This window comes from Phaethon aethereus (assembly GCF_964289735.1).
Source record: "Phaethon aethereus genome assembly, chromosome: 3".
NCBI classification, from domain to species: Eukaryota; Metazoa; Chordata; class Aves; order Phaethontiformes; family Phaethontidae; genus Phaethon; species Phaethon aethereus.
Window position 1 is genome coordinate 59170835 of NC_138576.1, and position 72089 is coordinate 59242923.

Consider the following 72089-nt stretch of genomic DNA (forward strand, 5'->3'; position numbering starts at 1 on the left):
TGTTGTGTTTTTCTAATGAGGGGAGAGTGAGAACTGTATTGTGAAAGATCTAAATAGCTTGACCTGTCTCAGAACTGATAATTACCAGATTTCTGCAAGCTGAATGGAGGAAAATTTTACTGCGCAGTGGAAAAAAGTGATTGATAGCACTGCTCATGAAGATACTGGGAAGTAAAATAGCTTCAGGTTAAAGACTGGTGAGTTCTACAATTGCTGACTCACAAAATAACGTAACAGGAAGCTTTATGAACACAGGCAAGCAATTACCTTGTGCTCAGACCTTGCAGGGTAATAAAAAGCTAATTGAAGGGTTACTTGAGTTGTACCTAGCTAACATTTTATGCTAAGTATTAAACTAATAACTTCCAGTTCTCAAGCCTTCAGGCTTCAGGAGAAATTTTTTTTTCCTAAACTGAGGTTTAGCAACAAAGGTTAAAAGATGTCCCTCAACTGTAAGATGTTAGAAATCAAGTTATATAATGGTCTTTCTCACCAAGATGATGTTCAATCTACCAGTGAAATGCAAAAAATTAAGTCCATGGTTCCACTTCTACCTGAGCAAAAGTTATCAATGTAGCATTTTACCTTTTGAAATAATTGAGCATTTACAAGCACAATTTGAAATACCGTCCAACGATTCTGCAAATCAACTCATATTTTCAAATGTTGTAAACAAAAAAGGTAAGATGGAGAGCAATAGTGTGTCCAGATTAAATCACAACCATATTCTCTCTGCTTATCTAGCATTCATAGCTAGATAAATGGAACCTGGTAGGAGCTTGCTGCATGCATGTCAGGATGAAAATTACTTGGACAATTACTGTAAACTTGTGCTTAAATTTAAAAGGCATTCTTTTAAGTTTTATCATTCCAAATACTGACCCTGAAAAGCTAAGCCATAAACTTAGTAACTAACTTCTCTCAGGAATGATCTAGTGAATGTCAGTCAACAAGTTTGTTACAGGCTGTTGTAGCCTACTAACGCCATGAGAAAAGAGAAGCTGGGTGATACACAGCTTGAAATGGAATTACTTAAATTCATGTTCTTGCAGGCTACCTGCCTAAAGGTTCTCAATTTTTTTTCCTGTGCCATTGTGCCGCATTCTCACTGCACACTGAAGCAGATCAACCTGACCTTGATTCTTTTGAGACTTTGTTTTGCAAAATCTCAACAAAATAAAAACATGGGTAATGCTGTCAATTGATGAGGATTTGTTGTGAAAATACTAGTTTTAGTTACATAGAACAATTTCTTTAAAATTCTTTGCAATTAAGTTTGTGATTAAATTTAGCAAAATACTTGGTAGAGTATTGAAGGAAATTAATTTTATTGCATTTTACCATTCATTAGGCTGTTTTCCTAGCAATAACCTTTTTTGATTTAAATCAGTGTTTTTTCAGAGTTTTTGTAGCCAATAGGTCTGAAGTCTCAACACAACTTGCCTTGGAGAGAGGTCTCCTTAGGGACTGCCTGACTTGTTTTCTAGAGTTAGCTTGCATGTTTCTGTTGTGCATATGCTTATATTATTATATGTTCTTTTTCTTAGATCATGTCTATAATGATTTACCATGCTATGCGTGCCCATGTTTTTCAGCTGACTAGCTATTTCTTAACCTTTCTACTAGACCCTTCTGAAAACACAGGATTGGGTAGCCTTTAAAAAAAGCACGTTCTCCGCACCTGTAAGCGGCTGCCGAGACCTTGCCAACCTGTTCTGCTGCCCTCCCTGGATCCCAGCCCACAGGTGAGAGCTGACTGCTGAGAGGTAACTGGCAGCAGAAGTGACTCTTTCAACTAGCTCTGAAAAACCTGAACAAGTTTGTACTTATTTTCATGGAAAATGTCATCAAGCTGAGGAACTTGAAAACTTGGAAGTAAGATTTTTTTATTATTATTACAATCATGAGAAGCTTCAGAATGATAGATGAGGCAAGTGCCTCCAGCTACGCCAAACATTAAGTCAACCAGCAGGTCCAAGGGGATGAGGCTGAGCCTTTTTGTTTGGTGGTGCTTCAGCTCTAGACTGTCTCCACTAGATGTTTGATGCTTTCTGAAGGGAAGGGATCACATAGTCTTTCTTTGGCTGGGGGTGCCCTCAAGGAAGCACTACTGTCCTTAACCTTTTATGCAGCTGATATTAACACATGCTCTAGAGTGGCTGCCCATCCTTGTCTTGTGTGTATTGCTGGGCCATGGAGGGATATTGATAGCATCGGCTAGGATGTCCATCACAGCTGCTACAGACCTTTGCATGCCCTGAGCAACGGGCTCGATACTGAGGCGTCCAGCACCTGCAATTATGGTTGCCTGCCCTGCCCTGCGTGCCCTCTGGAAGACAGAGGAGAGGGACGGAAGAGCTCTCCTCGGCCCCCGCCATGTCGGCCAGGGGCTCCTCACACCCTCTCCACGAGCCCCGCTCCCCGGCGGGAAGGCGTGGCCCCACCCCCAGGGCTGAGGCGCGCCTCCATTGGCTCTGGTCCCTTCTCATTTGCATGGGCGGGCCCTACCCGCCTCCGGCCTCCCTATCCACGCACCGCTCCTGCCGGGCGGGCGGCCTGGCCCGCGCTGTTGTGACACGTGAGGGCAGTGCACGTGGGGTCGTTATATAAAAGCGCAGGGGAAAGGGGCGGGGAGGCGCGCACGCGCACGTGCGGCGGGCCGCTGCGCATGCGGGGACCGCCCGGCGCGCAAGCGCGCGCGAGGAGGGGCGGGGGAAGGCCGGGCTGGTTCTCCTCCCCCTGCGCCCCTGCCCCGGCCAGACGGCGGCGGCTCCCGAGCGACAATGAAGCAGCAGCCGCAGCAGCCGCAGCCGCCCCAGCCGCCCCAGCCGCCGCCCTCCGCCAGCGCGGGGGTCCCGGCCTTCCTTAGCAAGCTGTGGGCGCTGGTGGACGAGGCCCCTAGCAACCAGCTCATCACCTGGAGCCAGGTGCGGCGCGCGTCAGCCGCGGCGGTTGGCCGCCCCGCGGGAGGTGCCCTCTCTTCTCCCTCCCCCCTCCCCCTCCCCGAGTCCTTCCTCGGGTGGCTCCTACCGCGCCCGGCGGGCATCTCGGGCCTGCGAGGGGAGGGCCGGGCAGGCGGCCTTCCGCGGGGCCCGTGGCGTCGGGGCGGGTGGGGAGCCGTGGGCCTCGACGCGCGTGGGGAGGGCGGAAAAACTGGGCACTCCCGCTTGGCTGGGTCAGGTTCCCCTCAGCCGACCCGGGGGAGCGGCCCCCTGCCCGTCCCCCGGCCGAGCCGCCGTGCGGCGGCTCTGGGCCCCCCCCTTTGCCGCGGGGCTCTGGGCCGCCGCAGCTTTCCCAGCCCGGGTGGGACTGCTCAGCTGCTGCCTTCTCTCCGGGTGCGGGTCCCTGGGGAGTGCGAGCGCCGGTGCCCGCCGCGGGGGGGCGGGAAACGTGCGTCCTGCTCCGGGGTGAAGGAAAATGGGGGAGTCGGAGAGGGGGGGGGAGAGTGTGTTTCCGGTGCGCGAAACAAACGGAACCGCTGCTCCCCCGTCCGACGCCCATCTAGATGCGGCGACGTTTACGGCGGGGCTGGTCGGGGGCGGTCGGGGCCGAGGGCTGCCGCGCCGCACCGCGCGGCGGAGAGCGGCCCGTGCACATTGGCGGGAGGGCGGGCGGCCACGTGGGGCGACACCTGTTGCTGTCGGGCGGCGTTTTACCGGGGTTCGTGTCCACCTGCCGGAGCGGGCCCCCCTCCACATCCCCCCCCCGCACACCACCGGCAACCCCCGCCCCCGGTCGTGTGCTGCCGGCCTCTGGTGCAGGGACGGGTGTGCTGGGGGGCGGCGTGAGAGGAATATGGCTCACGGGTGTCCCTCTGGAGAAAGTGAAATTGGGTACCCATCAGCAGCGATGGGGCGGCGCGCAACTGTTGCTTTGCCTCTGTTTATTTCAGTAATTTGATTATTATTCAACTGAATAATAATTCAATTGAATATAATGCAAACATTACTATTCAACTGAAGTCCCTGTCCCAGGAGCCACAGGTTAAACATGTACAGTGGCCGTGTTGATATACATCTGATTGGTGGTGTTTTTTTAAATGGAAAACCTGAATTGGATGTCCTTTCATCTTGAATCCTTTATATTTAAATACAGGCTGTTGTAGTGAGTAACAAATATTAATCAGAGCACAGAGTTTGTAAGTATCTTAAAATATTGGAAGTCAGGAAATAACCCCTTTCTTACAATGTAGTGAAAGGGCTGTCAAGTTTGCTGCAGTAAGCATCATTAATTCTTGTGATAAATGCTAAAGCAGGCTTTTTTTAATAATAACTTAATTTTTCTCTATAATGTAGATGTTTTTAAGATAATTTCTATTTTAAAAATCCCGTTCTCAAACTGTATAGGCATTTTCAAGTGGTGTTGAGATGGCAGCTCTCAGCAGAGTTTATTTTAAATGCTCAAGCCATGATAAAATGTCATCTTAAACATTGTACCAATAATGAGTAACCAGTAACTTCAGCCAAAACTTCCTGAAGAATGAAACAGGTAGAGTCAGTAGATTACGGCACCTTTCCTTCTGATTTTTTTTTTTTTTTAAAGAGAGATGCTAAGGGTTATATGAAGATTCAGATGTTATTGAGATAAATGACTTGAGTCCCAAACAGGATTCCAATTTAAGTTTACAATTTATTAAACTAATAGAGGCAAGCAAACAGCGCTGGGTGCGCCGGGAGTCTCCGCTCCACGAAGACGCACGCCATACAGTTCCTGTTTTCGGTTTATATCCCTTATACTAATACATATTCATGAATAGGCGTGTCTTCTTCCGGCGCATGCCCTCTTCTCCTTCTAGGGTCTTCTGGAATCTTCCTCAGCGTGCCCCCAGGATGACCCCAAACTTTATGCATGCGCTTTACAAGTTTCTCTTTACACAATACTATGCGGTCAGTGGTCAAACTGGTTTGAGCTGATATACCAGAATGTTCGCTAGGTGCCTTTCGCAAGAGGCAGGAACTATATACATTAACCACTCTGCTAGACTTAGGCTTGCGGTCATACAAGGGTATGTAGGACAGAAGATTACACTTCATCACACAAATCAGATGAACATATTTCACATTATCTAGCTTAAGTGCCTTTTTTGCTAGCTTTTTGCTTTTAATGGAGACTTTCCAAATTAATTGCTTGTGTTTATCTCAAGCACACCAAGGCTATTATTAGTGATCCTTGTATTATTTTCTTAATTAAAAATAAAAACTAATTTTTTTATATTCTGCAAGGCTGTGGAAGGAAGATCCACTAATCGCAGTTGATGTGACCAGCATCCAGCAATTCTTGTGGGGGGGGATGTATTGGGATCACTTGGTACATGAGACATGACATCTTATAAAAATATGCTATATCAATATTATGAGGTACAGAAAGTATACCAAATGTAACAGGGATGGAAGAGCACAGTTACTATAATATTTCACTTTCCTCCTATACAGATCCATATCCTTACACTGTAAGGATAAACATAATCTGAACAGCCAACTTTTCTCTCCCTGCTTACATATCTGGATAGGTTGGAGCACTGGGCTGTGATTAATGGGATGAAATTTTAACAAGCCGAAATGCTGGTTTCTGTACCTGGGACAGGGTAATGCCAGGCACAAATGTAAAGAGGGTGATCGAGTGGCTGGAGAGCAGCCTGGCAGAAAGGGGTTTGGGGTGCTGGTCGGCAGCAGGTTCAGTATGTCAGCAGTGTGCCCTGGCAGCCCAGAGGGCAAACCCCATCCTGAGGTCCATCAAACACAGCATAACCAGTGGTGAAGAGGGGTAGTTGTCCTGTTGTATTCAGTGTTGGTGCAGCCCCACCTCGAGTACTCTGGGTAGTTCTGGGCTCTGCAATTTAAGGAGGATGTGAAGGTACTCAAATGCATCCAGAGGAGGGCAGCAAAGCTGGTGAAAGGGCTGGAAGGCATGTCCTGTGAGCAGTGGCTAAGGACTCTGGGTTTGTCTAGTTTGGCGAGAAGGAGACTGACGGGCGACCTCGCTCTCTGCAGCTTCCTGAGGAGGGGAAGTAGAGAGAAGGGTGCTGGTCTCTTTTTCCTGGGACCCAGGGATGGGACATGTGGGAGTGGTTCAAAGCTGTACCAGGGAAGGTTTAGACTGGATATAGCATTTCGTTACCAAGAGGGTGGTCAAACACTGGAACAGGCTTCCTAGGGAGGTAGTCAATGCCCCAAGCTTGTCAGTGTTCAAAGAGGCATATAGACAATGCCCTTAACATGCTTTAACTTTTGGCTAGCCCCAAAGTGGTCAGCATTTGGACTAGATGATTGATGTAGGTCCCTTCCAACTGAAATAGTCTTTTCTATTCTGTATCTCAGTGAAGCCATGGGTATGCATTGTCCATGCAAACACGTACAAGGAGTACCAAATGAAGTACTTGGAAGATTGCTGTATGCTGCAGTCAGTAACACTAGGGCTTTAAAACTGTATTTAGCTATGTAGTAATGCTTCAGAGAGTTCAAGTCATGCCTTAACGTCTGTACAGCTTTGGTGTAAACAACTGTCAGGGCAACAAGAACTAGTAGATGTGTTTCCCAGATTTTTCTGTGCTAGGCCTGAACAATGTCAAAGTGACAATGAAATGAGGTGCTGCATGAAAGCTGGCTGTTGGCATCACAGGTCACTGTAGTGCTGTTTGGGTACCTGCAGCTGATGAGTTTCATTAACGCACTGGCTAAAATCATCTGTTCCTGCCCATTCTTTTGCTTCCCCTTTCGGTTCCACTGACTGATTCTCAGCAGGAGATAGGTAAGGCATTACTGGGAAGCTTTCATCTTCCTACCCTCCTCTCAATCTTAAGCTCCTAACTCATCCAATGGTGAGCCATTTGTAAATCCTTTTTGTGACAATGCTTACTGGTTTGTCAGAAACAAGCTCTTGAGCAAGGCTCTCACGTGGTCTTATGGTTGGTTCGGCAAGCTTCTTGGAATCATAGAGCTGCTGGCATTTGAGGGTAAGGGACAGATGTGAGTCCTTGAACGAAAGGGCTTCTAAGAAGATGCAGTATCAGTGTTGACATTTGTCAAAGATGATAGGCTTCTCATTAAATACAGGGTGAGAGTTGGTGTGGATGTACAGACAAAACCTAAACCGTTTTGAAGTAGCTAATTTGGATTCTGTCAATTACTTGTCCTTCAGTTAATGGAGCACAGTCACTGAAGAATAAAGAGCTGAGCCTTCTATTTTAGTCAAAGCCTGTGGATGAAAAAAAGACTCACAACTGGCGTCCCAGGAGGAGAGAGTTATTGCCTTGGGTGGTTACCTTCCTGGTAGCTCCAAAACCCAGTGGACACCCTTAGCTCTTTGACAGCTCCATCTGCTCTACCAGTCCTATCAAACTAATCATGCTTTTATACTGGAAAGTAGAAGGGACTCTCGGCTGGTTGTTAGGTTTTTTTCCTTGCACAGTCTCTTTGTTAGATTCCTTTCCAGTACTCTGAAGCTACATACAAAATTGATAGTGTTGTCCTGTAGTGAAGCCCTGGTGATTGTTGGTAAACAATTAATTTCTTGAGGAATCCATGAGTAACAATAGAGATGTTCCCCTTCAGTTATGGATAGCAATACTCTGTTGCTTTGGAACTGCAGGGTTTGTACACTTTTTGTTGTGGAAAATTGTAGGCAAGCAGATCAGTTACATACTGCATGCACAAAGGAAACATTCCTATCTGGTGATTAATTCTAAAAGCCCAGCGTGTTTTCTACAATGGTCTTTAAGTAGCTTAATGTGTCTCTCTCATTTTAGAATGGCCAGAGTTTCTTGGTGTTGGATGAACAGAGGTTCGCAAAAGAGATTCTTCCCAAGTACTTCAAGCACAACAACATGGCAAGCTTTGTCAGACAGTTAAATATGTGTAAGTTCTTGGGTTTTTGCTTTTGAGCATAGTTCTAGATCCTGTATGTGTTTAGTTATAGACAATTAATCCTTTGAGCAGTGGCCCTGTGTTCTCTGCAACCAGGCTACTGTCTCATCCTCAGAACTGGTAACAAGATAGTTGGAACAGCATAGTTTGAATTGCTTAATGTGGGTTTTGAGAGGTTGTTTCTTTTCTTTTTTTTAAAGATGGCTTCCGTAAAGTTGTCCATGTTGATTCTGGGATTGTAAAACTGGAGCGAGATGGTCCAGTAGAGTTTCAGCACCCATATTTTAAGCAGGGCCGGGAGGACTTGTTGGAACACATTAAAAGGAAGGTTAGTGAAGATTCAGTATGAGGAAAACCTGTACTAGTAAGTATGAGTGAATGGCAAAGTTCACATCAAGTTTAATTGCAGAACTGTGAGTGAAGTAAGTTTGGGCAAGCAAACTGCGCTGCTCTCCTATATCTCTTGACTTGTATAAAGGTATTTGGGGAGATTTGACTAGGCTTCTTTACCTAACCTGCTTTGCTGTCACATACTTTGTTGTAAGTAAATTTCACAGATGGCAAAAATGAGTAAGTTACGCAAATATGATATTTTGCAAATGGGTATTAGGAGAAGTGCAGAGCATGCATTGACTTTACCATCAGTAATATAACAGTCTGCTTGTTTCTGTAGCTTGTTTCAGATCAAAGCTACTGTAAACATTAAACTTGCCACCAAAGAGAACAGGGAGCAAACCTATAAACATGTTTGTTACGCTGCTAAATGTGATTCTGAAATGTGCTCTGCTGTTATTGTGAGTAAGGTGAATATAGATATCGAATAGAAATATGGCAAGTTAAACTAAGGTGAGAGGGATACATTTATTAACATTGGGTTATTGTGGAGCACTTAGAAGAATGTCTGAGGAATCTGAATGTACACAAATGTTTGTAACAGCTAAAGCTAATGTGATGACAGCTGTAAGAGGACATTTCCGTGTGTTTCTGTATTTTTTTAATTTGATGCTTGGTTTAGTATTAACTTAAATGTATAGTTTATCAACACTAGAAGAAAATATACTTGATCACCAAAAGAAAATAATAGTTACCAATGAGTAAAGGAAAGTGTTGTTTCTGAATTCAAATCTTTTAAAGGTTTCTTCTTCGAGACCTGAAGAAAACAAGATACGTCAGGAAGATCTCTCCAAAATAATAAGTAGTGCTCAAAAGGTGCAAACTAAACAAGAGACTATTGAATCTCGATTGTCTGCTTTGAAGACGTAAGTTGCTCCATCAGATCCCTAAAATTGAGTAATTCTGATAACAGATATTGGACAAAGACCTAATTTTAGGCATCTCTTGATGTCTTACTGCCTAACTTTAAATATTGCTTTAGGAAAATAAATTTCAATAAAAGAATTGCATTAAAAGTTGAATATTGTGATATGACTAAAAGTAATAGGCAATGTTGGTGTTTGAAGAACTGTCTCTTGGTGGGCAATTAAATAACACCTTTAATAATAGTTCCATAATGCTGCGGCGGCTGAATATTCAACTTAGCTCTTAGCATACATAATGTATGCTGTTTTATGTCTTCAAGTTTGAAGTAATTACTGTGTTTAGATTAAGGCAGAGTTCGGTTTGTGCAAATTGCTTATACTACTTTCTTCCTACAATTAATGTCTTTGCTCATTGTTTTTTTATTTTCCTGTCTTCATTCCCACACTGCTAAAAATTGCAGAAGAGTTAATGAAAATCTGTTTAGAAGTCTAATTTGGAAACTCATTAGTTACCTGAGTGACAGAGGTACAAAATCTAAAATCTAAATGTAAATAAAGTATTTTTAGAATTGCATTACTACCAATTTAGTAGTTAGGATTTACTCTCAACAATGAAAGAAATGTATGTCACAAATTACTTAATCCTTTAGACTATGTAGATAGAGATGGAATATATGAGCATAAGCTCATGTGCTGTAAGTCACAGCATCTCAACAGTAACTCTATCTCAGGACTCCTTAACTTACATTAAGTTGAGAATGTAAATGGTTGTGTACCTCTGTGGCAGAGGTCATTGATCAGTTCAAGTATTAAGAAGTAAAATGCTGTCACTTCTAGTCTTCAGCTCTAATTACTGGAGTGGTAGAATATTCAGAGGCAAATTTATTTTGGCTAGGAAGACTCTTTGTTAGAATTTGGCCAGTGTAGAGTAAAAATGTTCATATTCACCCTTTTCAAACCATAGATGAATTAGGGTAGGAAGGAACCTCAGAAGGCCGTCAGGTCCAAACCCTGCCCAGAGCAGGGCTGACTTTGGCTCAGATGACATCCAGTTGCTAACAACATGATAGTTTGTAGAGGTGAGAAGATAGAATGTTTGGTCTTTGACATCCATGTTGTTGTCCCATGAGTTTAAAATTATTGAGGTAGAAACTAGAGCTAAATCAGAAGACCTAATCCTACAGAACATGTTAATAAAGCTGATGAGAAAATTGAGAAAGTTCAGGATCCCTGACCTCATTTGTTAAATTTGTGATGTAACTGTACTCTTAAATTGTACGTTGGACATAGGAGCAGTTTGAGGAGTGAGTAATAAGCTTCATCACACTACATATAAACAGCCGTTTCTGAAAACTTAGCTTTAGGGTTTCCTAAAAACCCAAACACCGGTGGATTTTCCTCCTTTTTTTGGCATACATCTGTGTTGAAAACTAAACTGCAGAAGAGAGGAGGATGGTATGTTGTCTTTCCTTATTCATTGAAGCTTTCAGTATTCATTATCTACCTTTTAATATGCTTTATGCTGTTGGAAACAACAAGGTTCATGGATACAATAGCAAGGGCCACTTTACAGCCGTTTTTATACTGTATCAGTGTAAAATACTCCTGTGAGTACTGGAACAACCGAGGTTTGCAAAATGGCAGTGTTTCATGAAAACTGCCATCTCTGCTGTGCTCCTATTATTTTTTAGCACCCAGTGTGCCCCTTTACTGGAGTTAATAAAGGCAACTGATAAGATGACCTACAGCTGTATGTGTGACTTGGAGAGTTTGTTCTGTAAAGATACTTTCAAGGTGGATGTACTCTTTCTGACGGGTGGCTTGCATCTAGCAAGAGGTGTGCGAGAGAGGACAAACAGGCTTGATGTAGATGAAGAACTTTGGGGTTTAGTGGTGAGAGGAAACTGCATTTTTACACTGTTTAGTCCTTTGCTGCTGCCAGAAACCAGTTGTGTGCTTGATTATTTTTTTTTTTAATTACTAGAGGGAAGAGGGGAAGGTAACTCTGTTATGGGAAAAGAAACAAAATAGTTAATTTTTAAATGCTGAATGTATGTGCCAAACTTGGGATTTAAATTTTCTTTTTTTAAGGAGACTGGAAATTCTCCACAGGCTATTTCTTGTGTTTGGGTCTTAGTTTTGTAATTATTTGCCAAGGCTGCTGACTGTGTGACTTCCCCCTCCAGTCTAAAAATACATTTCAAAGAGCTTTAATGAAGCTAATCTTTAACAAAATCTAATCTAACTAACTAATCTTTAACAAAAATTATTAATGTAAATATTGTAAAACTCAGTTTTAGTTTGACTTTAAATCATCCTTTTCAAACAGGGAGAATGAATCCCTTTGGAGGGAAGTGGCAGAACTGAGAGCAAAACACTTGCAACAACAGCAAGTTATTCGGAAGGTAAGGCTTCATTCAATTGTTGTATGTGAATGAGTGCTTCTGAAGTAGGAATCCTGTGCCGCATGTTACTTTGCTTTGCCCTCACTGGTTTTTTTTTTTTTTTGTAGTGTAGGAAATGTCTCTTTAATAGAAGAAGGAACAGGGTGGTGTACGGTGAACAAATCTGGTGAAACGAATGTTCAGTGTATTTTACCACATAAGCAGAAGATAAGGCCAAACTCTTGTAAACATTTCAAAGAAAGAGATTCAAGAACATTGTACATCATTCATTACAGTACCCTTAAAATGGTCCATCCATTTTTTACCTCAGGAATCGGATGACTAATACGGTGTGTTGGATGATCTCACGAAAAACTCTCACTGCAAGAATTACAAAGTTTTGTACTGGAAATTCACTGTTGTCCCACTTCAGAATTCAGTGGGTCGGTGATCAGAAGAACAGATTATTGAGTGGAACCCATTGATAATATGTTAGCTTAGCTTAGTTTAACAGTTAGATTTATGATTACCAAAACAGATGTAAATGCAAAGAGTTTACAGATGTTATTTTTTTTAGGTACTAGAAATAGCATCACTGAAAGCAGCCTTGTAGCAAAGACTCTTACTGATTATTTTTTTTCCAGTTTGTTCAAGCTAGATACATGCATTCAGTTCTTAAACATAAAACATAAGAGAAGAAAGTCTAACATTTCAAAAAAGGAAGACAGCTGATAAATGCTGTTAAGTGTATTTGTAATTTTTTCTGAATCTGTCAAAAATGCCTTTCACCAGCGCCAGTATTTACAGATACAGGTTACGTATACAGTCAACATCCCTGTGTGCCTTCTGTCATTGCATATTAGAATTCTTCTAATAGTTTGAGTTACTGGATGTTTTTCTGTGTACTGTATGATCATAGAATAGTTTGGGTTGGAAGGGACCTTTAAAGGCCATCTAGTCCAACCCCCCTGCAATGAGCACAGAATCACTAGGTTGGAAAGGACCTTCAAGATCATCAAGTCCAACCATTAATCCAGCGCCACCATGTCCCCTAAACCATGCCTTGAAGTGCCACACCCACACGTTTTTTGAACACTTCCAGAGATGGTGACTCCACCACCTCCCTGAGCAGCCTGTTCCAATGCCTGACCACCCTCTCAGTGAAGAAATTTTTCCTAATATCCAATCTAAACCTCCTCTGGTGCAACTTGAGACCATTTCCTCTTGTCCTATCGCTAGTTACTTGGGAGAAGAGGCCAACACCCTCGTCACCACAACCCCTTTTCAGGTAGTTGTAGAGAGGGATAAGGTCTCCCCTCAGCCTCGTCTTCTCCAGACTGAACAACCCCAGTTCCCTCAGCTGCTCCTCATAAGACTTGTGTTCCAGACCCCTCACCAACTTCGTTGCCCTTCTCTGGACACGCTCCAGCACCTCAACATCCTTCTTGTAGTGAGGGGCCCAGTCGCTTATAGAATGTCTCGTCTGTCTCTTCATCCTGGTTGGGTGGTCTGTAACAGACTCCCAGCAGGGACATCTTCAACTAGATCAGGTTGCTCAGAGCCCCGTCCAACCTGACCTGGAATGTTTCCAGGGATGCAGCATCTACCACCTCTCTGGGCAACCTGTGCCAGGGTTTCACCACCCTCGGTGTGAAAAATTTCTTCCTTATATCTAGTCAAAATCTGTTCTCTTTTAGTTTAAAACCATTACCCCTTGTCCTATAACTGCAGGCCCTGCTAAAAAGCAATAAGGTCTCCCCGGAGCCTTCTCTTCTCCAGGTGGAACACCACCAGCTATCTCAGCCTTTCCTCACAGGAGAGGTGTTCCATCCCTCTGATAATTTTTGTGGCCCTTCTCTGGACCCTCTCCAGCAAGTCCATGTCTTTCCTGTGCTGAGGGCTCCAGAGCTGGACACAGTGCTTCAGGTGGGGTGTCACCAGATGATTTAGCATCAAAATCTGTTCTTACTGCCTGCTATGTGAAAAGCCTTTCTCAGACAACTGACTACTCTTTTCAGATATTACCAGCAGTGTTTTCTATTCTACCACAATTTTTAACTTTCCAGAACATCTCTATATGAAAGTTACTACACAAAATAAGTGTTCTGCTGTTTATGTATAGATTTTATTATTGAAATGTTCTGCTATAAGATATCTGGGTACTCTGAGAGAAACAATTAGAGTAGAGCAACTAACAATAGTGTTCTTTTCCTTACAGATTGTACAATTTATTGTTACCTTGGTGCAGAATAACCAACTAGTGAGCCTAAAACGCAAGAGGTAAATATGGTCTTGAAAACTTGCTGTCCAGTCAATATACTGAAATGTTTTGTTGACTGAAACTAAAGAATTTGTTTTTAAATGGCTTGCTTCCTTAATTATTTCTGATCTAGGCCGCTACTTCTGAACACTAATGGACCTACAAAGTCGAATGTATTTCAGCAAATTGTGAAAGAACCAGCTGACAGTAACCACCATGTAAGTTTTCTTTTGTGTGCACTCTTTGTTATGACAAAGGAAGGAGTGGAGGCGGGCAGACAGATTAAGTAGCTTGTCTTGCGGGGAATAAAATGTAGCTATGTACCAAGAGCTATCAACTTTTAGAAGTGATGTGCCATGTTGCATTTCCTTTAGAGACAAGTGTGTTGATAATCGCCATCACTTTTCAATATAAGCACCTATAAGCCAGTTACCTGTGTATTAAATACAGCTTGATATGATCCTACTGAAAGCAGTTTGCTTTTAATAATAATGCTGTTAGAAATAGCATGTGTATGTTGTGTTGTTATCTCGGGGGGTTAGGCACCCCTAGCCCCACACAGGGACAAGGATCCGGCGTGTTTCTCTGCAAGGCAGCATCCAACCCAGCAAAGCTGCTGTGCCATTTGAATGTGTCCTGCCACTGAAAGTTATTTTCTGCTGTCCAAATAATGGTTGGTGGGGAAATCATTAGAATGAGTGCTGTAGCACGGTACTGGAATTACTAGCTTTGTAACAAAGTGCTATTTAAATGGCAGTCACTGTTTTAAAATTTTTAGTTCTTGTGTAGTCCTGTTGTCACAGCTTTTTTGTTGCTTTTGCTGACAGTGCTAGTATATTTTTATTTCTATGCCTGTAGTATTTGCCAAACTTTTATTTTCTGTAGTTGCTATTCTCCAGCATGTTCGTTTATTTGTATAGTTTTTCTACTAAATGTAGATCTATACAAACAGCTTGTAGTCGCCCAGGTGTAGGAAAGCTCTTACACCTCTTTAGAACTGAAGCGTTGTAAGATGCAATGATAACTGTCAGAATGCTGAAGCTTATTGTCCTTCTGTCCCCCGACTCTTTTCAAAAATAATTCTCAGGTACCTCTCAACAGAAATGAGGGCTTAAAACAAAGGGAACAGATTTCAGATGACATTATTATTTATGATGTCACTGAGGATGTGGGTGATGAAGAAAATCCCATGGGTGATGAAGAAAATCCCATGGGTGATGAAGAAAATCTTCCTGTTACACCAGAAGCAAATGAAGATACCACTTCAGATTCTTCCAAGTAAGAAGTCTCTAGAATTCTATATGGATAATTGGCTTTCGGTGTTGTATAATACACAGTAATTCAGATGTCTTAGGTTTTTGGGTTTTTTTAATGAAGTGGTCAGAATTATTCAATACTCCTGCACATATAGAAGCTTCAATGGTGAATTCACACTTGATTCTGAATTATTGACCTCTAGATTTGTTCCAAATAATTAATTGGCTGCTGGAGTTTTAATATGCTGAGGATAGAAACTAGTGAGAAGCAATCTGTATTATGCACTCTTGTTAAATATATTACTTGTCCAAAGACAAAGTAAGTGATGTCTTCTTACTTTTGGTTATGAATACAGACAGGAATGCCTTCCCTTGTTTTTACAGATTTTAATTGGCATGTGCTGTTTTGTCAAGTGTTGGTGTGGTCTTTGAACTTTATTAAGCCATTTAATTTCAGGGGTGTTTTTTCAGTCCCCAGTGTTTTGTGACTATGTTCCTTGCTGTCTGTACTTAGCACTGTAGAAGTAGTTCATCTTTCGGCTATGAACAGTTGAAACTTGGTCCAGGGATTGAGATGCAACTCTCTTCCTGAGTTGCATTGTATTGATAGGGCCTGTATTATGCCTCAAGGAGTAAAACTTAGATGCTTAGACTTGAACTAGTACCATTGTTCTTGTTTGGCTGATATCTGGGAATGCATTCTCTGATGGAAAAGCTTCCTGAAGAGAAGGTTATGATAGCAAGGCAGCACAACTAAGAGCTACTTAAGGGTTAAGAAGACCAGAATATGGAGGAAAGCAAATGATTTGAAACTCTTCCTTGGTTTTTAGGTTGCCTTCCTGGTATACATAACAAGGTTAATTAACTACAACACTATTATTGACTGAGATCCTTTATGTTATGGATGCTCCAGAGTTGATTCTGTTCAACAGGAAAAGATGCAAAATATATATAATCTGTCTAGTTTGATGGCCTCATATGCTTTGGTCCACTTCTTGGATACATTAAGTTTATATGTGAGCTTATAGTTGTTCTAATGCAAAAAATATTTTGAGCATTAGAACTAACTATTGAGCATTACAGCACCACATCAACGGAAAATAGATGTTAAGAGTATCTTGCTGTGTTTCGTATTAAAAAGCAGTAGGGAAGTTTATTTCCTTATAGTAGCTTGACTAAAATGAGAAGTAACTAAACCTGTGGAATAGTACCAACTTAAATGAGTGTGTGAAATGCTTTAATTCATTTGTCTCGTATTACAGCTGTAGTCATTCTCTCGATATTGTAATTGTGGAAGATGATAACGAAGAAGAATATGCCCCTGTAATTCAAGGGGATAAAAGCACAGAATCAGTGGCTCTCCCAGCTAAGGATCCCCTCAGCCTTGTCAGTGATAGTACGAGTCCACTCATGTCAAGTGCTGTGCAGTTGAATAACCAGTCAACTTTAACTGCAGAAGATCCGGTCTCAGTGATGGATTCCATACTCGATGAGAATGGAGTAATTTCACAGAATATAAATCTTCTTGGAAAGTGAGTAGCCTGGCCTTTTGTTTTTTCAAGTATTAGAACGGATTGTTTGACCTAAGTAAAAAGAACTGAATAGTAGTTTCTATCGAGAACTTTACGTTTATAGGTCACCTTTATTCTAGCCAGTTTCTAAAAATTCTTCTTAGTGTTTTAAGATGGGATCTTTGATTTTCATTGTGAAGTGAATGAGTTGGGGTACATCATCTGACAGTGTAATGTTGCAGGATTGTTGTTTAAACTGTCAGGATTTGACTGCATAGCTCTTGCAGGCGGATGGAACTCCTTAGGGCTACCTGGATGCAAGAATTGCATCTCTGCTGATGTCATGTCATCATGTTATGTTGATGTGGTACCTGTTTTGGAGCACATGTCTGCTGTACTTGGTTCTCCTCTAAAGATGCTAAAAGTTTTCATTTTTCTCCAGAGGTTGTATCTAATAAAAAACTTAATTCACTCTAGTTCTGATGAAGATTGTTAGATGCATGTAGTACATCTGTTTAAAGCTTAATTGTGGGTTTCTCTTCCATTTGTTAAGTGATACAGCAATAAAATATTGTTTGTCTTCTAGAGTTGAACTTCTGGATTATCTTGACAGTATCGACTGCAGTTTAGAGGACTTCCAGGCTATGTTATCGGGACGACAGTTCAGCATAGATCCAGATCTACTGGTCGATGTAATTTTCACGGTTTATTTTATTATTTGTGTGGGTTGTTACTGTTTAAAATAGATTTAAAACACAACAGGTCTTTTTTTTTCTTTTTTCCCTTTAAAAAAGGAAAGTTGTAAATATTTGTGAATATGTGTTCTTGGGGCACTGGTGTAATTCTCAGTGCTACACCACTGCTCAAGAGAATGGTTACATTTTTTATTGAAGGATGGCTTTCTTAATGAAGTAATATTTATATTCACATTGCTACATGAACTCAGACCTGAGTTAGATTAATACTGTTGCTTTGAAATAGCTCAGCACATCATCTGTGGTCTTCTCAATGAACTGGGGTTAAAAAGGCTCTTGGCATTTATTTTACAAGTTTCTCTGCCATTTCAGGTTGTGTCTTAGAAATAAGTATACTTTCTCAATTTCTCTTCAGATTTATGTTGAGTAGAGTGGTCTAGGTTGGAAAGGACCTGTGCAGGTCATCTAGTCCAGCCTCCTTGCTCAAAGCAGGGCCAGCTTGACAGTTAGTTAGGTCATGTTGCTCAGGACCTTGTTGACTCAAATTCTGAAATCTTCAAAGATGGGAGGTGCCACAGCCTCTTGGGTGCCTGTTCCAGCACTTGATGCTTTTTAAAAGAATTTCCTTATGTCAGTCACAGTTTTCCTGCTGCAGTGTGTAGCTCTTGCCTCTTGTCCTTTGTCCACCTCTGTGGAGTTTGTCTTCTCTGTAACACCTCTTTAGAAGCAGTGGAAGAGTGCAGTTGTCCTCCCTTGTCTGCACTCCCCAGGCAAGATTAGCCAAGCTCCCTCAGCCTCTTGCATATAAGCTCTCAAACATCTGTGGCCCTCCAGACACCCTCTAGTTTGAAAACTCTTGTACTGGGAGGCCTAAAACTGGATGCTCTTCCCCAAGTGGCCTCAGGTGCTGTGCAGAGAAAAATAATTGCATCCACTGACCTCCTGGCTGTGCTTTGCCTGTGGCAGAGCATGCCTCCCTGTAGCAAGGCCATGCTGCTGGCATGGTAGAGTGTTGTCTACCAGGACTCCCAGGTAGCTCTCTGTGGAGCTGCTCACTGTCTGTTTGTTCCCTAACCTGGGCCAGCGCATGAGTTTATGGTGTCCTAAATACATTTGGCTGTTGAACTTGGTAGAGTGCCTGTTGGCCCTTTTTCCACCTTGCTGAGATGCCTCTTAACAGCAGCTCTGCTCTCCCGTGTATTGATGACTCCTTCCAGTTTGGTGTCACTTGCAATGATGACGATGTGTTCTTCCTTCTTGTACGCTGAACTCTCCATGCAGCAACATAAGAAGGAATCTGTGTTTTAAGACTGCAGCAAACCATGTTAGACTAAGTTAGATGCAATACAGTTGTTTCCTTTGTGACTGAGGTTCATGGAATTCTGAACTATTACACTGCAAAGCTAGGTTTTCTTTGCAAAAGCAGTTACTACCTGTAAATAAACTAATCCTGATAGAGGGTGAAAACATTAAGTACAGGGATTATTCTCACACATGCAGATGCAAGGTTCTTGTATTCTTAATAGCGGCGTGGAGATACCTAAAACTTGATGTGTTTTGTCTTATTCAGCTTTTTACAAGCTCCGTGCAGATGAATCCCACAGATCATATCACTAATACCAAAGTAAGTCTGAAATCCATTGCTCAATGTACTCGGTAGTGAGAGATGCAAAACTCTATTCATCCTTTACTGTTTTCTTTACTGATGTAATAGCACTTCTTTCATGCTCTGGCTGTGAAGACTTCTATGAGAATAGGAAGGCTGCAGCTGAGTTCATCCTGTTTGTGAGATTTTAAACAGAAAAGGGAAAAGCACACTAATTAAATTAATGTCCTTTAAAACTCATGTTACCTTGAGGTCAGTACTTGTACCTTATACCAGTCTCTTGACTTTTGTATCCTCTTATGATTTTAGTACTTGCAAACATGGTACACCCTTAGTCAGAATGTTTTCATCTGTATTGTCTGGTGGGAAAAGAAACATAATAATAAGCGATAGAGCAAAGACCTAGCTCTTTGAATTTGTCCTGTTTGCATGTGAGCATTGGTTTTTTGGTTCTTGCTTGGGTAAGCCTGTGTTTCCATGTCACATTTTCTCAAGCCAAGGTCTTACCCATTCATATGGGTAACTGACAGTACAACATCCCCACACAAAGAGAAATTTCAGGGTTTTTAATAGTTGGTCAGCTGTGTTCTAGTGGCACTGGAAAAGGCTTTAAGCATGTGTTCAAGATTTTGCTTTTGTTTCCAGATGGAGACAAAGGGAATAGAAACTACCAAGAATAATGCTGGTCCAGCAGCTTCACAGGAAACACAAGTTTCTAAGCCCAAATCAGGTTAGTTAAACTGTTTCAACAAAACATGACAACAAGCATTGTTCTAAAAACCATCTTGGTTATTTGCAATTTGTCTACTTCTGTGTCACACTGATAAGCACATAACCAAAACGCAAAACTTAACTATACTTGCTTTTTAGGTTTTTGGCACTGTACCAGGTGCAGAGAAACAGTTGGTTTTGCAGGAGAATCCGAACAAATAACGTTATCCATGGATGTAACAATCCTTTAATCACTCATGTAAAACAAACAGTCATAATGTTTTTTATTGATTGTTCTTTAAGTAAATTCTGTGGGGTAGGTTTTGGTTTTGTCCTTTTGCGTGCAGGGCGGCACATGAACTGACCATGTTTTGGGAATTTTTCTTCCCCTAGATAAGCAGCTCATACAGTACACTGCGTTTCCTCTCCTTGCATTCCTGGATGGGAACCCAGGTGCTGCCGTCGACAGCGGGAGCTCCACCACTGAAACTCCTTCCTCTGTCAACAAACCCCTGGGAGTGGATGAGCTGCTGGAGAGCAGCCTGGACCCCCAGCCCACCCAGAGCAAGCTGGTGCGGCTGGAGCCTCTGACAGAAGCAGAAGCAAGCGAGGCCACGCTCTTCTATCTATATGAACTTGCCCCAGCACCCATGGACACAGACATGCCCTTCTTGGATAACTGATGTAATGGGGACTCTGTATATAGTCATGAAGATGAACTATTTATTTAGAATATTGTTTGGTATCTGAGGTTTTTTGTAAATCACTGTTTATGTAACCAGGTAACATGGAATCTAACATACCTTTCCTGTTACTTCCTACAAGCAGTCCTTTGACTACACAGTTAGACAAGCTGTTAAGACATGGTTGGCAATACCAAGCCAGGCTGTTACCATACTGCTGTCACATGCTTGGTATTACACATATCACTAACTGTCCCAGGTAGCTGAACACTTGTTAAGAGTAAGCTTTGTTTTATTATTTCCTATCCTTCTGGTCCTACATATGATGATGTAAACTAGTAGTGTAGGGTTAGGGAGCACTGACTTTCTGTATCTTGGATTTTTTCTATTTTTTACAATACTTTGTTTAACAAATGTGAGGCTTTTTTGGGGTGGGGGGACCAGGACCTGACATAGGCTTTTTTTTTCCCCTGCTTGAACTGGGAACAAAGTGCCTGTACCTTGCTGAATCGTGGTTCTGCCTTACTTTCACTTCAGCAGAAGTGCTTACACATAGCACAGATGGGGGAAAGCTCTTGTCAGCCACCAGGCCCTTAACTGCATGAGTACTCTGAACCTGGACCATCCACTCCCATAAAATAAATGTTACTTGAGTGTGATACTTGTTAAGAGTTGGCTCTTACTCTGTGTGCCAAGTGGTACGGATTTGACAGTGTTTTTCATGCCTCAGTAGCTGTGTGGTCAGGGCTACTTCTGCACACATGTATTGGAAAAGGGATTATTATCATCTCCAAACTTCAAGGTTTATTTATAAGCCTCCAAAACAAGTGGCTAATGCAGCAAACTTTTTCTTTATGGCAGAGCTTTCTTCCCAGTGTTTCCATTCCTGCTCTTGACAAAGCCTGCCATGTTTGTTCACATGACCATGGTGTCACTGCATCACACAGCCATGTGCCCAAGGTGTTAACTGCAATATGAGGTGAAGGTGCTGTTGATGCACTTTTAACTAAGCCATATTGCCCTGAGCTCCTGATATACTATAAACAGGAAGTTAAACTGTAACCAACCAAAGATAAAAGTTTTCTCCTCTCAAAGCTGAGTTGTGAGGAGCTCCAGTGTGTAAGATGTTCCAGTGAAGGGAGAAACTGGGTTTCAGTGACTTCATACATGCACTTTCCACAGCTCTGGTGCTGCATTCAAAATTTCCTTTTTTTTTTAAAGGACTAGTCTAGCCACTTGTAAAAGGAGCTGAATTCATAAAGACAGACAGCTGTCCACCTTCCTCATTCAATGACTAGTTCTTTGTTACAAGACTCAGGAACTGATGTATTAAAACCACTATTCAGGGGTGTTACCCAGACTTAACAGACACAGGTGCAATATGAAGCAGAGCAGACACATGCAAGGCACCTTCATGCTGTCAGAGTGATGGCTGCAGAGAGCATAGAGGGAAGAACTGTCAGAAAACCACACAGGGTTACCTGTGATGCCCAGAAGAGCCAGGAACTATCTGTCTTACAGGTGTATTCTGCAGCACTGGCAGCTGTTGTGTCTCAGATGACACACGCTAAAAGCCATCCCAGGACCAGAAGAGGGGAGTACAACACAAAACCATGCACTATCCACAGGTGGCAGTAGTACGAGACAAAAAGTCATTGGACATCTTCATCCAAATGTATTTATTAATAAGGTAACATGAACATATTCCAAGTTATTACAAGCCTTTCCTAATCCTTCCATTACCATCTCACATTCAACTGACATGGCAGACTTCTGCAGTAAATGTCAGTGTTTAGGTGCAGATTTAAAACAAAAGCTTAGAGAATAATTAGCAATGGGAAGTATAACAGTATCAACACCACAGTAACAGCAGCATGACATCTGCTAAAGTCTTTAGGGTCACCCCCAGTCAGGCTGCTCTGGTCTCCAGCTGCAGCAAGTAACATACAAATAATGCAGCTCACATACTTCAGTGACAAAGCAGCAAGCACAGAAGCCTTTAAGATTTCATAACTGCACAGGAACTATACAGTATTTCAATCAAGGAGATTAATGCCTTACCTCATGCCTAGATTTAGACTTTCTAGGCTCCAGTCCATCTCTGGCAATGGACAAGCAAAATACTGAATACGTTAAAAGATTTCAAAACTTAGAGCCCCAAATATATGAAGAAGCACCTTTGTTGAAGCCTCAGTTAATGCAAGCTTCCTTTAGTTACTCCAATTTCAGTGCTCTTTTCCCTCCACTTCTTTTTTTAATGACAATACTCAAAAAATTCCTCTAAAGGGGTTACACAGTTTTCACCACTCAGCTCCTTGCAAACTCTTGTGATTGTAGCTTAGCCAAGAAAGAAAGTGGCACACAAAACAGCAATAAATTACAGCATAGCTATCCCATCCAAACTACTTTTTTAAAAAAAATTAGCAATACATAGATGCAGATTGTAAACAGGTGCCTTAAAAACATGCTTCTGAGCATCTAATAGCAGGATGTTTTACCCCAGGGTGTCTGTCCTCCTGTCTGCAATGGGACACATCCGACACAACAGCACCAGGCAGGACATCAGCTCCTCTGCAGCTTCAGGCACAAGCTGCCCCGTTAATGTCTGTGCTGAAGGTATCGCTGCCCCCGTACAGGGAAAGGTAGGGCATTTAGTGACAAAACACTGTGAGATGCCAGCGTGCTGCAACACGCACAATTCTGAGTCTGACAACACTTACTCGGCCTTACTTTGGAATCAAGGCAACAGGGATCAAAGGCAGTCCCTCCTTTGCTTGCAAAGCCTGATCTAATACTGTTTCTTTACCCTAATTAATGCTTGCACTTTTTTTTTTCCCCTACGACTATTTAACACAACTGAGGGGGGAAAGAAACCTACTTCCAAAAAGTCTCCATCTTACATCTAATGCTACTGAAGCACTCAATCTAGGAGTAGTCCTATGAAAATCATCATTACAGCAACTGTCACTTAAGCTCAGCCAGAAAAAGTCATTTAGTGAAATGACAAGAGACATGATTCAAGGTAATCGTGCAGAATAAAGCAGGGTATACTACACGGATAGCACGTGCACACACACGTATTTACAACTGCACTATTCTCCGTAATACATGTTTCAAAGACATGGTAAAGCTAACACAGTCTCCCTAGAGAGCGGCGCGGCTTAGTCAAAATCACGGTTTGTAAGAACCAGTGGAGCAACCAGAGTCCACACATACAGCACGATGCCAATCCAGCTGGAAGATATCTTCACCCAGACAGACGGCCATTTGCTGGTCATTGTCTCGTAAGAAGAATCCGGACTGTGAAAGAAGGAAAAGAAGTAAGATTGCTTTCAGTTTTTGTTTCAGTTTACTTGTGTGGTAAGCCACTCCTCAACCCTTTTTTTTTTTTTTCCACAGTAGATCATTTTCACTTCAGCTCCACACCTCAAAGGACTCCTTTACCCTTCTTCTTCCTGGCAGTTCACACCAATCTGTACAAAACCACCATGTTTATGTTGGTGTCACAAGAAGGTGGAAAGCAACAGCAGCCCAAAAATACTTAGTAAGAGAAGCTGTCAAGAAGCAGAAGTAATTACAAGGAATCCATAAAGCAAATCTGTGGAAAGGCAGGAAATGGATGGCATTTACAGATACAAGTAACACATCCTACCTTGCCAAAAGACAACACCTAGAAGAATTGTAATCTTGATGTCATATTGACTCAAGCAGGGCCACAAATCAAATCCACAGCAGGACTATTTAAGAGTTATTTTCGAAGAAAACACCTTTCTAGTTTTGCTATTTTGATACAAACTGTCCTTTAATATTAGGGGCCATATTTTTTTTTAATTCTGAAGAACATCTGCTCAGGCTATTGACATAATATTAGCAAATGTACATGGTACAAAGACTATCTGCGTAACAATTCATGCATAAGAGGACTATTTTATTGTGAGGACTTTTTCAGGGAGCAGACAACCTTCCTTCCTTCTGCTACAGACCCTGTCACAGAATATCTGAGTTTGGAAGGGACCTCTGCAGGTTGTCTTGTCCAAGCCCCTGCTCAAGCAGGGACACCTAGACCCAGCTAAACAGCCAGAGGTTTCTGAATATCTCCAGCGACAGAGACTCCACAACCTCCCTGGGCAACCTGTGCCAGTGCTTGGTTGCTCTTACAGTGAAAAAGTGTTTCCTGATGTTCAGTGGGAACCTCCCGGGTTTCAGTTTGTGCCCATCGCCTCTGGTCCTGCCACTGGGCACCACTGAAGAAAGCCTGGCTCTGTCCTCTTTGTACCGTCCCTTCAGGTACCGATACACACTGATAAGATCCCCCTGAGCCTTCTCCTCCCCCCCCGGCTGAGCAGTCCCAGGTCCCTCAGCCTTTCTTTCTATGAGAGATGCTCTGGTCCCTTTACCATCTTTCTGGCCCTTTGCTGGACTCTCTCCAGTGTGTCCGTGTCTCCTGTACTGCAGCACTTAGGACCAGACCCAACACTCCAAGTGTGGTGTCACCAGTGCCAAGTAGATGGGAAGGATCACCTCCCTTGACCTGCTAATGTAACATGTCCTACCTCTCCTTTTTCCAGCTCTCTCTACAAGACACAGGCCTGGTATTTACTTATTTTTAACTTAAGACTCTATTAATATAGATCCAAACAGTATACTTCCCTTGAGAAGTCCTGTTCAGGACCTACATTCCTCACAGCACACAACTTGCGTCCAGCAAAAGGTAGCATCTTGTATGCTTATTACTAACACAATATATTGTCAAATGTAAATACCTGTACCAGTTGGTAAGCGTCATCATGATATACAGTGATGCCAGGAAAAGCATGAAATGAAAGAAGGAGTAACTGTAAGTAACTCCATCCCTCTCATTATCTATGGCTCGGTGAACACCATCTCCATCATCAAGGGAGCCGTCACTCCTGGGCATTCCATCCTCTATCAGTGTTGATTCATCACTGGTCAGCATCAGCTTGTTCACCTGGCTGTTGTTGGATGTCCGGATGCTGTATTTGACAGGAAAGGACACAATACAGTTACCCCAATAAATACATTTAGTATCTGACAATGAGAAGTAATACCAGTTAATAGGAATTTTTTAAAAGGAATCTTACCTTGAATAGAGAACACACAGCAAAAACAAAACCAGTCCTACAATTCCTTGTGCATCCCACCACTGAACTACCTGACCCTGGGTGGGAATGGTGGTGCTGTTGTAACCAATGATGCTCAGCAAACTTGGGTTACAGCGCCTATCTGTGGGGAAGTTACATTAGAACTTACATAAAACAAGAACAGAACAAATATTTAATGGTACATTTCCACCCTGATTGCACGGTAATAGAAAGGAACTTTGTGACTGTGACAGCCCTGAAGTAAAAAAGCTTTGAGCCTAATTTTAGCCTATAGTCTCTCTAAAGCAGACAACTGACAGTATGTGGCATAAAAATCTGTCTTTTTGAGCAGATAAAGGATTTTAAACTTATGCAAGATACACATCAACTGCTCTACTGTTCTATCTCATATAATTAGATACAACAAAATAAAAATACTGTGTATTAAGCTTTAGAAATTCTACCCCTAGAAAACAAGTTTGCCAACCGTATAGTCTATAGATGGGGTACCCTCAGCATTGGAAAAGAATGCTACAAAGTCAGCTTCATATTACCAATAGTTCCCAACCCACAGCACCCACAGGTAACACAGATGAAACAGGTGAAAGTAGCAGCCAATCTCATTTCCCCCACAATTACTGCAGGAATTAGATATGACACATATGTATGCTGTTACACAGAACCACACAAGATTGTCCATAATTAAGATAAAAGGGCCAGAGATCAAATTAAAAACACCAAAATCAGTATTTGGCAGTTTATTTTAATCACCAGAATTTATGAATTTAATTAATTAATTTTTGTAAAGAGATGCTCAGTTGTTTTCAGACACAGGAAATATTGCAAACATTTATTAATACATTTTTTAAAATTCGCAGTTAGGAAAATATAATCAGTAACATCTCAATCACCAGGTAAGAAACTTGAAACTTGGCAGGGAGATGAACCTCCTAGACATCTTGGATGAGTTGTGGTAATCTGCAAAATCTAAGCTTTCGAATACTGGAATCCTGCCAATAACATGCAGAAATTCTTCCATACGATAAACGTAAGAGCAACTGAAAACCACGTTATCTTTGGAAGAACTATTTCTTCAGTATTACTACAGAAAGCTGGGATAGGGAAGAGAACAGAAATTAGTGAGTCCTGCCTCTAACTTGCAGTACCTCATTCTAACACTGCCTTGCAAAAAGGTGAAGATACAATTTACCGTTGAACTGGTTACTCAAAAAAACGTATATTGCTACTACACTTACCTGGTTCATTGGTCATAGCTGACCAAGTCAAATACATTGTATAAATAGTGATCACAGAGGACTGCAGCAAACCAGATCTTGGCTGAGATTCCTATACAAAGTTGTCATAAAACAGCAAAGTTAGGCAATTAAAAGGTCTCGGACACGATTATATTATAGTGACTGATTTTTTACAGAGACTGATTATTTCTGGTACTGATACTACAAAAAAAAACCCCAAAAGGTAGCAGAATTAAAACTATACCTGAATCTTTGGCAGAATTGACATTACAGAAGCACCAATACACAGCAGCATATTAACACTGATGAATGTCTTGTTTTCAGAACAACCTTCTGGATGAGTGTAATAAACATAAAACAAGACAATAGCTACTAGAGACAGCAGATAATTGACAGCAGTAGCTGACAGCAGAGCTGTGAAAAGAGACAAAAACAGAGTTAAACTGGTTAATAATGGATTAGAGTATTGAAATAATATTGCATGATTATCAGGTTTTGGATACGGTATACAATCACAATTAGAGAGCAGCTCTGGACACTGGAACGTAAAGGACATGACTTCTTCTCAATACTCAGTGTTAAAAAGAACGAACACCATAAATGGTAAGCCTGAAGCCGTACTTGATTCTCCAGTGCTCTAACAGCAACCAAGAAGCACATGTATGAAGGAATACAGTTACACTACATACGCTTTGGCTAAAAGCTTAAAAAAGAAACTGAAGAACTACTTCTCCAATAGAAGGAAAACCAAGTATCTTCTTTCCAAATTCCATCTTATTAAAACATTCAAGAGTGAAGTGGCCATTGCACAAAGACAAGCTGTGCTGTCTTTTGAAACACCTAAATTATCACATGTGAAAGGTTTAATTAAAATTAACATAACGTTTCTCCAGTGAGATGACTTGTAGTCTCCTTCACTATCTTGGCCTTTCACTCAGCATATACCTTCGAAGAATGGCCAACTGGCAGACAGAAAGAAAACAGAATCACAGAATCATTAAAGTTGGAAAAGACCTTTAAGATCAAGTCCAACCACCAACAGAACACTACCATGCCCACTAAACCATGTGCCACGGCTACACGTTTCTTGAACGCCTCCAGTGATGGTGACTCCACCACTTCTCTGGGCAGCCTGTTCCAATGCTTGACCACTCTCTCAGTAAAGAAATTGTTCCTAATATCCAATCTAAACCTCCCCTGGCACAACTTGAGGCCATTTCCTCTCATCCTATCACTAGTTACTTGGGGGAAGAGACCAACACCCACCTTATCACAACCCCCTTTCAGGTAGTTGCAGAGGGCGATAAGGTCTCCCCTCAGCCTTCTCTTGTCCAGACTGAACAACCCCAGTTCCCTCAGCCGCTCCTCGTAAGACTTGTTCTCCAGACCCTTTACCAGCTTCGTTGCCCTTCGTTGCTCAAGCACCTCAATATCCTTCTTGTAGTGGGGGGCCCAAAACTGAACACAGGATTCAAGGTGCAGCCTCACCAGTGCCGAGTACAGGGGCATAATCACTTCCCTACTCCTGCTGGCCACACTAGTTCTGATACAGGCCACAATTATTTGAGATACTTATGTGCAACATGAAGAGATAAGAGGTTAGTTCATTTTTAATTGGAGCTAAGGTGTAGCAAAACCTGTGGCTGGAAAAAAAACAACCACCCAAAACCTACAATTGCGACTCCTCTGCTATCACAAACTGATGCCCGGGCTCCCGGGGATTAGATCTTATTACTCAGAGGTTGCTGCCGCTCCTCCTGCCCCCCCTCCCCATTTAACTTGACATCAAAGGGACAGCAAGGTGACGGAGCTGAACTACATCCTTTGAGAAAATTATACTTCTGCACTCTGGTAAAATGCACTACTCTATGAATAACTTATTTAACATAAAGTACCATGAAATTTTAAACTTGATTGTAGTACAGTCCTTTACCTGCATACCAGCATCTTGAGTTTCCTTCCTCCATTTTTTCAACCCAAGATTCATTCCAGGAGTGGGCGAAATCAATAAGCAAGACCAGCTGAATAAGAATAAAGCAGAATGCTCCAGCCATACCAACATAAAACCATACTACAAGAGAAATAAAACAAAACCATTTCAGAACCACAGATAATTTACCACCCCGTGTCTTAATGTCTCTAAACACAGAAAAGTGCTACAGTTACACAGCTACAATAGAAAAGGAAAAAAAAAAAACCCCACAAAATCCTGTAAGACATCAGCACACACTTAGCTTTCTTTTAAAACCAGTTATGATTGCACCACGATACAGTGGAAGACAATATTCCCTTACCAGTCGTAAATGGTCCCTCCGGTATGAAGAAAGCTCCAACACTAATTGCAAGTGCTGTTGCAAATTTAAAGAACCAGAATCTAATTAAAAACAAAAAAAAAAGTAGTCAGGCAGCTGCTGAAGTCCGATCTAATTGAGAAAAACTCAGAAGCTCACAAAATGCACATCCTTAAGAGTCGTTTTAATTCATTCATTCTTAAGTCGCTTCTTTTGAAGTAGGATAAAAATCTCATTTTATCTGCCTAAGATTTTTGTTCTCCAGAAAATTATGCTTAAACTGTGCTAGACTCACACAGAGTTTGACACACTTCCCAGAGATTTCTCACTGATATATTATTACAAATGAAGCCAGGGTGGAATATAATTGTAAGTTTTTTGTGGTTTGCTGTTTGTTTTTTGGTTTTGTTTTTGTTTTTTTAAGAAGGTTTTTAACTACAGCAGTGAGATTATTGAACTGCCTACAGATCAGAAAATTTTTTAAAAAAACCCCAAACCATCTGTTCTTAATAGCAAAACGAAAAAGGTAGAAGATCAGATTGGTGCCTACGATGACAGAAAACATTACGCTGGAGTTCCCTACCAGTCTTCATTCACTTCCTACAAGAAAGATGTACAAAAGCCTGGATTTTTCCCACCTAACTTCAGACTCTTTAGATCTACATCTGATGAGGATTTATCACAACAACAAAAGCAAAGGATTTATACTCCACAGATAGGACACAACCAAATTCTAAGACCCCTTTCCAGTGCAGTAGCATTAGATCTTTTTTTCCAGTAAAAGTTACGCACTCATGGACAAACAAAATTGATCAGATGTTTCCTAGAAAGCAGAAAAGGAAATATCTCCCACCAAAGATTCACCAAACTCACCCCAAATACAGACTGTATACAAATACCCCCCGCGCAGGGAACTTCAAATCAAGAAGTTACACCAACAAAACTGTAAGAAGGTGAAGACTGTTTTTCCTTATCACAGTGACAGAGGCAGCTCCAAATACAAGCATGGTACCATCTACATGTACTTCAAAACCGAATATAGCACAAAGACATGCACCACACCCTGCAATGTCAAACACTTTGCACGGTTTTCAGGTTTTCTATCCCTTACCATTTTTTCCCATACTTTGAACAAGTTTAAAGGCTCCTTCTCACTGTTACAGTCAGGTGATGGTGACCAGAGGAGCAAACTCCAATTGTGTGGAAAGGAACGGTGAGATGACAGAAATGCAGGATATAGGAAAAATGGACTAATTCACTGGGATATAGAGACTAAACCAAGCTTGAAAGCTGAATTAACTTATAACATTTACAGTGTAATACATACACCATTAAAACTAAAACTAGTTTTTGAATCCACGTGTGGATTTTTTTTTTTTTCAATTAATGTCATTCTCAGTTACAGAAATAAGAACAGGATCAAGTTTGTATAAATTTCATCTCTAGTTCCGGACTTTAAAGGATCTTGACACTCTACCTGTATAACATGCATGACAGCCAAAAACAATACTTGTGAAATAACACCTACAGTTACTACGCATTCTGTGAGAATCAGCAACAGTCCTGTGAATACATTATAATCCATTTTTTCTACTACTATTTATTATTATGAACCTGAACCAAGAAACTATTCTGGCTGCTGTTACATAAGAAAGAAGGTGAACATTGGCACTGGGCCACATTCCTGGTCTTAACTTGCATGCAAGCATGAAAAAGTTAGTACACATACAAGAGAAAACCTAATATTCTGAGTATTTCAAACCACTGACATAAAGATTACATTGCAAAGCATTACTGAAGATACATAAAATTTCAAAAAATCAAAAGCCATGGTTTTCATAAAGCTACCTGTAATGCATACTACTGAAGCAACTAGTTATTACAGAAGTGTTGCAAGTAACATTATTAAATATTTTACCAGTAACAGTTAATGGTCTATCATTTTTCCTTTTATCCTAGTGCTGATACTAGACTGGCTAAGAAGAGTAAACTGCTATGGGTTGCACAGATAGGACCAAAATTTGTACTGGAGAGCACAAGTCCTATTGGTAAAGGTATCAAGATGATCCCAAACACATAAGCAGCGCTTCTAGGTAAAAAGATTCCACGTCATGTAAAAGGTGTTGACACAGAATGTACCCAAACCATTTTCTTCTTGCTTGTAACAAGTATGTTCCCCTGAACAAAGCAGAGTGGGGGGAAAGGCTGAACTGAGTTACTGCTGCTGATGCATCTTAATACTGTACCTGGCCTCTTTTTACTTAGAGCAAAACAAACAAAAGAATAAACAAAGCAATATTCTGCTCAGTCTTAATTATTTTCTTTTCCCGTACAGAAATCATTTGAAGTTTTTTTTTCCTCATTTTATGCTAGAAATGTTTAATCTTATTATACTGAATATAAAATAAAATTACTTCCTCATTTTTATGACTTAGCTGTTAGTAACTTCTATTAAATATAATCACCTTGGAAAAGTAGTAGTCTAAGCAATCACTGTGACCACCAAGACTAGGCAACACAAACGGTTTTACGCTTTTTAGTGCTATTACAAAAATTCGCATCTCCCAGCTTCAAGAAGCTGCTTTACACTTTACTGCTTGTGTAAACCTGCAAGCTGAAATTCCACTTCATCTTCCATTTATTTAACTATAATAAAATACAAAAGAAAAATTTATTGGGAAGATCAGAAACTAAATACGTAACTCACTTTTCTTTATGCAGAGGAGGAAACTGAAGAAGAGATAGCAGAGGGGGAAGAGATATGTTATATATCTATGTGCATGTGTATACAGGTATATATATGTACACACATGTAACTTACCATCTTTAAAATAAAACTGTTCAGCAAAGAGCAAGCCCTTACAAATACCAAAGTTAGGAGGAATGTCATTCCTAGAGGACAGATGAGGCTTTTAAATCTTTCTACTTGCTGAAAACATCTCAGTGGAATGAAACTTAGTACCATTATTTATCTCTGAATTTTGTCATCTTTGGACAAAAGCAGAATCTCCAATCTTGGGAAACCTCTGGGCAGATTATCTGCTATCATAATTCAGGCTCTGAAAAGCAACAGCCATGTGTATCTTTTCCTCTTATAAAAATTAATCTGCCATGTCTAAGAACTCCAATAACTTTGAATGCCCTCTACAGCAACAACACTCCTATAGCTACTACAAAATTATTTGCTTATGGGGGCAACTACTTCTAGCAGTAAATTTGACCAGCGTGCATCAACCCCAGGCTTTATTTTCACAGTAGCTGTATTTCATATGCACACAATGCCCATCTCAGTTCTCATTTCTGTGTCTCACCCATTGTGCACTGCTGCTCTTGGGTCGTTGCTGCTCTTCACTTTGATCATCAATAAGGAGAAGAGAAGGAAAAACATGGCCATACCAAAGCACACACGGTACACAGCTTTGTAACCAACTAGCACATCGCAATTCACGTGGCCATGCACACCAGGAATAGCTGTTCCCATCCCTCCATCACAAAATCCAGGAATCTGTGACAAATACAAGATACTTCAGTGATCTGTAAAAGGCCTCTTGCAAGTAAATACATATTAGCAATTTATTAATAGACAACTCATTAATATTGTAACATTATGCAACTATTAACGTTGCTAGAAAATATGATACTGAAGGGCAGTGTTGCCAGTTACCGTCTAACTAGAATAGTAAACACATTCAAGGAAAAAAATCCCACATCAGGAAATTCTAAACAAAACCAAAAATAAATCTTATTAACAGTGGTTGTTTTTGGGGTTTTTTTGTTATTAGCAATTTCAGAACTAATTCAGAAAATTCAGAAATGCAGTTTTCACTTGTTGATCTGAATCAAGAGATAAATAAAAGATCTGGGATTTGGTAAATTTGACTTGACAGTTATTATCAAGTTCATGACACAGCTAGGAGAAGGCAGCCTGTTTACACGTCTTTAAAACAGAAACAGCCTCTCCCAAAAAAATAACATCACAATCAGTTAGAAGTATCTCTAACTTCCATATGAAAATATCCTTTCCAGTCACTACCAGGACATAAGCAATACCTTTCCGAAGTCACATCATAGTCCAGAAGGCTGTAATTTTCTTTCCTAGGTGACTAACATGGCTCTCACTGAAGCTCTAATGTGGTTACTATACCACACTAAAATAAACATTTACAGATGAATCATTTGAGGGGAAGAAAATCAAAAGCATGCCTAACAGAAGTTACTATCAACTAAAAATAAATAAAGACAGCAAAACAAAGACTAACAGAACCAAAGCACATGCAACCCGAGTTCAATGAACCTATAAGGTCTCCTATAACTCAAATTATCACTCTGTAATTTTACGTGCACTACCGAATCTTCATATAACTAATAAACTGCAAAATCCTATAAGCACTACCTAATATGCTTAGTGAAAAATATGCTACTATCATTAGTGAAAAATATTTTTGTTCTTCATTTGCAGACTTTAAATAGCATTTTAACTAGTACGGCACAGTGAAACTAGAAGACATCTTAGACTGTGGTTATTTTTCATTCTTTTATTAACAGCAATCAAAATTAATCAAGTGCCACAAATACAAGCACCTCAGTAATATATAATTACAAAAGCCACATATATAAATTATATTTTCTTGTTTGATACAAGATTTTTTCTGTTCTGAGCTATTAAAGAAGCGGCACGACTTGATTTCTAACTAGTGCTTTTCACCTATGCAGTGACTGTCGCACGAGTTCTTCATTTATTTGATCTACAATCAAATTAATGGTGACTGTGAAGCACAAGTGGCAGCACAATTAAGTATTTCCCAATAAAGCCCATACTTTCAAGATGTTGTTTACAATTATCTGTGACATTTGTTCTACTAAACATGTTAGCAAAGAAGTAACCTGACCTTCTTCAGCTGCTCTTCCATGCCTGGTATTAACATCACGCAGGCAACGCTCACACCAAGAAGTAAAAAGAATGCATATATCAGCCGAGTTATGGTGGAGTTATTTCCACTGGGGCAGCATCGGCAGAGCAGGCACGGGGCACTTCCACATAAGCACGGTATCTGACAGAGAGACAGAACATAAAACAAATTCTTGAAAAAGCTTTGCATTACTAGATTTCAGTATTTAATCAGGCTGTGTAGATCATCAGAAGTCGTAATTGAACATGACTCATCCTATGCATCTCATCACTAGTGTAGAAGAAGTCGTTGCAACACTTTACAGAGCCCCCTAACAACCTTGGCAACGCCTCCTAATGCATCACTGTACAATAACATTAGTGCTATGTCAAAAGTAATCATTTACCCATTCAGAGGAAATAAAGACTGGATTCAGGCTTATTTGTTCTCTTGAATTGTATTTCATTGCAGCTAAATGAGATGCAAGTATTGCTTTTAGTTAACAACTACACCCTCCTATCCACAGCTGCAGAGATTAAACAAATACACCACAGAAAAAAATTTCAGTGCAGCTGGGATCTAGGTACACTTTCAGTATCTGACAAAGTAGAGCCAAAATTCTCACTATGGCCATAAACATTACAGAAGCACAAACAATAGGTAAAATAGCCTAAAGCTTTGGTTGCAAATTATTGCATATTTAGCAACTATTCATGTATCACAATTTTCTGACAGCTGGCAAAATTAACTTATGCAATGTAAAAAGTTAGAAACCACAAAAACAAAGCAAAGACACAGTACACATATTATCATCACTGTCAAACACCAACAAAAAAAGTGGATAGGAATGCTGCACAGTTGCAATATTACGAGGGGAAAAAATTAGGACAAAAGTTACCTGTATTAAATTCTTAAACAGATAATTGTGGGAAGAAGGAAAGGGAGCAGATAGTGCTATTTCACCAGGGGGAGGGGGGGTGTTAATTTTTTTTCATTATTTCAAAAATTTAAAAAAATAAATTGACTTCATCCCATTGCAATTTTCTGACACTTGCTGAGTGACAATTCAGGAAGTGAAAGAAGGGCAAGATTCCCCAAGTAAACATAAACCAAAAGGGGAAAGGTACAATCAAAATGTTTGAGGGTTAGAGGTTTGTGGGTTTTTTCTATTTACAAATAAATTATTTTGCCTAGAAGACAATAACCCAGAGATAGTTAACAGCTAAGTTTTGGAGGCCACATATTTTTCAGCTAAGGTCCTGTCTGAGCTACAACAGACCGCGCAACCTCTGAGAAGGTCACAGAACAGGGGTAAAACCCAGCTGCTCGCCCAGCACACACGAAGGGACACCTCCACCAGGTGATAAAAGCCACAGGTGTTAATCACCACATGAAAGACACCCAGTCAGTCACATAAGAACATGACTAGTTACACGGCCACATGACCAGTGCATGTCAATCATTCAGTATGACTGGCATGTGTCAGAAAGAGTTCTTCAAAGTTTAGTCATATGACAAACAAAAATGCCAGCAGTCTGCTGCTACCAGGAAGGCCCCGGGACTTGCAGCGAAGAGCAGACATATTGCCACAACACTCTGGGCAGCCTCCTGAGAAGCCCTCAGGAAGAGGCACAGGTTATCTGTTCTTACAGGTTCAACCAGATCTACTCTCTGGACCCACAAACTGGGTTTTTTAAATCATTTCCTTGTTTTTTTTTTTTTAACTTGTGTTTCTTTCCAAGGATGGAACAGCCAAGAATTTTCACTCCACTGTACTACAGAATAATTTTTAAATTCACAAACTTCACTATCAAATTTGCCTTGCTGAAAAAATCAAACTAGGTAGATTCTCATTCTATTTCAGTTGGTTGATAGGTCCAAAAGTTACCGGATGGCAACAGGTTTGAGCAGTTGTGACTTAGTGACTGTTGTCGAAGTTTCCTTAAGAAAGCAAGTATATTCGAACTGGTTTCTACTATAACTATTTAATATGTAAAAGATACTGTATGCCCTTTTTTACCTCCTCCTCCACTCAGTGTCATTATAGCACAAAGAGTATGAAGGTGTTGATTCCAGGAGAGGTTTCATCTCGACGTAAGAAAGAAATTTTTTACAGCAAGAACAATCAGTCACTGCAACAACCTCCCCAAGGACGTGGCAGAGTCTCCATCACTGGAGGTTTTCAAAATGTGGCTAGGCAGGATGCTAGATCACCTCATCTAGGCTCCCTTTCCCATGAAAGGTTGGACCAGATGATCCTTCAAGGCTCATCTAAGCAACTACATTAGGGGCATGTACACTTAGTAAGCAGGAAACGCACAGCAAATACTGGTTTAGGATGCATCAGGATTTTATAGTACTAATATATTACGCTATTTCCTACACACACACAACACTAACCTTTCTAGTGAAGAATATTTCTATCCTCTGTTCAAATAATTCACTTCTTGAACTAATTCCATCTGCATTAATATTTTTAAAGATACTGTTGAATAAAAGTTTTAATTTAGTAGAGTAGCATATAAGCCTAGGCTCATCTGCTGCAGAAAATTTGATGCAAGGACTGTCTGGCATAAAAGTCACTTCTCTGGAGAATCCCCGTGTTGTTTGTTAAATACCTAAGTAATTCAAGCAGCTTCCTCCTGAGTGCATCAAGGGGAACACAGAGGAATGCATGTTTCTAAAGACAGGGGAGGCTTGCAGTGGCAGAAATAATGACGAGTGTCTTCCCCTCACTGGGAAGCAACATGCCTCAAACCAGCCAATATACCTTATTTAAGTGCCCAAGTTGCAACACCAGCTTTTAAACATTTTGCCCCCAAACAGCCCATCCTTACAAGCCGTGATCATGCACATCTCTGAACAAGAGATGCCTATTTATACAAGTTGGCCACTTCTACAAGGAATCACATTACAGTCCAAGTCCCCCTTTCTTTTAGCAAGACAAAATAAAGTATATATCATTCCAATAAAATAATATTACTGTACTATTGGCACACACATTTGTAGCAAGTAACAGACTTCAAAAAGAACAGAAAGCAAAGAACATTTGGCCCATGGAATTGAGTTTATCGGCACAGGAGACAAAGTTTGTGTCACTTCTTTCCTAAATTCAGAGCATGGCTCCTACAAAAAATACTATAGTACAAACAGTAAGATACTACTACACGGATCAAAACTTAATATTAAACTCCCCAGGTGAAGCCCAGCTTAGTCATAGATGCAGACAGAGGTACTCCGCAATTAGTTTTGAGCTTGCTTTCTTAAGGAAATGTGGAAAACAGCTACTAAGTCACAACTGCACAAACCTACTGCCATCCAGGAACTTCTGGACCTATCAACCAACTCACATCCCTGCACATTTTTGAGAAAAATAAGCAGCTCAATGCTGTTCACTGAGGCAAAATAAGAAAAGGTGACCCACACACCCATACTGGGAGCAGCCAGCTGGGCAGACAAGTTAATTCATGCCTGCTAAACTATTCACTTCATTCTCTAGAGCAGTGGAAATCGCAGGAGGAACATGTAAGATGAATATTGCAGGAGAGAGGAGGAGTAAGAAAACCCCACAAAGCCACTGACTGCTCTGATGCACACCAAACAAGTTTTTAATATCAAATGTAATCTTCTTACTGGGGTGATGACTAAATGATTATATACTGAATTAAGTTATTCACAAAAACACTAAGCTCTAGTCAGGTTTTAGCTACATCATCCCTACTCATATGCTTAAAGGAACTGATTCAATATTAATATTAAAGTGAGCAAAACAGCAGCGGAGCTATTTCAGAGAACACTGCAATAGATGAACACCCAGCTGAGTGAAAATGGCACTGCCTGACCAATCTAGGTCATCAGGATCAGACTTTTGGTGAGATGACAGTGGTCTTAAGGCCTTTCCCCCATCTCCGACAGGCTCATCTTTGCTCTTAAAAAGGCTAAACTGAGATGCTGCCTGATCAGCACACAGTAGGGCAGAGCTATAACCAGCAGTAACACCACACACAAAATCCAGAATAAAGGTATGAGGCCAGATGCCGAGATCCGTTACCCAGAGCAGCTCTGCATGGCACAACATACAGCTGAAGCAATGCCGACAGCAGCATCTTCTCAGAGAAAAAGAGTCGTTTTCCCAGCTGTGGCACAGCATGCACTAGCACAAACTCCACTACACCTGGTTCCCCTGCTACCTCACCCTCAGTTTGTTTCTCTTTCAGAGCCACTGACAGTGTTCACACTGACATATTCTTAAAGACCAGCCCAGACAGATTTCTCCTATAAGAACTATCACACAGGCTTTAAGTGCTGATTACCTGTGACTTTAAATGTGGAAAGAAAATCAACACTTTAATGCTATCAGGGGGAAAAAAACACACTAAAAAAACCCACCCCAAAAAAACCCAAACCTGATTCATTTGGGCACTTTAAAGGAAGGTTTGGGGGCTAGCTACCCACAGTAAATCTGATGTAATCAAGATTACATGCTCATGTAAATCATTTTATCTAAAAGACCATTAGCTGAATTTCTCTGTATAAACACTCAAAACCAAGAGCAAGTATACAGGGATTCTTCACGCACTACAACCACCAGCCAGTTACCAGAAAGACTGTTTATGCACTTGAAAATGCAGTATATATTAACTCAAGTATTTGAATTAAAACCTTAGTTATACTATTGCTTAGTATTTGACAATAATTTTTAATGTTAACATTAACTATATTCAGCTAGTAATTAAAGCCGAACTGGCTAATTCATTAAGTGCTGTTTAATTTTAAACAAAATGAATTTAAAATTAAGCAAAATGAACATAAACAGTATTTTGCTAACAGGATATTACCAGTGTTCTAGTCACTTATTTACATGCCTATCAGCCTGGAAGCTTAGTTCATACAAAATTTACTAATTTAGGATCGTTTCACAGAATTTTTAAAGGAGATTAAGGAGCTAAGTATCACCTCTCTACTTAAATATCACTCTGTACTAGGGGAACCAAAGTCTGCATATTTTGATAGTACAAAAACCAGGAGCTTTGAATCAACGTGAGGTTTTGTTAAACCACTTAAGTTGTGTGTATGAACTGTTTAAATATACATAATGTCATTTAATCCAAGTATGGTACAATATTTTTGGTACGGAAAATTCAAGTTTTCACGATTCCACTGACATTTTTAGGCCAAATGTCTAAAGATTCAGTCTATCTGGTTCTGTCTATTTGCATAGGAACTAGACTTGGAAAGTCAGATCGTCACTTAAAGGTAAGACAGCAATGCCTCAACTAAGAGGAGGACTACCAACTTCTCTGTTTTTCTGCATAGTGCCAACAGTTTTAAAACCATCTCAAACGGTTGTTTCCCATTAAAAAAAAAAAAATCAGCTGACAATGCTCAGCAAGGTGGTGACACATCACCACAGACTACCGTGCAGTGAGAAAAAAATGGCTCGGTAAGACAAAGATGCTACAAAGGGTGGAGCTGCTCGAGACAAAACCATAAGAAGGAAGAAAGAAATACAGTCATTAGGATCAGGGAAACACGCGAGTTTTAGTTTTCCCGAAAGAAACGCCGAACTTCATAAGCATTTAATTAGATTTTGACTCCTTTACAGATTTGGGGAGGGGGAATTTTAGCGGACAGAGTAACCACCTCCCACACACTGACGCGGATTAAGCAGCGACCAGCAGCGCAGCAGGCCGGCCTCTCTGAATAAGTACGAAGGCTCCCCATCGCCCCAGCGAAACGGCTTCGGCGGATCCCTGGGGAGCCCCCGGAGAAGCCCGAGAGGGGGGAACGACGGCGGGGGCGCGCCCCAGAGCCCACCTCCTCCAACCTGCCCGGGAGTCAGCCCTGCCCCGGAGGAGCCGGGGGAAGCGGCCGCTCAGGACAGGGAAAGCCTGGGTGAGACCGGGGACGGGGCCCTGCAGCCTCCCCGCACTTAAGAAGGCGCGAAGGCCGCGCCACGGACACCCCCGCCCCTGCGAGACAAAGGCCCGGGGAGACGACGGGTGAGGCCGAGGGGAGGCGAGGGGGGAGAAGCGCAGCACCGGCCGCCGGGCGGACAAGGAGGGGCAGGGAACCACCGCGCCGCCCGCCCCACCTTACCCAGCTCGCCATGGAGCAGAGGCCCAGGACACCGCCCATGGTCCGCCGCGGGCTCCGGCTCGAGCTCCGACGCCTCAAAGATGGAAGCGCAGCGGCCTCTCGACAGGGTTGTTTACTGCTCCCAACGGCGCTTCCGGCTGCTGTGACGGCACAAGCTAACGTCACTTCCGGAGGGAGGAGGGCAGGGCGAGGGGCTTGGCCGGCTGCGCGGGGCTCCCGCTGCAGGTCCCGCCCCCAGTGCCGGCCGGGGCCCGGCGTCCTTGAGCTTGTGGCTGGGAGAGGCGCTGGTCTGCCCGGCGCGGCCCGGCTGCGGCAACGCCCGGCCCGCCTGCCCCCGCGTACCGCTGCGGGGGGCGGGAGGCCTGGGCCGGCGGCGGCCTCGCTGATCGCGGCCCCCGGCGCGGCCTTTGGCTTTCCCCGGAAAGGTGGCCGCCCGGTGCTGGCTGCCTGCGTCGCCGTCGCGTTTTGGTGCCCTTCCCCTGATGTGTTGAAAGAAGAAAAAGTGGTTGAGGGTTGGCCTGCGCTGCCTCATCGCCTTCCCACGCGTACCTAAACCAGGGCGTGCCAGCAAGCGGGGAAGACGTCGCCGGGAGCGGCAGGGCGTGTCCCCGCTACAGCTGCCGTGTGCTCTCCGTGCGCTTCCCCTACAGCTCCCGACACCGGCTAACGGGCTGGGGCTGCGTGTCTGTAGTCAGGGTCTCACTGACCTGAGCAATACTAAAGGGTAGGCTTCACCCCGCAAAAAACACGTAAAATTTTTACCGCATCAAATCTCGTTAGAGACCACATTGCTTACAAGTAAGATTCACTCTCTTGCCACTAAGAGTGGTGAGCCCTGCAGGGCCTTCTGGCTGTCGTGGTGGTGCTATGTAGAAGACGAACATGGTCCAAAAAATAAAATAGTCCAAAAGGAAAAAGTATTCTTCAAACATCTTTATAAAATAATTGGGCAATCAAGGAACAGAAACTGTAAATTTTCATAATATAGACATAGTAATACCGAGGTTGCTGTCTCAGCTGAAAAACACAACCACTTCATTTGTCAAACGTGTTTTAATAGCCAAAAGTAGGCACTTAAGAAGGGTAAATAATTAAGTGGAATTTTTAAATAAAATACTTAGAAGTATGAGGCAGAACATTTCATATGGAGAAAACAATATGTAACTTCATTTTACAAATTAAGAAACATTTTTTACTCTCGCAAGTTTATCTTCCTACTGACATACACAGTGATTATGGTACTACACACTAAGCTACTGCTCAGGTTGGAGTTATGTATGAATCTTGCTAAATCTATCATAACTTATTTTAAAGGCAATCCTATTTTCAAAATCAAACATGAAAAGAAAAAGCTAAAACCAAACTTTTGCAGGCTGAAGGCTTAAGGCTGCGATTGTTGTCCAGTGATAAAAAAGGGAATGGGAATAATCAACAAAATGGTTATAGCTATTAGTTTGAAAGGTAAGTACACAGAATTAGTGGACATTGAATGCTGAACTGAAATAAAATGCAGCATGCTTGTCCTTACCAAAAGGTTAAGAAAGCTTTGGAAAGTCTCTATAAAAGTAAAAACGTTGCTGAAGTGGAAGTACTTGAGAGTGGGAGGTAGGACTGACTGTTAGTTAGGGCGCATCTGCTCCTTGGCTAAATAGTCTGCTGACTAGTGGCCACCAGGTCTGTTGCCGCTAAGCGCCTCTTGGTCCTGCACTGAGACAGCAATGGAGCTGCGGACGAGCTCTGATCTGAGCGTGGGGGGCTGCGTCTGAGCCTGAGCCGTCTTCCCCCGCAAGACTCCCTGTCGTGTAATGGGACCCTCCCCCATGTTAGGCAGGGTAAGGGAAGTTGATTTGCAGCTGTGGCAAGGAGGAGCAAAGCCACGGGGAAAGGAAGGCAGCGAGTGCTGCTCTCTCCTGCTCCCTGTCACTGGGGCGCAAGGCTGGGGCTGGCGGTGAACAAGGATTTGGTACCCGTGTCCCCTGTCTCCTCAGAAGGGCAGCGGGAGGGCAGGGGATGGGTTGTTGGAGCCCCTTTAGTTCAGCCAGTAGTTCCACAACAGTAACTCTTCATGATCACTTTCCTGCACTAATTTGAGCCAGTGTTCATTTTCTACATAGCACCACCAGGACAGGTCTGCAGGCGCAACATCAGCTTACAGCTAACACAGTGGCTTGCTCCATGTGATGAGTTCACGGTTTCTCAAAACAGGAGTCCGTTCCCTCTCCTTTGTGAAGCCCTTAATCTTTTCCAAAGATGAGTTTTCATTAGTTACTGGGGTTTTTTTCTGCTTCAGTATTCCCACAATCTTCACAGTGTGCTCTTTTTCCTTACAAAAACCTCTGATAGGCAAGGCAGACTATTTCTGTCCAGACCAGCCTGATGTCTTTTCTTTCAAGGGTTTAAATCACATCATTGTTCTCTGATTCTTTCATTCTTTCTGCTGTCTTATTTGGAGCATCTACTGTGGAAAGATACTGAAGCATTATGTACACTTCACTGAACCAAGTCCTCCCCTTCCTTCAGAACACATATTTTCAAAGAAATTGTAAGACAGAAACTATCTGCTACAGGAATTTCTCTTCTGGAGTTTTATTTCACTGTTAAGGCATACAGCTTGCCTGACAGCTTTAAATCATAGTGTGAAATCTCGGTTGTGTAGAAACTAGCAGTTTCTCAAAGCTGATCTTTGGGAATTTGAAGGTCTGTTTTGGCTGTTCATATGCTGCAATGGAAATGCTTAGGACTTTGCTTACCTTCAGCCATGATGGTAAATGCTTTCCTTTGTACTAGAGTTTCTTTTAACTATTTGCTGTCAGTCCACTTGCCTCTGGAAAAGCCTCTTGCAGCATTGCGAAGTTTGAGTCCATCCTTTATTTTCATTGCAGTGCTTCAGTTTTATTCAGTTTGAAGTGGGGTGGAATCCTTCATACCCAGATACTTGTCTCAGATGGCCTCCCCAGTGTGATCTCCTGCTTCCTTTTGAGCCTCTTGAGTTTGTATGGATATGAAAATGATACTTGTCCATTATTTGAGTATCTTTATGAATTTGTTTTAGAAAATAACAGGACCTAAATAGCTGAAGTAACTTTTTTGATTTTTTTTCTCCTCTGTGTTAGGGAGCTTCTTGCTAAAAACTGCCTTTTTGTCAGATGCATGTTGGAAAATGAGGCTTTTTCCAGACTAGAGACCACCACGGTCTGCAGAAGCAACTTCCATCAGCTCCTTCAGTGAACACCAGGTCTGCAGAGAGCCCAGAGCTGCATTGTGGTGGATCCCAAATACAGCTACACACACTTCAACCTGCAGCAGAAAAGCCCTGGTAACCACTTTGTCTCTTGAGTTCATGTCCTCAGACCACTGAGAGAAAGGGCAAGCTAGATGGAACAAGATACACTAAGCAGGCTTATGCTTTAGGCAAGGCTTTTCCAAATCCATAGTTTTCTGCTAGTGGTTCAACACACTGGTAAACAGCATGAGAGGGAGAATCATGAAAATCGCTCTGGTCGGGAGGCGGGCACGTTGCCTGCCTACCTCATGCTGAGGGAGGCTGCACTTCTTGCCATGAATCCCTGCCCTCAGTAATTGAGTTACCATTCATTGCATTTGTTGTTTGAAGGAACCAGCAAGTCGGAGGCGGGGAACACAATGTGCAGAATATACTGCCTGGCGTACACAGAATAAACCCTAAGGCTTGCAGGAAACACCAGGTATATGTACAGTCACCACGCGTGCTGCATGTGCACCGTAAGTCCAGCAGTTCTCTGTATAGTTAGGCAGTGCCCATGTATATGCTAGGAACATGTACTGCATAAGCAGAAGTTAAAACATTTTGCGAAAAGGGTTGAGGCTGACGTGTTTTCTGTCCACCTTCTGTTGTGTGGAAGCTGTCAGCATGTTTCTCCAGAACCTAAGGCATTGCTTCGTGAAGCACCCAGCACTACGGTACAGCAGCATCCAACCTTTCACCATGGATAGACTACCCAACATCCACACATCTCAGAAAAATATAAAAGTACCTCCAGGCCTTCCCAGACAAGATTTCCAAGCACACACACACAAAAAAGAACATGTGTAAGGGAATAAAAGAGCAAATAAAAGGTGGCTGTAATGGGCCCTCTCTCATCTTTGTGCTAAGGTGCCAAAACCATACCAAGCATCGGCATAAAATTTGGAGGAAGCAAAATGTTTAGCCTTGAAAACTGAAGGAGCAAATTGAGGAAGGCTTTTGTTCTCTCGAGATGGATATGGAGGTATATCTGAAGATCATCTCCCCCAGAGGGCAGTGCAACTTCAAGAATGGAAATGTCTCCCTGGTAGCGTTTAAATGGAAATCGGCAATTTGAAGATGTGGTTTTTATCTTAACAATGTTAACAGAAAAATAGTCTACAGGGATGTATTTTCTGGAATAAATAATACACAGTATGACACTGCATTTCACTCACTTTATGCCATATTTAAGTGAAATTTACAAAAATCTCTTCTTTCCCCCTTGATCCTCTAAATGAAAAGTAATATTGAAATAATGTCTGTGATAAAGATTATGATATCCAGGGTTATGTCTCTATTGTGAGAAAGAAGTGGAGCACAAAAGAATAACATTCTTGTTTCTGAAGAAAAAATTTTCTGTGCAAAGACTCCTAATAGAGATACCTGCAATTAAATGTAATTCAGAGGCCATATTTTTAAGGGCTGACCTAGGTGTAAATCTAATACAGATTCAAGTAAATAGGTAAGACCATAGAATAAATCTTTCTCTTTCTCTCTTACTTACAAGTTTTTTTGTTCTAACGATACTAATTTATGTAGATCAAAATCAAATGATGCAATGGATTTAAATGGTAAAGCATTATTATGTATGTTTATGAAATTATGTTTTGTTATCTAGAGAAATACATTATTGAGTGGAAATTGATGAACAACAAACATATTTTTTTGTAAATATGTATGGATTTTATCCTTCTTTTGAAAAGATTGAATAATCTGAAACTCTTTTATACAGCGACTGTCAGGAAGCAAAGAACAAAAAAATCATCAGATTGTACAAATTGCTGTCAGTCCATTCATGGCAACAGAAGATTAAATACAGATTTGCTCAAGATTGTTATTACATTCCTATTAAGCTCCATCACCGTCATTGCAAGTGAGAGAGGAAAACTGATTTCTACCTCTGTTACTGTTACTGTTTGCTTGGGGAAAAAAAAAGCTCCCCAAGAGTAAATTAACAGGACAGTTCCACATGACTACATAATGCTCTACGTTCTTAACAGGAAAAGACAGAAATATTTGTAATAAAATCAACCCACTTCAATTTGTGCAGCATAGTATGGTTCAGCGTTTCTAAGTAATTGGCATTTTGGAGACCGCTGCATTGTACTAGTGTGTACTAGTGTGTGTGTGTACTAGCATTGTACTAGTGTGTGATGGATGCCTTTAAAACCCAACATGGACAACTTTCAGTCTATTCCCACCTTGCCTAGCGGTCCAGCCATGAGAAGCTTTGTGTTTGTATTATTCATCCTGGGGGTAAGGCTAAAGAAACCTGATTATCTGATTCCCCCCCACACACACCCTTATTTTTCACTGGCCAGTGAGATTTTAGAAGACCTAGCTTCATCTGTGTTCTTCAAAATCGTCCTGTCTTGTGTATCAGAGGGCTCCCTGGGTGTCTGGAGGGGCCTGAGGACACAAGCTGGCACGAGCAGCAACCCGGCCGCGGTGGCTTTGCCAAGGCAGCCCTCAGCACGGGTCTGGAGGGAGGCTGGTGCTCGGGCTTCCCTGGGTGCAGGCGGGTGGGCTCGGGCTGCTCGGCTGCCCTGGTCCCCTGCCCGTGGATAAACACTGACCAACAGCCTGGCAGGGACGGAGGGAGAAAATAAAGCTGTGAAAGATGCCCCCGCACATCTTTCCTGCATGTTCAGCGTTAAATGGCAACCTGCCTCCCTTCACCGGATTTTTTTTTTTTTTCTTCCCTTTTGCAGACAGGCCTGGTTTCTTTGGCTTTTACTCTGAGCAGATTTAACAAAAACTAGTTCAGAACTGAAAGCCATGGTATCACCATCATATACCACTTATATATGTATAAGTTACCCTCAGGTACAGACACACAGGGAACATTTGTTGTTTCTCATTTTTCATGCAGATGTGTGTATATAGAGAAACACGTATGTGTGTGATTATGTATCTGCATGTTGCACACTGATGTACATATATGTGTACACAAACATGTGCACGTATGTACTTGTATGCATTAATGTGTTACTTGAACTGCCATGGATCTTTATGCTGTATTGGCACTTCCAATGACTTCGTTGGCGTTTCACTCTTCATTTCAACACTGTAGATACACAGACATTTGTTTTTTACCTCTTTCTTTTCATTAGTAATGGCTAATTTGGAGCCAAAACTTTTTCCTGATTTTTTTTATAAATGTCTTTTCACTTCTATGTGAAATCTACCTCTGGGTCAGAATCTTAACTGGCACAGTGTCACCTCTCTGCCACTGAGCTTGGTGGAGGTGTATGTGCCCCAACAGCAAATAAAAAGATGGTGATTTTTACATATATAATAGACAGCACATTAATAATATGAGCTGAAACATTTTTGTTAATTGCCTCTCTTTTGACAAATACATATAAGTACTTTCTCATCTAAAAATAGACCAAGAAATGTAGATATTTTTATCTCAGGATTAATAGGCAAGTTTTAAATGAGACAGTTTAATTCTAAATGACCTCAGAGTTTTGTACCTCATAGTTAAGGCCTAGATTAAAAGAAGATGATGGTCTAGACAGTATCTGCTCAATCTCTTCTGGATAGCAGTGTCTAGAGACAGTTGATTATTCAAATAAGTTTTTTTAAATAACTCTTAAAATACATACATACGTAAATACAAAAAGAAAAACTGTTACAGTAAGTTGATATATCTTTAGAGAAGATAATTTAATTTTTATTTTCGATTTTTTTTTATATCTGCAGGGATGTTATTGGAGTTATGACGATATATGTCAGCTGTTACTGGTCTGTATTATAAATGACCTTTCATTTTCAGAGGCAATGAGGATGTATTTCCCTCAATTATGAGTTTTGTCTAAGCACAAAGTTTGCCAGTCAGGAGTAGCAATACAGAGGTTCTAATCTTCTTAAAATGCAGTCATGAAGAGGTAAAGCCATAGGATTTTAGTATTTGCTCCATAAAAACACTTACCTGTTGCAGCAACAAGAAACCAACAGCTAGGGATCATTTTGGATGAAAAGCTGGAGATGAGCCAGCAATGTGCGCTCGCAGCCCAGAAGGCCAACCGTGTCCTGGGCTGCATCCAAAGCAGCATGGCCAGCAGGTCGAGAGAGAGGATTCTGCCCCTCTACTCCACTCTGGTGAGACCCCACCTGGAGTCCTGCCTCCAGCTCTGGAGCCTTCAGCACAGGAAAGACATGGACCTGTTGGAGAGGGTCTGGAGGAGGGCCACAAAAATGATCCAAGGGATGGAACAGCTCTGCTGTGAGGACAGGCTGAGAGAGTTGGGGTTGTTCAGCCTGGAGAAGAGAAGGCTCTGGGGAGACCTTATTGCAGCCTTTCAGTACTTCAAGGGGGTTTTTAAGATAGATAGGGACAGACTTTTCAGCAGGGCTTGTAGCGATAGGACAAGGGGTAATGGTTTTAAACTAAAAGAGGTCAGATTTAGATTAGATGTAAGGAAGAAATTTTTCACACTGAGGGTGGTGAAACTCTGGCACAGGTTGCCCAGAGAGGTGATAGATGCCCCATCCCTGGAAACATTGAAGGTCAGGTTGGACGGGGCTCTGAGCAACCTGACCTAGTTGAAGCTGTCCCTGCTCACTGCAGGGGGGTTGGACTAGATGATCTTTAAAGGTCCCTTCCAACCCAAAGATTCTGTGATACTAGGAATCTATATTTTGCTGTTAGGACTGATATTTCAGGCACTATGGCTAATTGCAAAGAAATTAATAACATTGGTGGGATCAGATGCTGTTCACCGGCTATTTTAAACAAATTGAAGAATAAAAGTTGCTGAGGCATTAGCTGTTATTTAACTGGCTCTGGCAGTTGTCCCAGAAGACAGAGAACAACAAATGTGATGCCAATTTTCCCAAAGGCTCCAGGGACACCTGCACAGCTTAGCCTCCCGGGAACATGCGCTTCACAACCCTGACAGCATTCTTTCAAAAAGTTAGTGAGCTTATGAATAAGGGTGATTTGGCTTCTGCAGTGTACCTGGATTTCTAAAAAGTCTTACACAAGGTCCTCACTAACAGCTTTCAAAGCAACTAATCAGTCATGAAATGACAAAAGAGGCTGCCTTTTCAATTACTAGTTACTGGCAAGATTCATCAAGGACTATTAAACATAATTGTCCAGTTGCAACCTCTATTCAGGAAATCCTTAAAATGGCAATTGCTGGAACCGGGATGGCAAAGCTCTCACCACCTGCTTGTCCTTCACTTACCCCCTTTCCTGAAGCATTTGCTATTGGCCTCTGTCAGGGACATAATGCTGGGCAAGGCGGCTTTTACCCTGACCTAGTGCAGCCTTTCCGATATTCTTAACTAAGTGTTATATTATGCACTGAGTAATAACAACTATCTATATTTTCCTCTTTTTAACAATGAAAGGACTGTTCCTTACGTAACCTAATAATTTTATGTAAAAATAGAGCAACAATTCCCACATCAATAGCTTCTTTTATGAAGGACATCAAACTTCCAAAATTTGAGCCTCTGGTGCCCATTTTTTTAATTGCTGCAGTACAATGTAGGAGCAATGCAGAAATCTATAATTCCTCTTGTTTTTAGAAAATTTCAGAGAAAAGAAGGCGGTTCCTGCAGTTTGGTAAGTTATAAGGAGAGACCTCCTCTGCAGAGCCCTGGGAGACCGGCAGGGACATGGGTCAGCTGTGATCCTTCAACCCAAGAGCCGTACAATGCGCAGGGAAAGCAAAGCTGGAATTTGTACACGTACACTTCAGCAACTCTCACGGCCAGGAGCACTGAAGTACTGAACACGAGGGAAGTTCTGACTACGACATGAACTCTGTGTCTGTATGAACTCACGTGAGAGAGAGCAACACTATTCAACTCCTGTAAACGTAAACATTCTCCTTCACTACACCTTCTTTCCCAGCGCGACCGTATGTATGTTGTGTAGAAGCAAGTCAGTCCTCTCCCTCAAACAAAGCTGTTAGGAGAAAAGATTTATTTCTGTGTAGTAAATGGACAAATTGCTTTCTCAGTCTGTTAAGCTATCAGTATGATCTCTTGGCAAGCTAGAAGGGTTCCCTGCTCTTTTTTTGGAGTGGAACAAATTGCCTGTGTGCAAGTGTAGCCTAGTAGTAAAAGACACCACGGATATACTGATCAATGCATTCAAAGAAGTAAATCAATGTTTATTTTCAGAATCCTTTGACTTCATATGGAACAAGTTTTTAAACAGAGAGAAAAAGAATCAACATTTTCAGAAATTAATGTCTAAATTAATACATAAATAAGCCCTCTGCAGTCCCATTAACTTCAGCTGAACTTGCTGATTCTCTGGACTTCCAGCTAGCAGACCATTCAGGCCACGCAGAAATCATGCTTAATTTTAGGTCCCTATTTACAAAAAAAAACAAAACTTGAGAGAATGCTTAGAGCCAGAATTAATTTTTAACAATTGCTCATTTGTGATGATGGGCAACTTGTTTTGCAGAAGCCAAAGTTAAACTCATTTTATAAATAATCGTGCTGCCATTTTTCTTCTCTGGCTTCTGAAGAGTGTTTTTTCACTGTTAAATCTTGAGTTTCATCATTCATGGTATTCTCATCATTCATCATTTATACCGGAGTAAAGGTATTGGAGCAGTCACTTTGCAGTAATGATGGAAGAGCCACGGTCTAGAGGAAGCGTTCAGAAGCATTGGTATTTCTGTGACTGCTTTGGAATATGTTTAGCACTGATTTCCTCCTTATGTGTATGAAATTACCCAAGCACAGCAAAGTTTTGTTGCATACACCTGGTTCAGTACACATGAAGTGCATGTGGAAGTTTGTTATCATGAAAAACACAGGAATCTCAGTAATTTTCTTTATTTATTTAATAGAGACTTTATATCAACAGAGTCACAACTTATTTCAAAGTGTTTAAGTGCTGTTGAGGGACCAGAGCAGAACACTTTTTGGTTCGCAGGCAACAAAAGCCCAGCTGATGGGTGGGTAGGACTGGCAGATAACCTGACCGCTCTGTGAAGCCTGGATGTCGATGGCATGCCCTGCTCCCACTCATCCCACCAGCAAGCTCACAGGCATGATGCCATGTAACTCAGGTAACTAAATCATGACCTATAACCACCTTTGATGGTCAAGCAGTGACCCACAAGACCTTATCAAGAAAGATGTAAGCACTAGCAGGTGTTAAAAGTAAAGCTATCTGAGGTATTTACTTCAGTACAAATTATATTTCTTGACTGAGGTCTACTGGATAATACTGTGGCCAATCTACATGGCTTTGCAGATACAACTTAGCAACAAGGAGGCTTTTGTTTGGGGGCACGAACACGTCTCTTTCCCTTTTTTTAAACTGTTTTAAGTTTTGTTTTTAGAGTGTCATTTTACCTGTATTTGTTTCTCTAACTGTGACAAACGATTCTTTTTCTTCGTGAAGCCTTTATGACAAGGAGGGACACTAGTGAAATAGCATACAATGATAATAGTGTCAGGAAACGTTTATATAGTCTGCTGTGAATTCAACATGTGCCCTATAGGATCCATTTCCTGTATATAAAAACTCTGATGTCTGAAGACAAAAGGGGGGGGATATTTAATTATGCAAGAGTTTAGGAGGGGTCTATCTAGTGTACTACCAGGAATGTGGCAATACATTTTATTCATTACTAGTAGGTTCTTGATTTCTTCCTGATGCCAGTTGCAGGTTGGTTTATTTTTTATTCCTAAGGCAGGAAAAGGAATCACTGTAGCTTTTGTTTCTCTACCAAAACAAGATTGTGTACTTTTTGCATAGTAGTGCAGCTGGATTTTTGCTGTTTCGTCTGTCTCACATAATTCACAAACATTGATTTTATAAGTCATCAATGATCTGTTATATAAATACTATCTGGTCTAGATTTGCTTTCTTAGGTTTTTCAGGGTTTCCCAGCATATTATTATGGCAAATTTGCATGATATGTTCTTTGTGTCTTATATAAATAATTTATTTTACATGGATACCCTTTCAGATCCAGAGTGAAAAGAATTTTTCTTACCTTGTCTCTTGACTTTCATGGCAGCTTAACTTTTATCCTAGCAAACATCTGTCTTCAATGACAACATGTGCCAGTGGCAATGTGTGGTAACCATAAAGAAAAAGTGTTCATCTAAAGGAAATACTACCTGACCTCCCTCCTTCTCTGGGCTGTCAGGGCTCTAGCCTGCGGCAACTCCCAGCTCCTCTGGCTCTCCAGAACCTGCAGTAGTCAACAGCATGATCAGGGCAGCTTCTGCCAGTTCCTCACTGCACTTGCATCTTACGTCTTACCACAGCTCGTCCCAAGCAGCCATACAGTTTCACACCTAGCCTGATATGAACCTTCCAATGCTGAACTTGATTAATTCCTATTTTGACTCTAGGGCTAAAGCTAAGACAGTCATGCCTGGGTTGTGCTGTCTCCTGGTGGGGATTTGCACTACGGTTTTCAGCAGCCTCCCACCATTTCTGGAATGCCCCCAGACAAGCTTTGTTTCTGGGCAAAGTAATTTGGTGAAAGCTGACCAAGTTGCAAACAGCATTTGCCTATCTCCATGTAGCAAACCTATTGCAGGTGGGCATGCAAGAACGCATACAAAAGGCCATGAGATTTTCTGCCAGCTCTGAGCAGTGAATCAAAGCTTGGGGACAAAGGTGTTGTTCTTGTCTACCCACCTGATACCCAGGTAAGAAGAGACAGCTCTAGGCTACTCAACAACAGAGGCAAATTTCAATTTCAATGCTCCAAGAAAAATAATAAAATGTAATTTATCTCCTTTCTGGGGTGGTAAAATCTGTGACAGCAGTGTGTCAAGTGAGGTAGATGATATAACAGGTCTGAAGGAGGTCAGTGGCAGCTTCAGGGCAATGTGGATGGTGAAGGAGAAAGGTCCAAGTGGTGCCAGTCCAGGTGGTGCTGGGTCTGATTAAGGTCACCATCCAGAGTTCGTCATCCTTGGTAAATTAGAGGCCCAGAAATGCCCTCATCTCTCCTTGCAACATGTTAAATTAAAGGCCACTGTAAAGCTTTCTTAATGCTTTCTTAAATGATGTGCCTTAGATAAACATCTGGTTCCCTGAGCTCCCCTACGAAGTCAGCGAGTGGACAATAGTTAACCCGCTGCTATTTTTCTCATTGATTTAAGCATAGAGTCTCGAGGGAGAGGGCTTTGGAGTCTGGCATGCTGGTGACGGGACTCCACGCCTCAGGACTGGTGACATGTTTCAGGAGGTGGATGAGCTCCTTCCTGCGTGTGTATCCTAACCCAGATGATGGGGAGTGAAAGTGGAGAGCAGCCTGCAAGAGCGCAATCAGTGGGGTGAATCTGGACCTGCACGTCCAAGTAGGTGCATTCTGGTGTCTCAGCATGTGTGATGTGGTTTGGGCATATAAATATGCAGCATATCTTTCTATATAAAACATAGACATTAGTGCAAAAGAAATGCATTAAGCCCATGATGAATATCTTCATACCATGCTTATAAATGGAATTCACAGTCTTATGTTTTTATCCTTATCGGCTTGGCTAGTGCAAGATGCCATTCCGGACTGCAGGTAACACCTTTAGCATGCCTTGTAGTAGCAGGTATTTTCATATCCAAGCACTATAAATGCTGATTCTTTCTGAGACTCGTGTTTATACAAGTGTTCATACACACCTTTCTAAAGAAAGGGCCACAGGTAGTCCAGCTTAGGAGACTGGGAACCATTTTATAGGTCAATCTGGCATCCTCATGTCAAGACTCGATATGCCATTAGCAGAAACAGTGTTTTTAAAGATGACTGCAGGAGAGGAAAAAGGTTAGTCCCAGAAACTTGGACACCCGGGTGAATGAAAAGAAGGGAACAAACTATAGATCCTTTGTACTCCTACGCTGGCACATCAGTGACCTTCTCATGGGGATTTTGCGGGAGGGAGTCTTAGGGGATCGATGCCTCCTTAATTTGCACTGGGTGATCTAGGAGGGAAAGAAAACCTAGGTGAAATAAGAACATATAATGATTATGGTGGAGAGCCACCTACAACAAAAATGTGCATTGGAACAACCCAGCCTAAACTAGCTTCACCTAGTTTTTAGTGTTTTATGTTTGGTACCATATATTTGATTTTCAACTTCTAATATTTGTAGCATTACCTGGTTATCCAGTTAATGCTTAAGAGCAAAATAATTAAAAGGTTCATATACACTTAAAGATCCTTACAAGTTCCTTAAAATGGAGGAAAACCCCGTGAAAGTTGTATCTTGCCATCAGCATCTTTCTTTTTTTCTGAATAAGATACTGTCATACTTTTGCTTTGGATATGGGGCTATATTTTAATGGGTGCTAGCTAAAGCTAAAAAGTTTGGAACTTTTTTTTTCCCTTATGTTTTGCTGATGTTTTCCCTTATGTAGTGCTGGAAATACAGTCTTCCCAATTTTACAAACCAACAATGACTCAGGTCTTTTTGTTTATTGCTGTGATTTTTCTACAACAGCTGTAGATCTTGTCCAGAACAATGCAGAACATGATTCTTCTCGCTGCTTTGCATTTGTCCATGACCAGTGCAATGACCAAAGTTCTTTCCCAATGCCAGACAAGAGTCTTGATGTTGTTATTATCATCGTATTTTTTTCTACCAGACTTTTTTTTGCCTTTAGGCTACTATTAAAAAACCCCACAAAACCCAGACTATCCCCAAATTTATATTTTTTGCATAATTTACAATTTTTCAACAAAATTAGAAAATTTTCAATGAAAGTAAAGGCATGGGCTAAGGATATCATTGTTTAGCTAATGAAAGCTGAAAAGACATAAGCATAAGATGCGGTGGTTGAAATCTCTGCTTTTGCATGCTTTGTTTATGTATTTAATATTGCCAGCATTAATATTTATACTCCATGGGACTCACTAAATTTGCATTCATGGAAACTTAGAAAAGGATTTATCATGTAACTTGTTGTAATGGATGAATTCCCTTTCCCACAAAAGGTTGGACCAGAACACATTTTGAGGTCACTTCCAATCTGGGCTGTTCTGCAATTCTGTGAATGATGCACTAGCATTAGTTTACACCCAAAACCATATTTCAACATTACAGTACCAGGTTCACGTTTTTTGCTCTTGTCACTTTCTGATTCCAAATATTATTCACTCATGATCAAATTGAATTGACTTAAATAAACTAAAATAATAATAGTTCAAAAAATAAAATTTTCTGATTGGCAAACATCTTTTTGCTATATATTTCTATATTTCACATCTGTAGCATAGTAGAGGAAACTCACATTCTGTTGTGTTGCATGAAACCAAAACAGGAGCAATGTAAGTCAATATTTGGCACTTCCCATATATACAGCAAGGACCACTTTGTCTGTCTTCCAGATGAAGACTTACTTAAAAGAAGCAGCTCTATTAAATTTGGAAGCACATTTAAGTGAGTAAACATTGCATAAATGCTAAATAACACAGCAAATAAACTTTCCAGTGATAACCCCCAAATCATTTGGTTATGAATTTAGAAGACCAGCCATCTCTGCATATTGTGAACTGTCCCATGGTATGTCTAGAACTCTGAAGAGGAAATAATGTTTTCTAGTGGACAGTTAGACGAAACATATCTTTCAGGGATTATGAGAGTGGAAAAAACTCAGACCGTGTGTGATCTACATAGTAATGACTTGAAAATTTTGCATTCTACAATAACCAAGCTCTTTACTCTTGCTAAATTGTCATGGTGTTAACTTCATAGTGCATTTGAATTATGGAAAGACCACATGCACCATTCCTGCAGTCATCAAACTTTTGTTTGAATCATTACAGCTGTTTTCACAGTCATGGAGAGTCTGCAAACAGAGATGCTGCTGTGGCATCCTAATGACATACGAATAAATTGGAGATACACCCATTCATTGGTTCTGTATGAAGACAGAATTTCGAATTGGTACCGTCTGACTACATTCATGAACTACATACATACATGAATATGATTTTTGTTGCAACTGTTTAGGTAGTTTTGGTTGGTCATTCCACGTTTTAATTACCATCTGGGGAGAAATATTTCAATTCTGCTTCCAAAAACTCACCTCTCTTCCCAACCCTTCACTGATGGTCTTTCTGTTGGCTACATTCTTGCTCCAACTGCCTGCCTCAGAATTGATCAAATCTCAGATATATCCATCCTTAATCTCTTCCCCTACAGTCTCATTACCTGGTATAATGTTTTGGACCTCCAAATACACAGTGATCATTGTCTTAATGATTTTCTGAATTATTAATATTCCCATTTTACAGGAGCCCGGAGAGTCTTGTACAAGGTTATTTAAGAGAGTCAGCCTGTATTTCAAATCCATCTTCTATGCCCTAGTTATGTTCTCCCCCAAGCTTTCTAAGGAACAAACTTTTGCTTTCCTAGTATTTTCAGATAATTGTAATTCTGGCTGAGACTAGTAAACACAAAGTTAAGAACTTTGATCTTCAAGGTTGCTTAAATTTGAGATTAATTTTGTGACTAGGTGAGGATTTTTTTTTGAAGGGAAAAAGACTTTTTAAAGCAGAGATCATTTAATGAGGGAGCAAGAATAAGACTATAGGTGATCAGTCACACTGCTTGACAGCTGAATTATAAAGATTAATTCTCCAGTAATGTTGGCAAGGCGCTTTTGAGAAACTTCCCGAAAGAAATTAATTCACTGATTCACTGCAGGTTTCTGAATGGTGAATACATAGAAGCAGTCTGTTTTGTAAAGCTAACGACGCACTCCAAAGAGCTGATTCATTCTGAGAGGTTCTTGCATGAAACATCTTCTCTCAGTTTTTTTAAGACAAAATTTCCTTTCACCCCTCTTCAGAACTGTTTTTTCTGCTTTTCAGTATCCATGTGCTGTCTCCCTGGAGACTTCTCTGAGCCAGCCTTGAAATGAGTACCCCCCAGAAAGACACAGTGCAAGTTTATTGCTGCTTACATCATTCCTGACTTAATGATCTCTACATCTAAGTGGGAACTCAGATTCAAGTCCATTCTATTATCTGATTTTTTTAATTGCAAATTAGTTGCATTAAGTGTCATCTTTATTTGGAACTTTTTAGTCTAGATTACTCAGATACCAAATTAAAATGACAAGTAGTGCCAAATTAATAGATAGGCATGTGCTTGGATGCCTGTAATAATTTTAGTTCTCTGATCACCTTGTGAGGACATACAGATAATTCTCCACAATGCTGTTTCTCTTAATTTTTGTCTCTACTGATTTGTCCTTCATTCCTCATTAATGTGTCTCAGGGCTTGTTTGCTCTCCTAGCTGTTGCAGCCAGAGGGGCTGTTTTATATTCTTTTATAAGCTCCAGCTCCTTTATGCAGCACGTACTGAAGAGTGCTTCCTAGTTAAGAAGAGTGTGAGGAACAACCTGGCTTTTTGGAGATGGTAAAGGTAAACTGGGTACCTTAACACAGCATTCGTTTACCTGGGACTGGCATTCTGAAAAGAGCAGTGCTCCAAAGGCCTGGGAATTTATAGCTGAAAGAGAAGTTATTACTTGCCTTGCTTTAAAAAAAAAAAAAGGAAAACAGAGAATAATGTTGTAAAGCAGTTACAGAAGTATGAAATACATTCTAAATTACATGAGAAGTAAGATCTGACAGAGATGTCACTGTAGCCTGTGTATCACAGAATCATTAAGTTTGGAAAAGACCTAAGATCATCAAGTCCAACCATCAACCCAACACTACCATACTCACAAAACCATGTCCTGAAGTGCCATGTCCACATGTTTTTTGAACACTTCCAGTGATGGTGACTCCACCACCCTGGACAGCCTGTTCCAATGCTTGACCACTCTCTTGGTGAAGAAATTTTTCCTAATATCCAGTCTAAACCTCCCCCGGTGCAACTTCAGGCCATTTCCTCTTGTCCTATTGCTTGTTACTTGGGAGAAGGGACCAACACCCACCTCACCACAACACCCTTTCAGGTAGTTGTAGAGAGCAATAAGGTCTCCCCTCAGCCTCCTCTTCTCCAGACTAAACAACCCCAGTTCCCTCAGCTGCTCCCCATAAGACTTGTTCTCCAGATCCCTCACCAGCTTCATTGCCCTTCTCTGGACACGCTCCAGCACGTCAACATCCTTCTTGTAGTGAGGAGCCCAAAACTGAACACAGGATTCAAGGTGCAGCCTCACCAGTGCCGAGTACAGGGGCACAATCACTTCCCTGCTCCTGCTGGCCACACTATTTCTGATACAGGCCAGGATGCTGTTGGCCTTCTTGGCCACCTGGGCACACTGCCGGCTCATGTTCAGCCGGCTGTCAACCAGCACCCCCAGGTCCCTTTCCGCTGGGCTGCTCTCCAGCCACTCCTCCCCAAGCCTGTAGCGTTGCATGGGGTTGTTGTGACCCACGTGCAGGACCCTGCACTTGGCCTTCTTAAACGTCATACAGTTGACCTCAGCCCATCAATCCAGCCTGTCCAGATCCCTCTGCAGAGCCCTCCTACCCTCCAGCAGATCAACACTCCCACCCAGCTTGGTGTCATCTGCAAACTTACTGAGGGAGCACTCGATTCTCTCATCCAGGTCACTGATAATGATATTGAACAAGACCGGCCCCAGAACTGAGCCCTGGGGAACACCGCTTGTGACCGGCCGCCAGCTGGATTTAACACCATTCACCACGACTCTCTGGGCTCGGCCATCCAGCCAGCTCCTCACCCAGCGAAGAGTACATCACAGTAATATGTGTTAGGCCTGGAAGACATTCCACAAAGCTCTCTAAAGGCTCGTGAGCACCACCATGGAGGGTTTTCTGAGCCTGTACACAGTGCTGCTTTTCTTCAGAAGTCCAGCAAGTCATGTTTGAGACTCTACCTTGCCTTCACTGTCTTTTTGGGTATTACTTGGAACTCTGTTGCTGTGGTTTATCACGTCTGAACAAAAGGTTTGTCTATTTATGGATCTGAAGAGGAGTTGTTTCCTCCCCAGCTGGGTGAGACATGGGAACATAGCCTGGGTAATGACTGTGAACACATTCCAATTCTCTGTAGTTTTTGGACCTCATCTTTTTTCCCTTATTTTGTATTTTCACCTCAGCTAGCTTCAGTTATGAGGGTTACTGTGTTTATTCCAGAGGTATTCCTTTACTTAGTGTGATGCTTTGTGAAATAGTCAGCTAAGCATTAATCATTATTTATCTTGTCATTTTGGCTGTGTCTGACATATATTAAACTGTACCTCAGGATATACACATCTGGCAATGACAGTAATTTGTTAATTGAATGTGACTTTTGACGAACTTTTCACCCAGCAGGCTATGCCAGGGATTTATGAACAACCATATTTGTTAAAAGTTTTTTTGCAATTTTTTGTAGCAAGGATCAAACGAAGATATAGAGACTTTGCGATAGCCGCTGCAGCATGCAGGGTTGCACGTCTTTTGCCCGTTAATCCTCACAGGTACCAGATCCACCAAAGTTACATCTGACTTGATAAGTGCAAACTCCTAATGACAGGGGCTTGATAGCCACTCTCAAATGTATCATCTGCATGTGGCTATTCGTCACAGCAGCCATCACAGCGAGTACCCTCCTCAGTGGTGGTATCACCAGCTTGACTTGTCTTCCTTCCCCGTTCCTTGGAGAGAAGACTGCTGTTGATGGCACGGTGTATGTGCTGTTGGTGAGGCTCCACGTGTGCCTGTGTTCTCTGTGGAGGTGACATGGGAACAGCTCGCTTTCCCTTAGAAAGCAGAAACAGGCTTCAAAGGGTAGCACGTACTTTTCATATGAAAGAAGTGAAGATGACCAAACTGATAGGACACAAACCAACTGTATGTATATCTGGGACACAAAAATGAACTTTACGGTGGGAATGGACCCTTTCCAGATTCTTTTGGTTCTGTCTCTATTAAAGATTTGACTGTAAACAACTAGCTCAAGAGATGCCTCTTTCTTTATCTCAATTCCTGATTACCATTGTTTACATTCCTTTGGAAGAAACGGAGATCAAACACAGAATGGGATGAGGGAAGCTTTGGAAATTAGCTATATATACAGAGACTTGGTGAGAGCATTAATAGATGCAAAGGAAAATTGCAAAAAGACAGAAAATAATCCAAATGAAGGCAACTTGCAATATGAATATCAAAAGAGAACTAGTTGGAAATGGAAATACAGCACACTTGGAATTAATGTAGACTCATTCTAGGCCTGGCATGATTCATACAGTGCCAACAGGCTTTACAATTTGCATCAGTATCTATGTTTCCATACAATTTTGTAACCAGGCTATTTAAATGCTCTAATCCTTTTATGAATGTGTGTGGGAGCCTGGAGGTGAGGAAGGGTAGGAGGCAAGAGCTGGATGGGTATCTGCAGGGCACATCTCACATGCAACCGGTCAGGGCCAGCTCCGGGCTGAAAAAGCAGCATCTCTGTTCAAACCCTGGCTTTGTCATTCTGATACGAACCCATTTCAGCTGCAGATCCTCTGGGTAGACATTTCTGAATCTAGGCAACGTACTCTCCTCCCTTCTCCTTAGAGTGCTTTAATTCAAAGCCCATCTACAGCTGTCAGTTCTGCTCTAGGTCACAGCAAAGTCTTGAAGCCTGATGCTGTATCACAGACGACAGGACGCTTGCATGTGGAAGTTTGCATGTATTTGGATCTGTACATGTAATCTCATCAATCAGAAGCTTGATTTTTTGCTTCATACTTGCTTTCAACTTCCACGGAGTTAACTCTTGCTTCGTACTAATTTAGAGGCCAGTTGCTGGAGGCCAATATGTTGGAGGCCCTCTCCTGGTTTTGATTGATACGAGGGTACGATGGTAACAAGAAAAAGAGGTTGCCACTTAGAGGAGTATTGTGCTATGCAAACTAGGAAGGGCTCCATGCAGTGCTCATGCTGTCAGAATTATAATGAAAACACTGGTCAGTAAGTAAAGAAAAAATCTAGTATTCCTACCGAAACACCTTTTCCAACTAACATTCTCCCATAGAAGATTTCTGAAGGTCTCCAGAGTCAGAGCTTTCCCCAAGTAAGCACGAAGACTGCAGGCATTAAAGTTGCAGGGACCTGAGGCACAGGTGATGCACTTGTTTTTCTGTTTCTATAGCCTGTTATAAGCCTTGTTGCTTTCGGTCCTTTATTAGAGGCCTCACACGTATAAAGAAATGGAAATCCGAACTTTTGTGTTTAATTGCACCTGATGGATATTTCTTCCATAATTTGCACTTTTTTTCCTGTTTATGATTTTTGTTTTTACATAATTCTCTGATTACATGGGCAAAGGGTCATTTAATAATGTGCCGTGTGGAACAAGTACTTCCTTTTATTTGTTTCAAACCCACTGTCTGAGGATTTCATTCAGCACCTCTTTTATTGTGTTGTGAGACCAAAGTTGCATCTGGACCATTTTCTTTAATATCCCATGATGGGCCTTTAAGTAGTTATTAATCCTTTTCATCTCAAGATAGTTGGACTTTCTTTATAAAGGTCTTCATAGGTCTCTCCTAAAAGACCTTCACAGAATACCGTTACTGAATGGTATTTAAAAGTCCCATATAGACTGGATCATTTACATATGAAGGAGCCTGATGAAGCCTTCGGCAGACAGCGAGGATGCATGGCTTCCTTCCACAAAAGGTAGGTGGTGCTTCCCTATTAATTCAGAGTTATTCATATGCCAACTGATACTATTCTTTAGGATATTTTTAAGTAGATTGCCTCAAATACAAATACCCTCTGGAGCGCTTTTCAAGATTTGGTACCTTGTATTTGGCTGACTTCAAAAACTGTTTGAATGTTAAGTTTACACTTCAGTTAGTGGAACAGCTATTCAATACATGACCTCTCTGGGAACTCTGGGCGAGTAGGACTTAGGCCAGCTGATTTTATTATCCATTTTACCTATCTGAACTTTTTTTTTTTCTTCCAACCATCAGTGTCAGATAACTCTTCAGACCTATTTTTGTAAAGAAAGAGTATGGATATGAACATCTCCAAGCTCTTTGGTAGTGAACACGGCAACAAAGAGTTGAGTTAGCACCTCTTCTCTGAACTTGTCTGTGGTCCTTCTGCTCCTTGGTCATCTCTCAGCTCTGCAAAGCTTCCTAGTTCTTGTGGTCTAAGGTTTTATTAGTAACTTTTATACTTGCCTTTAGCAAGGTGCTCTTCGAAATCTTTGTTTACAGTTTTAAGCCTAATTTGTCTGAGTTTGTGGTGTATGTAAGCTCCCTTGTTTCCACAGAACTTCCACTTTTTGAAAAATGCCCTTGACCTTCAGATAATGCCTCTTCTTCTATTTAGCTCTATCATCTTATTTATAGCCCTCTGAGAATCCTTTCTTTTTTTTAACAAGGAATATTCATTTATTCTGCATCTCATGAGACGATGCTTTTACGGAGCAGCTTTCTAAAGCCAGCTCTCTAGAAGAAAAGAGAGAGTTCAGAAGCCTTTACTGAGGCAAGATTCTGCCTCCAGCTTAAAAGGCAGCCTGAGCCTCTAATACATTGCTACATCCAGTACTGAGGCTGCTCCGATCCTGTGAAAACCCAGCTCAGCATAGGTCTGTCCCCAGCTCAGGGAAGTGCCGTTGGCAGGCGGTTGGTTTGCTACGTGGCCCATCCAGAGAGGTGGCCAACAGAGAAGGACAGTGGTCCTGCAGCTCCCCACTGCTCCCCAGATGCAGGTCCCTTCCTCTCCTGGCTGGCATCACCAGTGCCCTCTACAGCAGGGGCACCGCACAGGGAGCAAAGTAATTCTGCTTTTGTTTCATTTTTACTTTATTTCTATCCTGTTTATCTTTAAAATTTTTGATGCCAGGTGGAACATGGAACATGGTCTCAGGACTGGCAAGGATCTGGGCCACTGAATTCATTCCCTGGCTTCTAGGCACCGCAGTAAAACATATCTTCTTCATAAATTTCTCAACTGGAATTCAAAATTAGTCATCTACAGTATTTTCCTCACTGGGTTGTTTCCTGTGATAGCAATTGGTTTCATTAGAAGCTTCTTTGGGATTTAATCTTACATTGTTTTCTATCGGAAACATTCAACAATATGTATAATGTAATATAAAGAAAGAAAGGGTTGGCATGAACATTATTAAAGTATACTAGGATTTTTTCCTGATCCTCCAGATGTCTAAAAATATAGAAACTGCACAGAAGTATAACATGAAAAGTTTCTCAGCAAGACTTCTAGATATAAAATCTGCTTTTCAAGCGACACTGATTTTGCTATAAGGAGGGAAACATGAAAATAAATCAAAGAAACAGCAGTTTATGATAAAGGGAAGAGAAGCCCTGTTGTGGCTCTAAGTGGGATGCCTCATGTTTCTGTCAAGGCATGCCCACAGGAGAAAAGAAGTTGATCCCAGCTGCTTTGAAACAGCTTTCCACTACTGAATATCACTAAGGCAACTGGTGACAGGTTTGCAGAAAAGATCTGACTCTCAGCGCCACAGGGGGAACGTGCACATCCCTGAAGAAGAACTTCTTGCCATATAGTAACCACCTCACTGGCATCGACGGTTCTTCCAGGCATTCGGTTTGGGTCTGATTTAAAATGGGTGTCTGAAGTGCTCCGTAGCAAACACCAGACGTGAAATCCCACCTGTACACGGCAGACACGGGCTGCATGAGGAAAGGTGGGCAGCAGCTCGCACTGCCTCCGAAGAAATAATGCCACTGCATCCGTCTGAAGGAACACGCAGATTGGGTTTTCCTTCAGAAGTCATCCAGTTGGGTAGAAAGATGTCAAGGCCTTCAGACAACATGAGCAAGCTAAATCCAGGACTGCGCTCTGGCACTAATATCTGTAATGGCGATATATATGGTGGTTGGGTGTATTCTTCTTTCCTCACGTGTCCTCACACAAACAAAGCACCGTAAATGATCAACAGGCTGAATTCCACTTTCTGCAGGACAAATGAGCTGCTGAATGTACATGTGTAGTATGAATACTAGCTTCATGGGAGAATAACTGCAGGTTCGTTCTTCTCAATAAACTTTTCTTATAACCTGGAAAATGGAAGACATCTGCCATTTATTTTTCTCATTAAGTTAAAAATAGCAGTCATAAGGGTTTTTTTGAGAAATCAAACCATCTGCCCAAATAATAAAATAAATGACAAAGAGACTCATTATTAAAGAAAAATATTTAGAGGGGGTAGACTAGAGCTCTTATACTTTAAGAGGACATTTAGAAAGATCTAATGAAAACACCAAGATAATCAAACAATTCCAAGCGATCACCTGAATTATTAGGTATTTAAAGTTCCCATTGTAAATTGGATTACTGTAATAATAAGGCTTAAATAGTCTTAACACCTAAGTATTCTAGGTCACACCAGAAAAATGTAAAAAGGAAGACCAAGAATACCAACTTCAACTTCAAAATAAAATAAAATGTTAACCGTCTGACTCCCTTTATTTGTTATCTTAAATAAATGTGATAAAATCTTCACATAGTTGGTAGTGTAGGCACTGAAAAACCCAGGTATGATGATACCCATCTTTAGCTGAATCTGTCCAGTTCTCAGAATATTGGGCAGAAATGGAAAACCTCTGTGTGAGTTCCCTTGTCAGGTGGCTCTGACTGGATCTAAGGGGAAGGCTCAGGTAAACAGGGCTCGCCTGTAGTGAGATTTTCAAAACAGTTTAAAGGGATTTCAGAAGAGATAGTCTATAGGCTTTTTGGTACAATGTAAAAAACCACCTATATTAACAATCAGTGCCTGAAATTTCTAGATCTTTTAAAAAGCTTTCAAAGCCAAAGTTTGGTATAATACGGTCCTACACATCCAGCTGTAGGGGATGTGATTGTGCTTTGATATACTCGAGGATGCCAGATGTTAACTTTTGTGTTTACACTGAACTGCAATAATTAAGACAAGGAACTTGCAGTATTTCTCACAGGGCAACATTTTAAGAGGAAAAATGCAAAGACTGACAATTATGAGGCCCAGGCTGGATTTTTTCAAGCTCCTGCATAAAGGCATGTCCCAGAGGCCAGAAGTCTTACGACAGGCTGGTGCAGCTGCACCACAGCCTCTGCCTCGGTGGTATAATAAAATGAATTTGGCCAAAAAGGGTCATATATGGCTACATCGGGGTGCCAACTTTTTGCATGGTTTTCACACCAGAATTTGCCAGACACTAGCTGTTTGCGCCGGGCAGGGGCAGGAGGATGTCCCGTGGTATTCTGCCGGTGCAGTTTGAGGGATTGCTGCCAAAAAAAAAAAAAAAAAAAAAGCGTAACCCGAAGAACCGAGACTAAAATGAGCAAGGCTGCAGGTAAGAGCTGTATTTCTCCCCCGCTATTTTTGGGTGACCGGGCTCTGGGACCGGCTCTCCGATCTCTCCGGTCGCAGAGGGACAGCCCCGTGCCTGCGGGAGGGCCAGGGAGGGCCAGGGGGGCAGCGCCGTCCCGAGCGGCCGCGACCCTCGGGGGTGGCATGGCCCTCCGTGCTTGCTGGAGGCGAGGGGGGGCCCGGCCAGGTCCTCTCTCCCGGCTGCTGGGGGGGACCCCCCAAGCTGGGCCGCCCCACGCTCGTTTATTATGGGGAGCGCTGCCCCATGCCGGCGCCGAGGGCCAGCCCAAGCAGGCGCGGGGCCCCGCTGCGGCCGCCCCATGGGCCCCGGCCCCCCCCACCGCTCCCCGCCGGGACGGGCGCGCCGGCGGCGGGGCGGCGCGGCCGCGGGGCGGGCACGGCAGCCCCCGCCGCCTCCCGGCGCGGCCGCAGCTGCCGGCGCAGCGTGGGCGCAGGGCAGAGACCCGCCGGCCGCGGGGACGGCTTCTCCGGCGCCGGGTGAGTGCGGCAGCGGCCGCGGGGGCGGCGAGGCAAGCTGGGCGGCGGGCCGGCGCGGCGGGGGAGGGCGGTGTCCCGCTGCCGTCCGGGCCGCGGCCGGCGGGGGCGGCTCGGTCGGCCGGTCCGGGTGCCGCCAGAGGAGGTCCCCGCCGGGGCCGGGGCGGGGCGAAGCGGAGCGCGGCCGCCGGCCGAGCCGGGGCGCGGCGCGGAGCGCGGGTGGCGGGCGCCTCCCTCCCGCCTGCCGGCGCGGCGGCCGCGGGCCCTGCGGGCGGCGTCCGGGAGCGGGACGGGGAGGGCTGTCCGCAGGGGACGTGTAGCCTCCCGGGTGCTGCGGGGGAGCGGAGGCGACGTAGCTGCGCAGGGAGCTGCCGGGGACGCGAGGTCCGATGTCCGACCGTGTCCCCAGCGTTCTGCGTGACCGTGGGTAAGTCACGGGTAACCTCGCTGTGCTGCCCTGACGGAGGTGCATCCCTACGGTGAGCCGACCAGGTTTAACGTTTATTAACGTCGGGTATCAACCTTTAGGAATTGCTCAGGGAAAGTGGCAGTAGGTGCCCTAAATAGAGTGCCTCTCGCCGGGAAGAAGCCGAAAATGACTTTTTCTCCAGCGGAAGAGGCAATCAGAAGTGCGCCAGGTGCCGGTTTTTTCTACAACTCATTTCTGAAATTGTGTTTCTCCGGTCAAATTAATCAGTGGCAAGAACATGAAGTGTAGAGAGTGAAAATACCAGCTGTATTTACATAACGACACTGCTTAGTTATATTAAATTACCTTTCTGAAAAATAACTTTTGTGCATCAAGTCCATAACTAAAGTTGCATGGACAAGATAACGAACAACTAACATGCAGTTTGTTGATGCAGAAGATGTTCCTAGAAAATGAGTTAAAATACATCATTGACTTTCATCTTTCAAGGAGTGTCCTTGTACTTTGATCACTCATAAGGCAGGGATTTTTCTTTCTGATTGCAACAAAATGTTGGCAGTAAGAGAATTTTTTCTTAATTCAGTTACGATGGATGCTCCTCTGCATTTGTTGAAAGTTATTTGTGGATTCTGAAGATCAGGCAAGTGCTTTTACTGAAGGAAGAAGTAAAAACAGTATTCAAAATACTCCTGAAGTGATAGATAAAATGATGTGCAGCATACTATGTGGTTGGTACAGATACACCCAACTCTTAAAGGTTTGAATTTTGAAAAATAATGAGACTTTGGTCATTCCAAGACAATCCTAGCTGTCTTTGGTGGCATTGTGGTTAGGATTGATGAATGTGAAAATATATACAGCGTGTTGATTTACCCAGTATAACTTCATCACCTTTTGTAGCCAGCAAAAAACAGTTTGGATGAAACATTTGATCACAACAGAGACCTTGAAGGAAAAACCATTACTTTGTTTACCTTTCCTCACCAAAGAAATTTTTTTTTTCTTCAGTTGTTAATATTCCCTTTGAAATGCTGAACGTAAACATTTGTGTTAAGATGTTTGTGAAATGTTACAGTGTGGTTGATAAAACTACTTACATGGAAGTAAAATAAATTCAAACTTCACTAGAAATATCCAAATAACTTACAAAAGTAATCACTTTACTGTACCATTAGAGGGGAGGTTTAGTTCTATAGACTGATTTAGAAATACACCCTTTTGGAGTAGAGACAAGTCTACTTTATTTTGTCTTAGACATGTCATGACAGTAACAAATTTAAGCAAAACAGCATATCGTACATCAGTATGCTATAAAAATATGCATGACAAATTCAAATATTGATGCAAATCGTGAAAGAGAGAGAGAAACTAACTCAGGACATGTTGTTAATGTGACTGGAAGTGCAAAATTGTTCTCATGTCCATTTATTGATCTAGCCTGTTCAAATACTATTTTCTGTTACCATAATGATGAGTGTGTTTAATGAATCATTCAGAATGTACCTGCTTCCTTTGATTTCTAAAACCTGTGGTGAAAATCTGTGAGGAATCATATGTGTAGTCTTCTCCATCAGCTAACGATCTCTCTAGTGGGAGACTGTATGTGCCCTGAACTCCTGCCAGGCTTTCTGCTGGACTTCATTGATTTCTTTTTTCTGGTGAAGGACCAGGACCAGCTCCAGGACCTTGTTTACTGTTCTGTGAAGGGCATGGCTCCCTCTTGACTGGCTTTGGGGGAAGAGTGAGGGAAATTTCTCTGCTCTCTCCATATCTTGATGGCCAAAGACCCTTCATTCACTGCAACATCTCCCTAGCTTGCTCCTTGCTCTCTCAAACGGTTTTGCGAGCAGTGAAACAGTGCAGGATTTGGGATTGATGGCTTGATTTGTTCCACTCTGTGGCATCCAGGCTGACCACTCAGACCCATGGGATCGCCACTGGCACTGAAAGGGGAGAATTAGAACAATAAATCCAAGCGATTTTGTCTGGTAAAAGTATTTGGACAGTCAAACATCAGTGCTAGAATGGATTAAGATTCTGGTGTTTACATTTTTACAAGGGGGTCATCCAGATTTTCGTTGCAGTCTAAGAGTGTGGCTTAGCAGAAATCCTAGGAAGTCAGAAATGGTGATCTGTTTGTGCAAAGCTCCAAAATCTGGCTTTCTTCACATGTAATGATGTCTTCTGTACCTGACTTAATAATTTGGGCTTTAGAAGTTTTTCCCATTTGAGATTTCTGTTTGCTGTTTCTTCCCCTCTGTGTTGACTATTCTTTTCAACCTGGTTTCCTAACGAGGTGAAGCTAAAATAATAATTTCACCTTGACTGATAGCCCCACTCATTGCCCCGGAGTGATTTTTTACCCCTGGGGATCAATTTCAACCAATATAAATAGAAGAGTAGAGATTTCAAAGTGATAAAATTCTTACAAACTTCAAGACTGCTGGTGACCAGGGAAGTGAGAGAGATGAGGTTGATGCCCCTACTGAGGGAAGAGCCGTAGCAAGCATTCAGCGTATCAGACATGAGAAAATTTGTGTGGGTGCTCCATAGGATGCTGAGCTTCATAGCTGCTGCTGCTCACAGGGTTGGTGATTCTATTTTTCAGTTTCTCTGGTCCTTGGGAGTGCACATTCTTGGAAGTTTTGATAATGCCTTTTCTGCTCCATAATCCCCTCAAAATAAGCTCTATTTGTCCCAGATGTTTCTGGTAATGAGATACATACAAATGCTCTTGTTCCTCAACTTCATAAACTGACCTCTTGCTCTCCTAGCCCATAATTTTTTTTTATGTATACATATATATATACACACACACACACTAGCCCATAATTTAATACTAGATACAGGGTTGATAGCTGACAGTGCTGTAACTTTCTTTTGTTCCCTCGACTCAGTGCAAACACTTGATTACTGTAGTCACAATAAAACCTACTTTCTTTCACAGTCCGTTTCTCTGAATTGCTTACAAGTTTTTGATTAGACTTTAATTTGCTTCTTACTGGCATTGCTGTTCCTGCTGGTTACGGCTGCATCCGAACGTCCTCTTTTGCTTTCTCGGCATGGCGGGATGCTGTAGCACTCTCCCGGTGTCACGGTGGGCGAGGGGTAATGGAGCAGAAGTCTGGAAAGGTTATCTAGCAAGACCTTTATAAATACATGATGTTTTTATTGACTTTTAAGTGGTGGTTACTGTTCTGATTATTTGTTCTGTTACATGACTAAAGTTAAGAACTGTATTTATGGCCGGTTGCCCTTTTTCTCCTTCCTTGTCTTTCCAACATTAATACCATCACAATTATTCCTTTCTTTCTTTCATTGCCTCTCTAAAAAATTGCTTTGGGTGTTTGTTTTGCTTTGAACGTACATATGTAAATGAAACCGATTTACTAAAGTGCTTAGTGAACAATGTTCATTTCTTTTTAACTATTCATCTGCATTCAGGTTGCACTAAGCCCTCCTTTAGCATCTTTTAGAAGTCGTTTCTGTATCACCAAAGCCTGCATTCCGCGCTTGGGTAGCCATTACACTCGGTTTGTATCAGCGAGAGGAGGAACGAGGAGCACAAGAACGTCGTCTTTTTGGCTGGGAAGGAGCACGTATGTATGCTCACGCAGCGTCTTGCCCTGCCTCATCTTCTCGCACTTCGATGGAGCCGAAGAGCCTTCCGCCCCCGCCGCGCGGAGCTGGCCCCTCCCGGCAGCCCCGGGGGCTCTCCCCGCGCCCCGGCCGCCGGGCGCGCCGGGCGGGTGCCTCCCAGCCGCAGCTCCCCCAGCGGTTCCTGCCCCCCCGCCCCGCCAAGCGGCGGCACCGCTCCCAGGGACGCGGGATGTGGCAGCGTGCGTGGGTGCCCACCCAGTCTTCTTCGGTTAAGATGCGTCCCAGGGGGTCTTAAAACCCTGCCAGCAGAAGCGTTTGACTTGAACCGCCGTGACGGATCGGGTGGGGCGTGCAAACTCCCGCCCTGACACGGGCTGCGGCGCCCCGCGGGGAGGGGAGCGCGGCCCGAGCCCTTGAGCGTGGTTCCGCTGCGGCCGAGGCAGCGTGTTTTGGGTACAGCCTAAAAAACCGGCCTCGGCGAAGGGAGAGGACGGTTCTGCCGGCTGGGTCAGGTCTGCGCGGCGCGAGGGAGGACGTGTACCATGAGCGGCCTTTGGGCGCGGAGCTGGGTCAGGCGCACCCAGGCTGAGACCTGTGGTCGGGGGGTGTCCAGCCCCCTTGCCAGAGCGCGGTAAGAAGCTTTTCTGCGCCTGCTTGCTTTGGTACGCAGCACGCATCTTCCCGAGCTGACCCCAGAGGTGGGGGCGGTTCTGAGCTGCGTTGTGCTGCAAGGACCCGGCTCTTGGTTTTCCATTACAAAAATGCACCTTCCGTTTGCTGCGGTGTCCCTGGGAAGGTCCCAGAGAAGCAACTGCAGATCAGGGAGCGCTTCTTGCTTTTTTCTTCTTTAATCCAGATTAAGCAGTATTTGCTGCATACATAATGATAGCAGTGCATTATTTTCCCCTCTGTTGGCTTTCCCTGTCCTGTCCACATGTTCCTTCCGACAAAGGAAGGCTTGTAGTACACAGTATTGGTGATGTTTGCAGGTCTAAACACCTGCTGATGTGGAACAGGGCAATAATTTATGCTGCTTTCCAGCCTTCGTGGGCAAATGGGCAGCCTTTTATTTTAGCCTTTTTCAATTACCTTTGAAGCTGGTTTACAAAGTCCTGTGGGTAACCCACAGGTTTGACCGTAGCCTCCTGAGTAACCTCTGACGGCATTCAGTGATGCAGCTGCAGAGTTGTTGAAATGTCCTTGAAGATGTGCTGTATTCACCACCTCTTGGGCAGGGACAGTGTCCTCCTCTGCAGTGACAATCCCTCCTTGAGAGTCGGCCTTGGATCCGATCAACATCCTGCAACTCTCTTTGCCTGAAGGGAAGCCAGCAGGTCAATAAAAACAGGTATTAAAGTGAACATCACTGGACCGTGTAAGCTCTTTTTACAAGACAAACCCAAATGCCTTTGGTCATTGTGAGTATTATTGCTGCTGACTTGTTGAAGGGTAATGTCACTCAGATACTCTTCATAGTATCTTGAGTTAGTTTCAAGTACGAAATGGTTGGCAGTACCTGTGTGATAGGTGTTGAAAGAAGAGGAACCAACAAAAATGAAAATTAGGACAACCAGGGAGGAAGTTTCAGTTTCTGTGCCCAGAGCTTTTAATAGTGCTACTTCTTCATACGTTCAGGACAATATTGCATTAAAGCGTGTACATTTTCTACATAACGTAACGTAACATAACATAATTCTGATTAGGAAGCGTTTTGGAATTACTCTATACCCTAGGGAGTGTTTACATGGAAGCTCTGTGGATGTGTACGCTACAAAAAGTATCTGGAAGGGTGGTATTTCATGATCTCTGTACAATGTCTAGTGATTGAGTCTGAGATACCAGACAAGCGTTAATAAAATTCACGCAACTATGTATTCGGTCTGGATAAAGAATTCCCTTTTGCTCAAGCTTGACATCTCCTTTAAGCTTTGTTTTGCCTACTTTTGAATCTTGTGTCATTTGTATCCTCTAGCTGAGCACCTCACCTGTCGATATTTATGATTCCTTCCTTACAAGGTATCTTGCTTTTGTTCAGACAAGCAGAGGCGTTGGCAGCAGTCATGTATTTCATACTAACTAACAAAAGCACTCTGTGGCGTATCACTGTGTGATGCCAAAGAGATTATCATTAAGGTGAGTCTACGCCCTCCCTCTGCCTCATCAAAAATAGCTTTAGTTCTTCGGTGGTATGTGGTATGCTTTGTTCATAAGCAATTAGTGTCTACAAAGTTGGATCTTACAGTCCTTAATTAAGAGAGTTTCCAGTAAATAGTGTTGGTAAGATTTGTCCTGTAAGTGTTTATATGGAGAACTTGGAAGGTCTGTTCTCTCTGTGGTAGACAGGGTTTGGTTAGATAGGAGAACTAAAGGAAGCAGCAGACAGGAAAATGTCTAGAAATTCTGTTTCTGAGTGGACAAGCAGTTCTGAAAATAGTTTTTGAAATATAACCAGAATTTCCCCCATGGTACCAAGTAGAAGGATGTGGTTTGTCTAATACCTGAAGTATATCTACATTTCTCAGGGCTTAGCCAGTGGTGAATCGCATTGTTAGATTTGGCAGATGATATGACAAGGTGTTAAGCGATCATATGGCACTTCATCTTAATTTAAATCCAGGATATAGTGGGAGTGCTGGAGCTTTTCTGCTGATGTATAAATAAAAAATTGGAGGACGGGCTTTATAAACTGTCCTGCAAAAAAGGGGAGCCACCCTGTGAGGTGCTCAGCCACCTGGAACTTGCTCTGTTTCTGCTGCTACTTCTTCCAGAGCATGAATGGGATGCTCTTACAGACAGGACTTGTAGCTGGAAGACAAGGCGCTGGTTTAACTCTAATCCTGCGTGTAGCAGAGCTGGGCTTGGATGCAGGACCACGGCTCCACCTCTGACGCCGAGAGTCAGACGATGCTGTGGAGCTGACAAGGGCTTTCGGTGTGATTCACTTTCATCTGTTCCCAGGTAAAAGAGGGTGCACTTCCTCTGGTGAAGAAGCCGTTTCCTAGAGTATCAGGAGCACAACAGTCACATCTGGAGCAGTTGCCCTGTCAGGAGAGGCTGAGGGATGGGGCTGGCTCAGCCTGGGGAGAGATGGCTCCGGGGGGCCAGCAGTACCTGGAGGGAGGTGGTGGAGGAGAGGGGGCCAGAGAGACAAGGGGCACGGGCTTGGCCAGGCAAGAGGGGC

General features: G+C 42.3%; 2 protein-coding genes across 2 annotated transcripts; one reads left to right on the forward strand and one right to left on the reverse strand.

Moving 5' to 3' along the window:
* Positions 1-2783: 2783 nt before the first annotated feature.
* Positions 2784-20227, forward strand: HSF2 (heat shock transcription factor 2; the record flags this gene model as incomplete). The annotated part of the gene is made up of 13 exons (XM_081998342.1): positions 2784-2927; positions 7745-7853; positions 8063-8190; positions 8997-9121; positions 11451-11526; positions 13724-13785; positions 13899-13983; positions 14853-15043; positions 16284-16553; positions 17119-17224; positions 18798-18851; positions 19479-19563; positions 19938-20227. 13 exons carry the CDS (start codon positions 2784-2786, stop codon positions 20225-20227), a joined length of 1725 nt encoding a protein of 574 aa, XP_081854468.1.
* Positions 20228-23388: 3161 nt separating this feature from the next.
* SERINC1 (serine incorporator 1) lies at positions 23389-39903 on the reverse strand (the record flags this gene model as incomplete). The annotated part of the gene is made up of 10 exons (XM_081997463.1): positions 23389-23527; positions 24991-25221; positions 25330-25471; positions 26586-26676; positions 26830-26999; positions 28519-28656; positions 28880-28959; positions 32188-32381; positions 33766-33927; positions 39865-39903. The coding sequence occupies 10 exons, from the start codon at positions 39901-39903 to the stop codon at positions 23389-23391; spliced, it is 1386 nt and encodes a 461-aa protein (XP_081853589.1).
* Positions 39904-72089: the final 32186 nt, after the last annotated feature.